Source organism: Rhinoderma darwinii, chromosome 1 (assembly GCF_050947455.1).
Source record: "Rhinoderma darwinii isolate aRhiDar2 chromosome 1, aRhiDar2.hap1, whole genome shotgun sequence".
Lineage (NCBI taxonomy): Eukaryota > Metazoa > Chordata > Amphibia > Anura > Rhinodermatidae > Rhinoderma > Rhinoderma darwinii.
Genome location: NC_134687.1, coordinates 47,852,936 through 47,925,024, shown reverse-complemented (window position 1 = coordinate 47,925,024; position 72,089 = coordinate 47,852,936). Strand labels below are relative to the sequence as shown.

At 44.7% G+C, this 72,089-nt stretch overlaps 2 protein-coding genes across 2 annotated transcripts; both read right to left on the bottom strand.

Annotated features, from left to right (window-relative positions):
• Positions 1-32,078: 32,078 nt before the first annotated feature.
• Positions 32,079-39,376, bottom strand: MED28 (mediator complex subunit 28). The gene is made up of 4 exons (XM_075849387.1): positions 39,087-39,376; positions 37,465-37,531; positions 35,786-35,898; positions 32,079-32,415 (listed from the first exon to the last, which is right to left on the bottom strand). The coding sequence occupies exons 1-4, from the start codon at positions 39,237-39,239 to the stop codon at positions 32,218-32,220; spliced, it is 531 nt and encodes a 176-aa protein (XP_075705502.1). The 5' UTR covers positions 39,240-39,376; the 3' UTR covers positions 32,079-32,217.
• Positions 39,377-42,079: 2,703 nt separating this feature from the next.
• LAP3 (leucine aminopeptidase 3) lies at positions 42,080-70,679 on the bottom strand. Its single transcript, XM_075849386.1, has 13 exons — positions 70,492-70,679; positions 66,745-66,860; positions 66,608-66,662; positions 65,450-65,555; positions 64,227-64,386; positions 57,598-57,762; positions 53,968-54,126; positions 53,330-53,454; positions 50,933-51,021; positions 50,241-50,343; positions 48,371-48,450; positions 48,144-48,256; positions 42,080-42,494 (listed from the first exon to the last, which is right to left on the bottom strand). Exons 1-13 carry the CDS (start codon positions 70,588-70,590, stop codon positions 42,299-42,301), a joined length of 1,566 nt encoding a protein of 521 aa, XP_075705501.1. The 5' UTR covers positions 70,591-70,679; the 3' UTR covers positions 42,080-42,298.
• Between the last annotated feature and the right edge of the window lie 1,410 nt (positions 70,680-72,089).

Below are 72,089 nucleotides of genomic sequence, written 5' to 3'. Positions count from 1 at the left end.
CCCATAGAGAATGCGAACGGGAGCCGGTCCATTCTCAGGAGTGTACGCCGTCTGTGTGGGAACGGCACATGCGCCGCTACCACAAAGACCAAAACGGAGCTCGTTCGTAGAGCGAAATCCGGCGCCATTTTCATGTAGACCGGAAGCCGCGGCCGGAGAGTAAGATGACGACTTCCGGCCGTGGCTTCCGGCCATATGGTCAATGAAGCGAAGGTGCAAGGAATAGGAGCGTAGACCAGCGGAGGCGTCGGCGGCAGGTAATTTATATTCGTGTATGTGATGTGTGTATTATGTTCGTGTTATACTGTCTGCTGAGCCCTGTATCTAATCCTCCTACACTGTGGAGTCGCTCAGAAAATGGCGGCACACAGTGTGGGAGGTTTGAAGACCTTCAAACCCCTCCTTCTCCTGGCACTAGCCAGAAGAAGGGAGGGGGGATTGTGTGAGGACACTAGAAGAGAGTGTGTCCACCCCAAATTTGCAGCATAAATTAATGAGGGTTCTTTATCACAGTGACCATGCTCCAATTTTGGGAACTGCTCCCTCTAGTGGCCAGCACATGGAAATGTTATAAATTAGAATCTAATTTATAAAATTTCCTGACTTGTAAAAAAATGAAAACAATGTGTAATCACTTAAATACTAATTGTTTAACTGAAAAAAAAACAAAAAACATTTCTAGCGACACATTTCCTTTAAGGGGTTAAAGACGCTGAAAAATGGCAGAGCAAGAAACTAATGTTAACAGTGTGCGTGGCATTATCTACAGGGGGCTCTATCTACAGGAGGCTCTAGGGGGTAGTATCTACAGGAGGCTCTGAGGGGCACTATCTACAGGGGGTTGCATATATATATATATATATATATATAGGCAGCTGTAATGTCGGGGTAGGGAGACAGACAGGTGAGCCCTAATCTACCCGTCACTCAGTCCCTGCCTACTTGCACGGCCTGCCCTAGGCGACGGCGGTAAACTGGGCGACGGTCCCTATGCTCAATATGTGCACGACAGACAAACAGACAAGGGTACACAGAAGCTAAGGGAAATGGGGCAGTTGCCCACGGCAACACCATGAGCAACAAGAGTAGTGAACGAGCCGAGTCAAACCAGGAGTGTACGAGGTACCAAACGCAGAGCAGGAGCGTATCGAGTAAAGCCAGGGTCAATAAGAAGCAGAGGTCAATAGTAATAGCAGGAACAGCAGAGCCAGGAAACTAGAGAATCACAGGCAAAGACAAGCAGCAAATGAAGGTATAAATAGACCGAGGGCGGGAGCTAGAACCGTCTGGCCAGGCTGTAATAGGTTCACCCACTCCTCAGCCTACCAGCCTGAGTGGTAGCAGATCGAGTCACTCTATCAGACCTAGGAGCAGATGCAGACTGGTTAACCACGGGCGTTGACACAGAAGCTGTGTCTGGCAGATCTTTATAGCAGCACTCACAAAGGCTTATAGTGAAAAAGAGGGTGCTTTATTGACCCCAAAAGTGCAACGTTTCGGCTCACACAACCTGAGCATTCTCAAGCTTTTGGGGTCAATAAAGCACCCTCTTTTTCCACTATAAGCCTTTATGAGTGCTGCCTATTTACTGCTTTTTGTCTAGAGGGACAGTGGTCAGTTCCCTAAGGCTTGCACCCCCTTTCATTTAAGCCTGTGCTGCTGGATTCTATTTGTGTGTTTATCAAGTAGAGCTTATCAAGTAGGAGGTAAGTATAATATTGATAATTACTTATAGAGGTTTTCTACCTAAATTCAGTTCAAAGACGGTTACCCTGTAAAAGAATAGAGACTGATACATTGGTAATATAGAAAACTTTCCTTTATTTGCAGCGTTGTTATTTTTTTGGAAAACCTTCTTGCTGATTTCTGGAGGTAGGAGGATTTAGCATCTTGAAGCATAAAGACACTTGTGGAATGTCCCCATCCTCGGAGGTATGTTCTGTCAATGATGATTAAATACTGGAGATGTGCACTTAGCTTGATGATCATTGTAGTACCTCTGCAGATGTCCTCTTTATTGAAAGGTTAGATGATAGATGGTGGTCCAGAATGATGAGAAGTTTTGGGAGGAGCTTTAGATGATGTGAAGATGGTCCAGCCTTACATATCGCAACCAGGGCCGGACTAGTAACCAAGTAATAAATACATAGAGGAGCAGAACAGCAGGGCTCACCTATCCTAGGGCTGATAAAATCACTACAGGTTGCAGCAAAGTTCCCTTACAACATACAGTCCCTTGTGCAAAACATCACTCCACCTCCCTTCAGCCACCTTTAACTTACAATTCCACACAAAAAAAAAACACTCATTTCCCTTCAGCCTCCACTAACATACAATCGTGAGAGTATAAGGGTTAATTTCCTTGTTATTGAACTTACTGAGACTAACTTTATGGGAGTGCACCCAAATTTGATAATGATGCTTCCTTGCTATTTTTGTTGCCATTTTGTTATAATTTTACTTTTGCTCTAGAGGGAAGCCCTTGTTGCTGATTGGCCAAGCTGAAGGACGGGTGGCTCATATTTGAATGTTGAATATAATATGATTCTGCTTATACAATAACTCTTTGTGTATAAATAAAATCTGTAGACTGGGGATTTTCAGAATCTGCATGATACATCTAGCACTGCATGTGTCGTATTATTCTCCGGCCGTTCATAATTGATCTACCTGTGAGAGCAACTCTAACAACTTGGAGGCCCCAGTGAGATGCCTCAGCCATGCCTTCATGGAGTGAACTGAGTGGGACTTTCCCTAGTATGGGATCCCTAACCCCAGGTAAGTAAGCCTGTTTTCCTTTTCTGTATGGGAAGCCCCTTCTCATTCCCGGGAGGAATCTCAAGGCAGATCTGTATACTTCTGTTTTTGAATATTGCTGTATTACTAACCCTGCTTGAAATACCAAGGCATATGACTGAGTGATTTGATTGTTTTTGCTCTCTGTGTGCAGTATGGTCATCCTTATGAAGCTGGACATCCAATAGATGAGAGATTAAAACCTCTGCGCATCTGACCAGGGGCCGTTTGAAGTGACGACTAACCACTCTAGCCAGCATCTCCGGATACCATCTCTGCAGTTCCTAGGTTGAACCCGATCCTGGCTTCTTGGGTCAGGAATCAGTGTGTTGTTTGTCCAGTACTGTACTAATGCATAAAGAATACATTGTAATAGCAATAGGGATCCTTTTAGTTTTGCTCGTATTTACCTATCTTTGTAGACTGGGGCTTTTCAGAATCTGCATTAAATACCTAACACTACGTGAGTTGTATTATTCTCCGGCCTTTCTAAAGTGATCTACCTGTGACGGCAGCTCTAACCCAATCTTAACCCTTTCAGGACGAAGCCATTTTTTTTTTTTCGTTTTTCACTCCACGCCTTCCAAGATATATTATCACTGTAAATGGCATGGCTTAACAGAAGCAGAAAGAAGTCAGACCTGGGGGCCTTCAGTAGGCCCTTGGGCTGCCATGAGAACCATTGGCACTCCTGTCACGGAGGGTCCATTGGGCTGCACCCCTCTTTCGAACGGCTTAGATGCCACGGTTATGGTCAGGTCCAGGTGTGTGAAGGGGTTATGACCAATGATCGGGCAAATGAGCACAAAATATTATCGTTGTTGGCAGCTCATCACCCTGTGTAAACAGGGAGATGTGCTGTCGACATGATGGAAATGTATGGGGACGAGTGACCATGTATCGTTGATCGGCACTAGTTTTTACGGCCCAAATTCGCCAGTGTAAAAGGACCCTTATGTGCAAAACATTACTCGCCTCCCTTTAGCCCCTTCCAACATACAAGCTTATGTGCAAAAAATCAGATCCTATAAAAAAATTAAAAAAAAGGAAACATTTTAACCCCTTCCCACTGTGGCCACTTTTGACCTTCCTGACAGAGCCTTATTTTTCAAATCTGACATGTGTCACTTTATGTAGTAATAACTTTGGGATGCTTTTACCTATCCAAGCGATTCTGAGAATGTTTTCTCGTGACATACTGGACTTTATGTAAGTGAAAAAAATGTATTCAATAAACTCAATATTTATTTGTGAGAAACACCAAAATGTAGAGAAAATTTTCAAAAATTAGCATTTTTTTAAATTTAAATGTATCTTCTTGAAAGACCGATAGTTATACCACACAAAATAGTTACTAGTTAACATTTCCCATATGTCTATTTTATGTTTGCAGCCTTTTTTGAACATCCTTTTCTTTTTCTAGTACGTTACAAGGCTTAGAACTGTAGCAGCAATTTCTCATGTTTTCAAGAAAATTTCAAAAGGCTATTTTTTTCATGGACCAGTTCAGTTCTGAGGTGGTTTTGAGGGCCCATATATTAGAAATCCCCCATAAATGACCCCATTTTAAAAACTGCACCCTCAAAGTATTCAAAACAGCATTTAGAAAGTTTCTTAACCCTTTAGGCGTTTCACAAGAATTAAAGTAAAGTAGAGGTGACATTTTAAAAGTTTTTTTTTTTTGCAGAAATTAATTTTTCATAATTTTTTTTTCTGTATCACAGAAGGTTTTACAAGAGAAACACAACTCAATATGTATTGCCCAGATTCTGCAGCTTTTAGAAATATCCCACATGTGGCCCTAGTGTGGTAATGTAATGAAGCACAGGCCTCAGAAGCAAAGGAGCACCTAGTGGATTTTGGGGCCTTCTTTTTATTAAATTATATTTTAGGCACCATGTCAGGTTTGAATAAGTCTTGTGATGCCAAAACAAAGGAAACACCCCAAAAAAGACCCCATTTTGGAAACTACATCCACAACGAATTAATCTAGGGGTGTAGTGAGCATCTTGAACCCACAGCCGTTTCATAGATTTTATTCTAATTTGGACGTGAAGATAAAAAGCTTTACATTTTTCCAATAAGATGTCGTTTCAGCTAAAAAAAAACAACAATTTCCACAAGGAATAAAAAAGAAAAAGCCCCCAAAATTTGTAAAGCAACTTCTTCAGAGTACGGAAATACCTCATATGTTGTCAAAAACTGCTGTTTGGGCATACGGCAGGGCTTAGAAGGGAAGGTGCGCTATTTGGCTTTTGGAGCGCAGATTTTGCTGGATTGGTTTGTTGGCACCATGTCGCATTTGCAAAGCCCCTGAGGTACCAGTACAGTGGAAACTACCCAAAAGTGACTCCACTTAGGAAACTACACCCCTTGAGGAATTAATCTAGGTGTGTAGTGAGCCTTTTGACCCCACAGGTGTTTCAGTTTTTATTAAAAATGGGCAGTGAAAATAAAAAAATATTTTCCAATAAAATGTAGCTTTAGCTCAACATTTTTCCTTTTCACAACAAATAAAGGAAAAAAGAACCCCAACATTTGTAAAGCAACTTCTCCAGAGTATGTAAATACCCCATATGTGGTCATAAACTGCTGATTGGGCACACGGCAGAGCTTAGAAGGGAAGGCACGCAATTTGGCTTTTGGAGCGCAGATTTTGCTGGATTGGTTTCTTGGCACCATGTCGAGTTTTCAAAGCCCCTGTGGGACCAAAACAGTGGAAACTCCCCAAAAGTGATACCATTTGGGAAACTACACACCTTTCAGGAATTTATCTAGGGGTGTAGTGAGCATTTTGACCCCACAGGTGTTTCATAGATTTTATTAGAATTGGGCAGTGAACATAAAACATTTTTTTTTCCCTAGAAGACGTAGCTTTAGCTCAAAATTTTTCATTTTCTCAACAAATAAAAGGTGAAAAAGCACCCCAACATTTGTAAAGCAATTTCTCCCATGTGCGCCAATATCCCATATTTGGTCATAAACTGCTGTTTGGGCACACAGTAGGGCTCAGAAAGGAAGGAGTGCCATTTGGCTTTTGGAGTGCAGATTTTGCTGGATTGGTTTCTGGTCGCTATGTCGCATTTGCAAAGCGGACCAAAACAGTGGAAACCCCCCCCCCCCCAGAAGTGACCCCATTTTGGAAACTACACCACTCAAGGTATTCACCTAGAGGTGTAGTGAGCATGTTAACCCCGCAGGTGTTTTCCAGCAATTAGTGTGCACTCGATGTTGCAGAGTGAAAATGGGAATTTTTCCATAGATATGCCAATATGTGGTGCCCAGCTTGTGCCACCATACCAAGACAGCTCACTAATTATTATGCTGTGTTTGCCGGTTTTAGAAACACCCTACGTGTGGCCCTAATCTTTTGCCTGGACGATCGACAGGGCTCAGGAGTGAAAGAGTACCATCCGAAATTGAGGCCTAATTTGACGATTTACATAGTATTGGTTCAAAATTGCAGAGGTTCTGATGTGAAATATTAAGAGAAACTCCCGAGAAGTGATCCCATTTTGGAAGCAGTTTCACCCCACAGGTCTTTTCCATAAATTAATGTGCTGTGGATGTTGCAAAGTAAAAATAGCAATTTTTCCCTAGATATGCCATTCCAGTGGCAAATATGTTGTGCCCAGCTTGTGCCACTGGAGTCACAAACCCCAAAAATTGTTAAAAAGTTTCTCCCAGGTATGGCAATGCGATATATGTGGAAGTAAACAGCTGTTTGGGCATGCTGTAGGGTTCAGAGGGGAGGGAGCACCATTTGGCTTTTGGAGCGTGTATATTGCTTGGTAGTAGTTTGGTCTGGAGTTTTACTGGTATTTTAGTTTATAATGTGGGGGCGTATGTGATCTGGGTGGAGTACATCAGGGGCATAGTCAGGTGGTATAATAATGGGCTAAAATAATACGCAGATGTGTGTTACGCTGTGAAACAAACCTTTCTGCTGGTGTCGCAGTGATAAATGGTGTAGTTTCTTACCCCCCCCCCCTTTAGGTCCACACTCCGCACCTTTGCAGTTTGGGGAATTTTGCTGGGAAGTGTTGTCCTGGTATAATACGGGCGCTCTCACTGCTAGCGGATATGTTTGAGTCCTCCCCTTCATGGTTCCCTAATTTTAGAGCCTTTATAAATCGCCTTGTGAAATAGAAGAAATCCCTCGGGCCTGCACAATTGCATATTTTTCTTTCCAGACTTATTGGAGCCTTAACTTATTTTATTTTTGTATAGACGTAGTGGTATGAGGGCTATTTTTTTGCGGGACGAACTGTAGTTATTATTGGAACCATTTTGGGGTACATGTGACTTTTTGATCACTTTTTGCCCTATTTTTTGGGAGGCAAGGTGACCAAAAAAACAGCAATTCTAGCATAGTTTCTTAATTTTTTGCGTCATAAATTATATGTTAAGTTTATTCAGCGGGTCAATACGATTCTGGTGATACCAAATTTATAGCGCTTTTTCATGTTTTACAACTTTTTGCACAATAAAATTACTTTTGTAATTTTTTCTGTCTCCATGTTGTGAGAACCATAACTTTTTAATTTTTTCGTCAACGGAGCTGTATGAGCTTGTTTTTTGCGAGACGAGCTATAGTTTTTATAGGCACCATTTTTGCATACATGCAACTTTTTTAACTCTATTTTAATTTTTGGAAGACAGTCACCAAAAAAACAGCAATTTTGGCAATGTTTTTTTAGGTTTTTTTTACGGTGCTCACTGCGCGGGATAAATAACATAATATTTTTATAGTTCATAGGTCGTTACGGACGCGGTGATACCAAATATGTATGGTTTATTTATTTTTTTCAATAATAAATGACTTGATAAGGGAAAAAGGGCGATTGTGTTTTATTTTATTACTTTTTATAACTTTTATTTTTTTTTATTCCCAATAGGGTACTTGAAGGTCTAACTGTTAGATTGCTGTTCTAATACATTGCACTACCGATATAGAGCAATGTATTGGTACTGTCAGTTGTTAACTGACAGCAAGCCGATCAGTATTTAATAGGAGGAATACGAAACCTATACAAAAAAAATGATCAAGAATATTGAAGGAAACACGGTCAATATGAACACTTTAGTGAGACAGAAATAACGACATTTAACACTTGCGCAACGACATAATAGAAGCCAGTATAAGACTAGCATGTTTGTCAATTAACCCCTTAATGACCGGGCATGTTTGTACCTTTCAAATCTGGTATGTCTGAAAGTTTTGAATATCCAAGTAATTCTGACATTGTTTTTTCGTCACATGTTGTACTTTATTTTAGTGGTAAAAGTAGACTTATACAATTTGCGGAAATTAATAAAAAAATAGAAAAATGGAAGAAATTTTGTAAAAATTACAATTTTTCCCTATTTTTAACTGCAATATGTCACATATGTACACACATACTGTACAATTTTTTTAATTAAATATATATTTCCATCTCTTTACTCTATTTTGGTAGCACTTTTGAAAAAATAAAATAAATTTGAAGCAATTTAGAGGACTTACAAATTGAATAATAATTTTATAAATTTTGAAGTACATTTTGTTTTCCTGCACCAAGCCAGGTTTTCAGAGGCACATAGGTCTCAGAGTGATGGAAACCCCCACAAATGACCCCATTTAGAAAACTAGACCCCTTAAGGTATTTACCTAGGGGTATAGTAAGTATTTTGACCCCACAGTTTTTTGTTAAATTTAATACATAGCAGGTGAAAAAAATAATAATTTCACTTTTTTTCATAAAAGTATCAGTTTGAAGACAAATTTCTTTGTAAAGCGACCATGAGAATGAAGAAACACACCACAAAATCTATCACCCTGTTTCTCCTGTTTTCAAAAATACCCACATTGTGGCCCTAATGCGCTGCCTGGACACACGGCAGGACCCAAAAGGAAGGGAGCACCCGGAGGCTTTCAGGACTCATATTTTGCTTGAAAATGTTTTAGGCCCCAGTGTACATTTGGAGAGGCTTTGAGCTGCCAGAACGATAGAAACTCCCCATAAACGACCCCATTTAGAAAACTAGACCCCATAAGGTATTTATTTAGGGGTATAGTAAGTATTTTGACCCCACAGTTTTTTGCTAAATTTAATGCATAACAAGTGAAAAAAAAATTATTTAACTTTTTTCATAAAAGTATCAGTTTGAAGACCAATTTCTTTGTAAAGCGAACATGAGAATGAAGAAACACACCACAAAATCTATCACCCTGTTTCTCCTGTTTTCAAAAATACCCACATTGTGGCACTAATGCGCTGCCTGGACACACGGCAGGGCCCAAAAGGAAGGGAGCACCCGGAGGCTTTCAGGACTCATATTTTGCTTGAAAATGTTTTAGGCCTCACTGTACATTTGGAGAGGCTTTGAGCTGCCAGAACGATAGAAACTCCCCATAAACGACCCCATTTAGAAAACCAGACCCCATAAGGTATTTATTTAGGGGTATAGTAAGTATTTTGACCCCACGGTTTTTTGCTAAATTTAATGCATAACAGGTGAAAAAAAAAAATGATTTCACTTTTTTCATAAAAGTATCTGTAATGACAGGGATAGGGAAACAGACAAGTGAGCCCTAATCTACCCGCCACTCAGTCCCTGCCTACTTGCAACGACCCGCCCTAAGCGACGGGGTAAAACTGGGCGACGGTCCCTACCCTCAATAAGTGCACGACAGACAACAGACAAGGAAACACAGAACAAAGGGAAACGGGGCAGTTGCCCACGGCAACACCGTGAGCAACAAGAGTAGTAAACGAGCCGAGTCAAACCAGGAGAGTACGAGGTGCCAAACGTAGAGCAGGAGAGTAGTGAACAAGCCGAGTCAAACCAGGAGTGAACGAGGTACCAAACGCAGAGCAGAAGAGTAGTTGTAGCGCCCATGGCCGCGGGCCGTCGGGTTCACTCACCTCCCGATGCCCGCAGCCGTGGATCTGTGAGCGCTGGCCTCCGTCTCCCTCCTAGGAGATGCCAGCGCTCGCTTACGCTCCGTCCGGCCGGGTCCCGTAGGGTGCGCGCGCACGCTCGCGCCCGCTCTTAGAGGGCCAGCGCGCGCACATGGAATCAATTATCATTAACCTACGTGATTCCCTGCTCTATAAGAATTCCCCAGCCCCTCTGATCCTTGCCTGAGCATTGTTAGTCTTTCCGTGTCTGTCTCGCAAATGGTCCCTTAGTGTCTCCCGTTCCTGCTGTTACCCGTGCCCTGTTACCGTTCCTGTATTCCGCATTGTTCCTGTGCCTACCCGTGTTCAAGTGTCATCTGCCACGTCAAGTGTCATCTGCCACGTCAAGTGCCATCTGCCACGTCAAGTGCCATCTGCCACGTCAAGTACCATCGGCTCATCGGATACTGCCCGCCACGTCTGGCGCCACTTTCCGCACCTGTCTCCATCCGTGCTGAGGCCACAGTCACCGCCCGGACTATTACAGGTACCTAAACATTACTGTCTGCTATCTACTTTCACATAGACTGTGACCTGGTCAGCTGCCTCCCCGCTACGGCGGAGTGGCCTAGTGGGTCCACAAACCCAGTGCCCGTGACAGTACGCTCAGGCCATGGAACCCGCTGGCCAGCCCAAGACCCCAGTACAGAAAATTCAGACGGAGATGCATGACCTACGCACTCGTCAGGATCAACTCCTTGAGGCGGTGAATTCTATTCTGGTCCGCCTGGATCTACTCGCTGTTCCACCCCCGGATCTTCCTCCAGAAGCTGTTGCCATGCCACTGCCTGTTGCTCCCCCTGTTTGTTCCGGATCCTCAGTTCCTCTGCCTCTTCCTCCTCGCTATGACGGTGATCGCAGAGCATGCCGAGGATTTCTTAATCAATGCACGGTGCATTTTAGGCTACATCTCTTCCCCTCCGAGGAGGCTAAAGTAGCGTTCATTATCTCCCTCCTCGCTGGCAAGGCCCTCGCATGTTCAAACCCAATCTTGGAGCAACAAGGTGCTGAATACGCGGACCTAGCCTTGTTCCTGCAGTCCTTTCGTGCCGTGTTCGAGGAGCCGGGTCGAACATCCTCTGCCGCAGCCACTCTGTTGACCCTCAAGCAAGAAGGCTCCACAGTAGGGGAGTATGCGATCTCCTTCCGTACCCTAGCAGCCGAGCTGGCATGGAACAATGAGGCACTGGTGGCGACCTTCTGGCAGGGACAGTCCTCTCACATCAAGGACGAACTGGCAGCCCGCGACCTTCCTTCTACCTTGGATGCCCTCATCCTGTTAGCCACCCGGGTTGATATGAGAATCCGGGAGCGCTCTCAAGAGGTTCGTCAGGAGAGCCGGGTCCACAGACCAGCACCCCCTGCCCAGAGACCACAATTGTTCACTCCTAGTGCGCTACCTGAGGAACCCATGCAGGTAGACAGAGTTCGGTTATCTGAACAGGAGAAGCAGCGCAGACGCTCCTCTGGACTTTGCATGTATTGCGGCCTCAAGGGTCATTTTGTGCGTCAATGCCCACAGAAACCGGGAAACTCCAGTACCTAGGGTTGGTTGGAGAGGCAACTCTAGGTGGAACGTCTCCAAACGTTAAAACCTCTTCCAAATTATCGATACCTGTGGCCATCGTCACCGGACAGGCATCACATCCTTCCTCCGCCTATCTTGACACTGGAGCGACTGCTAATTTTATCCACCAAGATCTAGTGGATCGGTTTCAACTACCCACAGTCCATCTGGATAGACCCCTGGCAGTTGCCTCTGTGAATGGTCTACCGCTGCCTGATCCAATCTTGCTCATCACTGAGCCGGTGACATTACGGGTCGGAGCTCTTCACTCAGAACGGATCTCCTTCCTGGTACTACCCAAGGCTATCAATCCTATCCTGCTGGGTCTGCCATGGCTCCGTCTACATGCCCCGACACTCGACTGGAGTTCTGGAGAAGTTCTTCAATGGGGTTCCAGGTGCCATAGCCATTGCCTGTCACAAATCCGTCCTGTTGTGCCTCCTCTGCCTCAGTCACTCTCCGACCTACCTTCTCAGTATGCCAGTTTTGCGGATATCTTCTGCAAACGAGAGGCTGAGACGTTGTCAGGTCCGTATTTCACACCGAATAACCACCTCTTTAAATTGAAAGCTGAAGGCATGCCTGGAGAGAAGTACACCACACAGTTGTTTGGTACAGCTCCTCTCTCAGCCAGAAGGAAGACTTAAAAAACTTTTTATTCAGAACAAAGAAACACAGAAAGAGACACATGCCCCTCCCTCGAGATGTGGGACCTGCTTAAGTCCCATTGGTTCCTCTGCTGTAAGTTTTCCTATACATTCTTCTGCACACTCCTCTTTGCATTCCAGGGGGCGGTGTCTTCCATAGGCGTGTTATGCAGGCTCTTTGTGCTCCATGAATCCAATCTCTTTGTGTAATATACTGAATATATATATATATATGTAAGGATAATATTTTTCAAACAATATACATGGTAATGATCCCTGACAGTCCCCCCTAAAAATATTATTCTATCCCTGAGTCTTGCCTAGCAACCTACCACTGACCACTCGAACCAGGCGGGTAGGGGTTTTGGATTTCTTCACCAGCTTGAGACGAGCTACTCCTGATGAGTAACCCCCCTTTGTACCTGGACTTCCAAGGTGTCGGAGTGGTCCTAACTTTCCCTATTCTCCTCTGGATACAGGATGGTTGTCTTGATATAATCTACAAACAGCTGCTGGTTGTAATATATATAATTAATCCAGTCTACATTTTATTAATGGTAACAACTGTCGCACTGTCACTTACTGTCCTAATGGGACTTTTACCCCTGCAGATATAACAGGTCATGGGCAGCACAGTGACCTTCACCTCACACCTCCACATAAAACTCCTCAGATTGTAATTTGCAGCACCGTGGCATATTTGCACACATTATAATTATAAACCTCAGACATTATAAACAATAGGGCCTCAACTAATAATCATAATGCTATCACCCGCAGGTTTCGGGTCCCATCAGTTCATTGCTAGTCCTGTACACCATCGTCCCCTTCTTCTCCTGTCTTTTGCTCTTCACTGACTGTCACCCTCAGGGTAACCCACACAATTGTGGAGTCAGACTACGTTGGTGTCCAGTGGGGGAGTTATTATTACCCCCTCCTAGTCACTTACTTATCAAAACACTTGATCCTGCTGACGGATTCACTCAGGTCTTTGGTCTTTACTTTGATCTTTGCCGATGTCATCAGGACTTGGTTTGGTCCTTCTCATCTGTCCGACACCGTCTCCTTTAGATTACGTCATCAGGCTGTACATAGCACCTCATGTTGTGAGCCTGGGGTGAGATCCCACGTAGGCGGATTAGTGGAGTTGTATTGTGACTATCAAACCCTCCGCATCTGTACTCTTCCTCTGGCAAGTTACTTGTCTGGGCGGCAGCTTAGAATTGTGACACTGCCGTCAGTTCATGATAAACGCGTTGTACTGGCTCAGGCTGTGCCTGCCGCATCTCAGTGATGGAGTTCATCGTGTTAAAAGTCTTTTAGTTCATATTTACTGGCACTTGCTGGGGACCCCCAACTCTTGTCAATTGTTAAAATAAATACTAATCTGGTGATAACATCATCCGCATACATTATAAACGTTGTTCTAAGTACATACAATAATGTCAGGCCCTTAAATGACATCAAACACCTTTATATAAGGAAAAACTTCTCTGTTACAATGGACAGGGCACCTAGAAGATGTGTGATTACTGGGTACATTTCATTTGCACTTGGTGATACCCTTTCAGCAGGATTTGTACCTTGATCTCAGCTGATCGCCTAGAACATCTCCACCTCACAGAAACATACACAGATTCCACATGTTTATCTGACAAGTGTCTCAAACCAATTTTTCTTACTCTAATCTGGTTCGTTCTACCTGGGAAGGCCTCTCAAGGTCGGTTCTCTTCGTGGGAGGCGGGTATGATAAGGTTGACACCGGTCTGCCAGGACTGTTCTGTAGGCAAATCAAACAGCTCTAACAGAATTTAGCAGCAACAGCTGTAAAACCTGGGACATACCAATTAGATCTTACCAAATCGATCCTTGCAGTCTTGGGGCATATGTGATGCCTGAGTTTGTTCAGGACTTCGCTGATGTTTTCTCTAAGGAGGCCTCCGAAGTGTTACCTCCTCATAGAGAATACTATTGCGCTATCGATTTGGTACCAGGAGCTAAGCTCCCGAAGGGTAGGATATTTAATCTCTCTTGTCCCGAACGTGAAGCCATGAGAGAGTATATCCAGGAATGCCTGGCCAAGGGTTACATTCGCCCCTCTACTTCTCCGGTAGGTGCTGACTTCTTCTTCGTAGGGAAGAAGGATGGTGGTCTTAGGCCATGCATTGACTACCGTAACTTGAATAAGGTCACTGTAAGGAACCAGTATCCCCTTCATTTGAATCCTGATCTCTTTAATCAGGTTCAGGGGGCCCAATGGTTCTCTAAGTTTGATCTACGGGGGGCGTATAACCTTATCCGCATCAAAGAGGGGGATCAGTGGAAGACTGCGTTTAACACGCCTGAAGGTCATTTTGAATTCCTCGTCATGCCCTTTGGGTTGTGTAATGCTCCCGCGGTCTTCCAGAATTTCATTAATGAGATTTTAAGAGATTACCTGGGGGTATTTCTTGTAGTGTACCTTGATGACATACTTGTGTTTTCCAAGGACTGGTCCTCCCACATTGAGCATGTCAGGAAGGTGCTCCAGGTCCTTCGGAAAAACAAACTGTTTGCGAAGACCGAAAAATGTGTGTTTGGGGTGCAGGAGATACCATTTTTGGGTCAAATCCTCACTCCTCACGAATTCCGCATGGACCCCGCCAAGGTCCAGGCTGTGGCGGAATGGGTCCAACCTGCCTCCCTGAAGGCGTTACAGTGTTTCTTGGGGTTCACTAATTATTACAGAAGATTTATTGCTAACTTCTCGGTCATCGCTAAGCATCTTACGGACCTCACTCGCAAGGGTGCTGATCTCCTCCGCTGGCCTCCTGAGGCTGTCCAGGCTTTTGAGGTCCTTAAGAAGTGCTTTATCTCGGCCCCGGTGTTGGTTCAGCCCAACCAAATGGAGCCATTTATCGTGGAGGTTCACGCGTCCGAGGTGGGAGTGGGGGCTGTCTTGTCCCAGGGTACCAGATCCCTCGCCCATCTCCGTCCCTGTGCCTACTTCTCCAGGAAGTTCTCGCCCACTGAGAGTAACTATGATATTGGCTACCCCGAACTCTTAGCCATTAAATGGGCATTTGAAGAGTGGCGCCACTTCCTGGAGGGGGCTAGGCACCAGGTAACGGTCCTTACCGACCACAAGAATCTGGTTTTCCTAGAATCGGCCCGGAGGCTAAACCCGAGACAAGCTCGATGGGCGTTATTTTTTACCAGATTCAATTTTTTGGTTACCTATAGGGCTGGGTCTAAAAATATTAAGGCTGATGCACTGTCGCGTAGCTTCATGGCCAGCCCTCCTTCGGAGGAAGATCCTGCTTGTATTTTGCCTCCAGGCATAATCATTTCCTCTATTGAGTCTGATTTAGTCTCTGAAATTGCTGCTGATCAAGGTTCAGCTCCCGGGAACCTTCCTGAGAACAAGCTGTTTGTTCCCCTGCAATTCTGGCTAAGGGTACTTAGGGAAAATCATGACTCCGCACTATCTGGTCATCCAGGCATCCTGGGTACCAAGCACCTCATTGCCAGAAACTATTGGTGGCCTGGGTTGCCTAAAGACGTTAAGGCCTACGTCGCCGCTTGTGAGGTTTGTGCTAGGTCCAAGACTCCCAGGTCCCGACCAGCGGGCTTACTACGTTCTTTGCCCATTCCCCAGAGACCTTGGACCCATATCTCCATGGATTTTATCACCGATTTGCCTCCATCTCAAGGCAAGTCGGTGGTGTGGGTTGTAGTAGACGCTTCAGTAAGATGTGCCACTTTGTGCCCCTCAAAAAACTACCCAATGCTAAGACGTTAGCTACCTTGTTTGTCAAACACATCCTGCGTCTCCATGGGCTCCCTGTCAATATTGTTTCTGACAGAGGGGTACAATTAGTTTCTTTGTTTTGGAGAGCCTTCGGTAAAAAGTTAGAGATTGATCTGTCCTTCTCATCTGCCTTCCATCCTGAAACTAATGGCCAAACCGAGAGGACTAATCAGTCTCTAGAACAATATTTAAGGTGTTTTATCTCTGACTGTCAATATGATTGGGTCTCATTCATTCCCCTCGCCGAATTTTCCCTTAATAACCGGGTCAGTAACTCTTCAGGGGTCTCCCCCGTTTTCTGTAATTTTGGGTTTAATCCACGGTTCTCCTCCGTTTCACCTGGTAGTTCCAACAATCCCGAGGTAGAGGTCGTTCATCGGGAACTGTGCACAGTCTGGGCCCAGGTTCAGAAGAACCTAAAGGCGTCCCAGAGCATACAAAAAACTCAGGCAGATAGAAGACGTTCTGCTAACCCCTTGTTTATGGTCGGGGATCTGGTGTGGCTATCGTCAAAGAATTGCGCCTTAAAGTCCCGTCCAAGAAGTTTGCTCCCCGGTTTATAGGGCCGTACAAGGTCATTGAAGTCCTCAATCCTGTCTCCTTCCGACTGGAGTTGCCCCCATTTTTTCGAGTACACGACGTGTTTCATGCCTCCCTCCTTAAACGCTGCTCCCCGTCCTTGGCTCCCTCGAGGAAACCTCCTGTCCCCGTTCTCACCCCTGTGGGGGTAGAATTCGAGGTGGCCAAGATTGTGGACAGCAAGATGGTCCAAGGCTCCCTCCAGTACCTGGTCCATTGGAGAGGATACGGGCCTAAGGAGAGGACTTGGGTACCCGCCCGGGAAGTTCACGCTGGGGTATTGGTCAGGAGGTTCCACCTTCGTTTCCCCAATAAACCAGGTCCATCTAGAAAGGGTCCGGTGGCCCCTCATAAAAGGGGGGGTACTGTTAAGGATCTGCCAGGCACAGCTTCTGTATCCACGCCCATAGGTAATCAGTCTGCACCTGCTTCTATGTCTGTGAGAGTGACTCCATCTTCCACCACTCAGGATGGCAGGCTTAGGAGTGGGAGAGCCTATCACAGCCTGGCCAGACGGAGCTAGCTCCCGCCCTCTGTCTATTTATACCTGCCTTTCCTGTTCCTCCCTGCTTGTGATTCTTCTCTGTTGGTTTCCTGACCCTGCTGCAGCTTCTGAACTATTTGACCCTGCTTCGTATTGACCCTGGCTTACTGACTACTGTCACGGGCACTGGGTTTGTGGACCCACTAGGCCGCAACGCCGTAGCGGGGAGGCAGCTGACCAGGTCACAGTCTATGTGAAAGTAGATAGCAGACAGTAATGTTTAGGTACCTGTAATAGTCCGGGCGGTGACTGTGGCCTCAGCACGGATGGAGACAGGTGCGGAAAGTGGCGCCAGACGTGGCGGGCAGTATCCGATGAGCCGATGGTACTTGACGTGGCAGATGACACTTGACGTGGCAGATGGCACTTGACGTGGCAGATGGCACTTGACGTGGCAGATGGCACTTGACGTATCAGATGGCACTTGACGTGGCAGATGAGACTTGACGTGGCATATGGCACTTTACGTGGCAGATGACACTTGACGTGGCAGATGACACTTGAACACGGGTAGGCACAGGAACAATGCGGAATACAGGAACGGTAACAGGGCACGGGTAACAGCAGGAACGGGAGACACTAAGGGACCATTTGCGAGACAGACACGGAAAGACTAACAACGCTCAGGCAAGGATCAGAGGGGCTGGAGCATTCTTATAGAGCAGGGAATCACGTGGGTTAATGATAATTGATTCCATGTGCGCGCGCTGGCCCTCTGCGAGCGGGTGGCGAGCGTGCGCGCGCACCCTACGGGACCCGGCCGGACGGAGCGGAAGCAAGCGCTCGCATCTCCTAGGAGGGAGACGGAGGTTAGCGCTCACAGATCCATGGCTGCGGGCGTCGGGATGTGAGTGAACCCGATGGCCCGCGGCCATGGGCGCTACAGTATCCCCCCTCTTACGCCGACTCTTCTTGGGGCCAGAGTGAGAGAGGAACTTTTTAATAAGAGCAGGAGCACTGAGGTTCTCTTCTGGCTCCCAGGACCTCTCCTCAGGACCAAACCCTCTCCAGTCCACCAGATAGAGAGTCCTTCCTCCTACCCTCTTGCGGTCCATGATCTCCTTTACCTCGAATACATCAGAAGGACCGCTGGAAGCAACTGTGGAACTAGAGGTCTTGCTGTAGCGGTTCAGGACCACTGGTTTCAGGAGGGACACATGGAAGGAGTTAGGGATTCTGAGGGTAGGGGGCAGCCGCAGCTTATAGGAAACAGGGTTAATTTGTTGCAGGATCTCGAAGGGACCAAGGAACCTGGGAGCAAACTTGTATGAAGGCACCCTCAAGCGAATGTTTCGAGAGGACAGCCAGACTTTAGTCCCAGGAAGATACTGGGACTTCTTTTGGTATCTGCCTTACGCTTCATGCGTTCGACCGCCTGCAAAATAGAGGACCGGGTCTGTTGCCAGATTTGCAGGAAGTCCCCATATGCAGAGTCAGCAGCGGGTACCTGAGATGAAGTCGACACTGGAAGAGGAACTCTGGGATGTTGACTGTACACGATGTGAAACGGAGTGGAGGTGGTGGACTCACTTGTGTGGTTGTTATATGAAAACTCCGCCCATGGAAGAAGCTGTACCCAGTTATCGTGCTGTGAAGAAATGAAGTGGCGGAGGTAATTTTCCATGATCTGGTTGATCCTCTGAACTTGCCCATTGGACTGGGGGTGATAGGCAGAGGAAAAGTCCAAACTCACATCCAGGAGTTTACAGAGGGCTCTCCAGAACTTGGAGGTAAACTGAACCCCCCGGTCGGACACAATGTGAAGAGGCAAGCCATGCAAGCGGAAGATGTGCTGAATGAAGAAGCTTGCTAGTCGAGGAGCAGAGGGTAGGCCGGTTAGCGGGATAAAATGTGCCATCTTAGAGAACCGGTCCACCACCACCCAGATGGTGTTGCATCCTGCTGAGAGAGGAATGTCCGTGACGAAGTCCATAGCGATGTGCTCCCAGGGGGCACTGGGTACAGGCAGGGGTTGAAGCAGGCCGGCAGGCTTGCTGTGAGCCACCATGTTAGAGGCACACACCGTGCAAGCAGAGACAAAGTCCAGAACATCTTTAGGTAGTGTGGGCCACCAGAAGTGACGAGCGACCAGGTCTTGGGTTTTACGGACACCAGCGTGCCCAGCCAGTTTAGAACTGTGTCCCCAGCGGAGAATTCTTTTTCTGTCAGCCAACCGAACAAAAGTTCTCCCTGGAGGAATATCTCTAAGCTGCAGAGGATTGGCGGTGACAACGCAGGATGGGTCTATGATCGTCTGAAGGGACTCCACCGTGTCTTCCGTTTCGAATGATCTGGACAGGGCATCGGACCTCACGTTCTTGTCCGCGGGACGGTAGTGGAGCAGAAATTGGAAACGGGTGAAGAACAGTGACCACCTGGCTTGACGAGGGTTCAGTCTTTGAGCGGACTGAAGGTAAGTGAGATTCTTGTGGTCGGTGAAGATCAGGATGGGGTGAGCAGCGCCCTCCAGAAGATGTCTCCACTCCTCCAGGGCCAATTTGATAGCCAGTAGCTCCCGATCTCCAATGGAATAATTGCGCTCAGCAGAGGAAAACAGTCTTGAGTAGTAGCCACACACTACTGCCTTTCCTTTGGAGCTCCTCTGGAACAGAAGTGCGCCTGCACCAACAGAGGAAGCGTCCACCTCCAGTGAGAACTGCCGAGATATGTCAGGGTGATGGAGGATCGAAGCTGAAGTGAAGGCTTTCTTGAGGCTAATGAATGCGGACTCTGCCTCCGGAGTCCACACCTTTGCGTTCACACCCTTCTTGGTAAGGGTAGAGATGGGGGCCGTCAGAGAAGAAAAGTTCGGAATAAACTGCCGGTAGAAATTGGTGAAACCCAGGAACCGCTGTATGGCCCTTAGGCCTTGAGGAAGTGGCCATTCCAGGACAGACTTTAGCTTCTCAGGGTCCATCTTAAGGCCTTGATCAGAGATGACATAGCCCAGGAAGGGCAGAGACCTCTTTTCAAATGTGCATACAAGTAGGGATAGGCAGAGGAAGCCGGAAGGGCGAAACCCAGGGTCAGGCGAGAGTGTTTGGCGTGCCGCCTAGAAATTTTAAAGATTTTTACTTACCTTGATGCTTTTATTTCTTGTTACTTCTGTGAGTATGGATTAAACTTGGCGTGGAGCAATCTTTTTGCAGAGGGTGTTGCACTATGTGTCTTCCTTTTTCCATCTATTAGAGACATAAGATCCTTTTCCTACCAGGAGTTCTTTGAATGTGGAGAGAGACGATAAGGAGCTTGGTGGAACTACAAGGCTAAGAATTACCATCCACACCCTCATTGGATTGCGGACTGTCCACTGCATTTTTCTGGGAGAGAGCCCATACTGAATGATATTGGACTGTTACCAGTGCCGTTTGAGCGGTAAACTTCACTGTACTTTATATATGTTATTTAGGGTATTTGTTGGATCATACCCAATTTAGTTTTGTCTGCTCCTGTCTGAGAGAGATTTTGTGGGTATTTGAGCCAAGAGAAACCACCATTATATTGGTAAAAAATAACGCCCATCGAGCTTGTCTCGGGTTTAGCCTCCGGGCCGATTCTAGGAAAACCAGATTCTTGTGGTCGGTAAGGACCGTTACCTGCTGCCTAGCCCCCTCCAGGAAGTGGCGCCACTCTTCAAATGCCCATTTAATGGCTAAGAGTTCGTGGTTGCCAATATCATAGTTACTCTCAGTGGGCGAGAACTTCCTGGAGAAGTAGGCACAGGGATGGAGATGGGTGAGGGACCTGGTACCCTGGGACAAGACAGCCCCCACTCCCACCTCGGACGCGTCAACCTCCACGATAAATGGCTCCATTTGGTTGGGCTGAACCAACACCGGGGCCGAGATAAAGCACTTCTTAAGGACCTCAAAAGCCTGGACAGCCTCAGGAGGCCAGCGGAGGAGATCAGCACCCTTGCGAGTGAGGTCCGTAAGATGCTTAGCGATTAAAGAGATTAGGATTAAAAGGAAGGGGATACTGGTTCCTTACAGTGACCTTATTCAAGTTACGGTAGTCAATGCATGGCCTAAGACCACCATCCTTCTTCCCTACGAAGAAGAAGTCAGCACCTACCGGAGAAGTAGAGGGGCGAATGTAACCCTTGGCCAGGCATTCCTGGATATACTCTCTCATGGCTTCACGTTCGGGACAAGAGAGATTAAATATCCTACCCTTCGGGAGCTTAGCTCCTGGTACCAAATCGATAGCGCAATCGTATTCTCTATGAGGAGGTAACACTTCGGAGGCCTCCTTAGAGAAAACATCAGCGAAGTCCTGAACAAACTCAGGTAGAGTGTTCACCTCCTCAGGGGGAGAAATAGAATTAACAGAAAAACATGACGTCAAGCATTCATTACCCCATTTGGTAAGATCTCCAGTATTCCAGTCAAACGTGGGATTATGCAACTGCAACCAGGGAAGGCCTAAAACCAAATCGGACGATAATCCCTGCATCAACAGTACAGAGCACTGCTCCAAATGCATGGAGCCAACAAGGAGTTCAAAAACAGGGGTATGCTGTGTAAAATAACCATTAGCAAGAGGAGTGGAGTCGATACCCACTACTGGGACAGGTTTAGGCAAATCAATCAAAGGCATAGCTAGAGACATAGCAAATTCCACAGACATGATATTAGCAGACGACCCTGAATCCACGAAGGCACTGCCGGTAGCAGACCTACCACCAAAAGAGACCTGAAAGGGAAGCAAGATTTTATTACGTTTCATATTTACGGGAAATACCTGTGCGCCCAAGTGACCTCCCCGATGATCACTTAGGCGCGGAAGTTTTCCGGTTGCTTATTCTTACGCCTAGGACAGGTGTTCACTTGATGCTTGTCATCCCCACAATAGAAGCAGAGACCATTCTTCCTGCGGAACTCTCTACGTTGTTGGGGGGACACGGAGGCCCCGAGTTGCATAGGTACCTCCGAGTCTTCCGTGGAAGAACGAAGCAACGGAACCTCGGGAGGCATCATGGGGGAGTCAGAGGAGAAAACACATAAACGTTCACGTTGTCGTTCCCTGAGACGTTGATAAAGTCGTACCGCTAAAGCCATAACCTGGTCTAGGGAGTCAGAAGAGGGATAGCTAACTAGCAGGTCTTTCAGGGCGTTCGACAGACCCAACCTAAACTGGCACCTTAAGGCAGGGTCATTCCACCGAGAAGCTACGCACCACTTCCTAAAGTCAGAGCAATACTCCTCAACAGGTCTCTTACCCTGACGTGAGGTCACCAGCTGACTCTCGGCAAAGGCAGTCCTGTCAGTCTCGTCATAAATGAGTCCGAGAGCAGAAAAGAAAAGATCAACGGATGAAAGTTCAGGGGCGTCAGGAGCCAAGGAGAAGGCCCATTCTTAGGGCCCTTCCTGGAGCCGGGACATAATTATACCCACCCGCTGGCTCTCAGAACCCGAGGAGTGGGGCTTTAAACGAAAATAGAGCCTAAAACTCTCCCGAAAGGAGAGTAAAGTCTTCCGGTCCCCTGAGAACCGGTCAGGCAACTTGAGGTGGGGTTCAAGAGGTGAGGTGAGGGGTACTACCATGGTAGCATCAGGCTGGTTGACCCTCTGAGCCAGGGCCTGGACTTGTAGGGAGAGACCCTGCATTTGCTGAACCAGGGTCTCAAGGGGGTCCATAGTGGTGTGAGGGACCAGGTTAGAGTAGGTATATGGGCTTGTGATTATGTAATGACAGGGATAGGGAAACAGACAAGTGAGCCCTAATCTACCCGCCACTCAGTCCCTGCCTACTTGCAACGACCCGCCCTAGGCGACGGGGTACAACTGGGCGACGGTCCCTACCCTCAATAAGTGCACGACAGACAACAGACAAGGAAAGACAGAAAGGGAAACGGGGCAGTTGCCCACGGCAACACCGTGAGCAACAAGAGTAGTAAACAAGCCGAGTCAAACCAGGAGATTACGAGGTGCCAAAAGTAGAGCAGGAGAGTAGTGAACAAGCCGAGTCAAACCAGGAGTGAACGAGGTACCAAACGCAGAGCAGAAGAGTAGTCAGTAAGCCAGGGTCAATACGAAGCAGGGTCAAATAGTTCAGAAGCTGCAGCAGGGCCAGGAAACCAACAGAGAAGAATCACAAGCAGGGAGGAACAGGAAAGGCAGGTATAAATAGACAGAGGGCGGGAGCTAGCTCCGTCTGGCCAGGCTGGGATAGGCTCTCCCACTCCTAAGCCTGCCATCCTGAGTGGTGGAAGATGGAGTCACTCTCACAGACATAGAAGCAGGTGCAGACTGATTACCTATGGGCGTGGATACAGAAGCTGTGCCTGGCAGATCCTTAACAGTATCAGTTTGAAGACCGAATTCTTTGTAAAGCGAACATGAGAATGAAGAACACACCACAAAATCTATCACCCTGTTTCTCCTGTTTTCAAAAATACCCACATTGTGGCCCTAATGCGCTGCCTGGACACACGGCAGGGCCCAAAAGGAAGGGAGCACCCGGAGGCTTTCAGGACTCATATTTTGCTTGAAAATGTTTTAGGCCCTACTGTACAATTTGAGAGGCTTTGAGCTGCCAGAACGATAGAAACTCCCCCATAAACGACCCCATTTAGAAAACTAGACCCCATAATGTAATTATTTAGGTGTATAATAAGTATTTTGACCCCACAGTTCTTTGCTAAATTTAATGCATATCAGGTGAAAAAAAAAAGAATTTCACTTTTTTCATAAAAGTATTAGTTTGAAGACCGATTTCTTTGTAAAGCGAACATGAGAATGAAGAAACATACCACAAAATCTATCACCCTGTTTCTCCTGTTTTCAAAAATACCCACATTGTGGCCCTAATGCGATGTTTGGACACACAGCAGGGCCCCAAAGGAAGGGAGCACCCGGAGGCTTTCAGGACTCATATTTTGCTTGAAAATGTTTTAGGCCCCACTGTACATTTGGAGAAGCTTTGAGCTGCCAGAACGATAGAAACTCCCCATAAACTACCCCATTTCGAAAACTAGACCCCTTAAGGTATTTATCTAGGGGTATAGTTAGCATTTTGACCACACAGGTTTTTCGCTAAATATATTGGAATTAGTCTGTAAAAATTAAAATGTACTTTTTTTCTGAAACACATAGAAATTTTTATTATTTACAAGGAATAACGAAGAAAATGCACCCCAACATTTGTAAAGCAATGTCTCCCGATTACGACAATACCCCATATGTGGTAATAAACTGCTGTTTGGACCCACAGCAGGGCTCAGAAGGGAAGGAGCGCCATTTGGATTTATGATTTTGCTGGAATGGTTTTCGGTGCCATGTCGCATTTGCAATGCACTGGAGGGACCAAAACAGTGGAAACCCCCCAATAGTGACCCCATTTTGGAAAAACCTTCAAGGAATTTTTCTAGGGGTATAGTGAGCATTTACACCCCACGGGTCTTTTGCAGAGTTTATTAGAATTAGGGCGCGAAAATTAATATCAAAATTTTTTCCACTAAAATTGTTGCATTTTCTCATTTTCACAAGGGATAAAGGAGGAAAAAAGCAACCATTTTTTATAAAGCAATTTCTCCCGAGTACGGAAATACCCCACATGTGGTCATACGTTTTTTCATTAGAAATGAATTAACCCTTTCAGGACTGATCCATTTTTTGCTGTCATATTTTAGATTTTCACTCCCCGCTTTCCAAGAGCCATAACTTTTTTATTTTTCATTCAATAGAGCGGTGTGAGGGCTTATTTCTTGCGGGAGGAGCTGCAGTTTTTATTGGTACCATTTTTTGGTACATAAAAAGTGATTCAAAAGTTGTATTACATTTTTTTTTTAGAGCGAAGGTGACAAAAAAAAAAAACAGCGATTTTGGCGGTTTCAATTATTACATTTTTTTAAGGTGTGCACTGTGCAAATTAAATAATGGTATATTGTAATAGTTCTGACTTTTACGGACTAAGCGATACCAATTTTGTTCATTTTTTTTACATTACTTTAGAAGAAAAATGCGAAAAGGTGTTTTTTTTTTAACTTTAAAGAAAAAAAAATCTCACTACTAATAACTATAATTCTTCTACACATTTTATTAATCAATCCCCTTAGGGGACATGATCCAGCGATCATTGGATCACTGGTACAATATACTGCAATACTAATGTATTGCAGTATAATGTTATTCTTACAGGCTTCTGTAACAGAGCGATTGCTGTACCTGTCCGTTAGTACCGAGGGGGCCTGCTGTAATACACAGCTGACACCCGCAGCGTATGGAGCGGGCTCAGCACGTGAGCCGGCTCCATACATCAACCGCCGCACCATGACGGGCAATTAAGTCATAGTGCGCAAAGGGGTTAATGCACAGCTGATGGTTCAAAGTGAATATTGCAATTTTCCACTGATATGCCATTTTAGTGTATAATATGTTGTGCCCAGTTTGTGCCACAGAAGACAAATACCTCATAAAACGTTAAGCGGGTTCTCTCGGGTATGGCGACGCCATATGTGTGGGCGCAAACTGCTGCCTGGGCACGCTGCAGGGCTCAGAAGGGAGGGACTCCATTTTGCTTTTGGAGCGCAGATTTTGCTTGGCAGTAGTTTTGTTTGGGGTTTTGCTGGTATTTCAGTTTATAATTTGGGGGTATATGTAATCTGTTCGGAGTACATCAGGGCATAATAAGAGGGTATAATAATGGGGTAAATAAATAATATTTCATAGATATGTGCCCGGTGTCGCACTCATAAATGGCGCCCGATCTTATCCACTTTTGGACACTCTGCACATTTTGCATCGTTATATTCTGAAAGCCAGAACTTTATTTTTTCACCACCGGAGCTGTGTCAGGGCTTATTTGTTGTAGGACAATCTGTCGTTTTCATTGGTACCATTTTGGGGTACGTGTGAATTTTTTTTGATCACATTTTATTCAATTTTTTTGCAATCCATAGCAAAAAACAGGAATTCTGACACCGTTTTTTAGGTTTTCTTTTTGCGGCGCTCACCGTGCGCTATAAGTGACATTTTTACTTTATTCTGCGTATTTGTACGATTACGGCGATACCATATGTATATAGGTTTGGTCCTTTTTTTTAGCGTTTGCACAATAAAATGACTTAGTTATAAAAAAAAAAAAAAATTCTGTGTCACCATATTCTGAGAGAAATCATTTTTTTATTTTTTAGTCAAAAAAGCTGTGTAAGGGCTTGTTTTTTGCGGGACGGATAGAAGTTTTTATTGGTACTATTTTTGGGTACATGCGACTTTTTGATCACTTTTTATTTTTTATTTAGGGAAAGGTGGTGACCAAAAAAGTTGTGATTCTGTCGTAGTTTTTTATAGATTTTTTGGGGGTGTTCATCGTGCGGGAAAAATAACATTACAGTTTTATAGTTGGGGTCGTTACGAACGCGGTGATACAAAATATGTGTACTTTTTTTAACGTGTTCATTTTTTTCTATAATAAAAGTCTTATTATAGGAAAAAAAAGCAGTTCATGTTTATATCACTTATAACTTTTATTTTTACACTTTTTTTAAAACATTTTTATTATCTTTTTTTTACTTTTTTACTTGTCCCACTAGGGGACACTTAGTCTTGCAGCTTTGATCGCTGCTGGAGTACATTACACTACACACGTAGTGTAATGTACTCTAACTGTCACTCTGACAGGAAGCCTCGGAGGACCGGCCGGAGGCTGCTCCTCCGAGGCTTCCGTACATGGCAACCCGGAGGTCATTACCTGACCTCCGATTGCCACGACAAGCATCGGTAGCCCCCACGATCACTTCGTGGGGGCTGTTGATGTGCTTCAAACCACTTAAATGCGGCGACGGCAATCCATCGCCGCACTTAAGGGGTTAATTACCAAAAGCAACGGCGATGGTCCGCTGTCCGGCGAGACTGATATGTCAGCTGTCTAGGACAGCTGTCAGCGCGTGCCTGTCACTCTGTGTTTACACAGAGTGACAGTTTTAAATACTGACAAAAATGACCGTCCTGGTGCGGGAACTAGCAGCCGACCATGACGTTCATGTTCGTCCTTGGTCGTGAAAGGGTTAATAGGCCTAATGATGTCATTTATTAGAACTACATGACATCACAGGAAGTTTGTACAGATGCTCCATGACTAGATTGTAGATTATGACATCACGAGAAGTTTGTTCTGATTCCATTCCAGAGTGATGGATCAACCAAATTCATAGCAGTTGTTGATACTTTCTTGTTTCCCTTCAGTACCAACACTATAAAAGAATATAATATACACACACGTAGCTGTTGAAGTTATAATATTCATTTCACTGAGCACTAAACATGTTCTACATCAGCTTTCCATAGGAACGCATTGAGTAGTTTCAAAATCTCTCCAAAACAACTGATGTGGCCAAATGTTTGCTAAAAGCCTATAGTCAAATATAAAATGCAGTACAAACAATGCTTTAGTTGTTTGTGGCATTTTTCTTTACTTTTGGTCGCTTTTTTTGGGTCAGCAGAAATTTTTACAAAACGCAGCATACTGTAGCAAAAAAAAATGGATGTTACAAATGTATGTTCACATGGTGTAATTTGTAGGCAGAAATCCACACACTGTTATAAAAGCTTATCTTGATGCATTTTTTACTGATGATTTTTATAAAATGTATGCACATTTAACACATACAAAAACGCTCAAAAGAGCTGGCAAGCAGTTTTTTTGTCAGCATTTTAAATCCTCCTAATGACTCCCAAATTAGGCTCACTTTCAGCATAGAAAACGCATCACGGATTTACATGATACTTTTTTTTTAATGTGATTCCCATTGACGTTAATTAGAAACTTTAGAGTAAGGCTGGATTCACACAAGCACATTACGTCCGTAATGGACGGAACGTATTTTGGCCGCAAGTCCCGGACCGAACACACTGCAGAGAGCCGGGCTCCTAGCATCATAGTTATGTACGATGCTAGGAGTCCCTGCCTCGCTGCGGGACAACTGTCCCGTACTGTAATCATGTTTTCAGTACGGGACAGTAGTTCCACGGAGAGGCAGGGACTCCTAGCGTCGTACATAACTATGATGCTAGGAGCCCGGCTCCCTGCAGTGTGTTCGGTCCGGGACTTGAGGCCGAAATACGTTCCGTCCATTACGGATGTAATGTGCTCGTGTGAATCCAGCCTAACTGCACTTTCATAAAACTTTTGATGTCACAAAGACATGTCCAAAGTTTTGATTGGTGGGTATCCGGGTGATGAGACCCCCACCGATCGCTAAAATGAAGGGGCAGAGGCCCTTAGGATAGCATTTACCCCTTCGACTGTGATCGGCTTTCCTCGTTAACCTAAAGACAGGATCATAGACTTTCTATGTAAGCCCATCTTCAGACTAACGAGGCGAGCAGGGCACAGCTGAAGGGGTAAAGCTCCACTGCCCCTTTATTTTAGCGATCAGAAAATCTTATGCCCATGCTGCGGATTATAATGCAGTGTAAGTGTTAATAAATTGAACTGCGGGGCAGAATTTACACCCGCAGCATGTCAATTTATGCTGCGTTTTTTGTTACATGTCTGTTGCGGGTTTTGCCTTTTGAATACAATGGGAATGCAAAACCCACAACAACACACCAAGTGTTGCGACTTTTTCAGCGGAGTTGCAGCGATTCCGCCACAAAAATCGCAACTCAGGAAAAAAAACGAAAACACATACTTATCCAGAAGTCTCTCCTTCCTGCAGTCCAGCCTCCTGGGATGACGTTGCATCCCATGTGACCGCTGCAGCCAATCACAGGCTGCAGCGTCACATTGGCTGCAACGTAATCGCAGACTGCGCTCGGAGGGGGGGGGGGGGTAAGTATAAAAGAAAGTGCCTCATGGTTCAGAAATCCTAACAATAAGGAAGAAAACATCTATGGTGTAGGGGTAACCCTCACCTGGGATGGTTGTGTGATGTCCAGGCACAACTCTGATTACTTGCAAGGAATGATGTAGTTGCAGCTACTTCCTATTCGGAGGGACTGCAAGACTCAACCGTATAGTTTTGCATCAGATGCACGAAAATTGGGTAGTCAATTAGCGCTACTCCAGCAAAAGGAAAGCGGTCATCAATCTCGTTAAAGCGTGGTTGTAGTTTTTAATAGGGTGACGCGTTTCGGCACCGTACTGGTGTCTTCATTAGACCATTTACACATATCAAGACAATGTAGTTTATAAACATAAAAAACACCAAAAAATACCTAATGACGTCATGAGTGGCAGTAAGAACAACCAATCAGACGTCTGCACTCAGAAATACAATTAAAAAATATTAAAAAAACCAAAAACTGAGTGGCACAGGCAGTGATCCCCTCCTGCTGTGCAACCCACATAGTAAACATAACATACCAGAATTAGTATAATACATATTAGAATAAACTATTATTTAAAACATTATTTAAATGTGTCAGGACAGAGGGAGAGAATTGATGCGCAAGCGCTCGCTTATTTAAAAGAGCCAGTGTCCTTGTTAGAAACAGTTAGGGAGAGACAGATATTAGGGGACCACAATAGTGGGGTGCATGCAGTCTGTAACACTGCAATTCAACCCATGAGCGGCAGGTATTGGGAGAGCAGGGACGGATATCTCCCAATGCTATTGGCCGCCGTATAGGTGCACATGACTAATCAGAGTTCAGTGTTGGGCTAGGCTTCCGTAACGTCGGGACGCTAACAACCATGATACGCCAGGAGACAGCCAATCAGGAAGTAGCCCTGTACCACACCCCCAGTCAACATGCTGACATGTGGATATGGCAGGGAATGAATAAAAGTCGGCAAGGCAAGTAACGGAATGGAGCTGCAGCGTCAATCACATACGAATAGTCATCTGCAAATCTCGAAACTTCACTCAGTAAGCTGTCCACAGGGTCATTCAGAACTTTTTCCTTTTAAAATGTTTATTAAACTGACCCCTGCGGTACCCCACTGGTAACTGCGACCCGATCTGAGGATTTACCATTCATAAACACCCCGTTTCAGGAGCCAGTTATTAACCCAATTACACATATTTTCTCACTCGCGCTTGAAGGCATGGCAGAGAACTAAATGTGAATTTAATTTTATATGAATAGCCTATCAGACTAGAGCTACACTTTGTGCCTGGCATTAGAGCAGAGTTCCATTCACTTAAATGGGACCAGAACTGCAATCCCATGCACAGCCGCTACAGAAGCGAATGGAAAACTATGAAGAGTCCATGGCCCCTTAGGTCAGCAGATCGGTGGGGGCTTCGGACCCCCAACAGTCTTATATTGATGACTTACTTATCCTTAGAAGAAGCTATCAATAGAAGAGTCCTTGAAAACCCTGATCAAGTATTAAAAAAAAAAAAAAAAAAAAAAATCATCATTGGTGGCAACCATTCTACTTATATGAACAATTCTCGGTGATTTCAGTAGAGAATGAAAAACTATAACCCACATTTACTAAGGCTGGTGGTTTTATTTTGCAGCAGTCCAAGTAAAGGAGGTAGTTGGAGGGATTTGTGCCACATTTATTAAAAAGCCTAAACTACTTAATAAGTTCTGCAATTTCAACAATCTAAGGCCTTATTCACACGAACGTGTGCGTTTTTTGCGCGTTGCAGTTGCGTGTGTCATCATTATGTGCTGCGTGATTTTCACGTATATGCCATGCTTATGACACTGTTTTTATGTTTACAAACATAAAAGCAGGAGGTGCTTTTGTTTTCTTTCATTTATTTTACAACTGTAGCGCGAATCATGCGCGACACACAGAAGTGCTTCCGTGTGCGATTTTCACGCACCTATTGACTTCAACGGGTGCGTAATGCTCGAAAAACGGTCAAGTATAGGACATGTCGTGAGTTTTACGCAGCGGACATACGCTACGTAAAAACCACAGACTGTCTGAACGGCCCCATAGACTAACATAGGTCCGTGCGACGCGTGTAATTTTCATGCGCGTATCACGGACGTAATACACGTTTGTGTGACTAAGGCCCCACAGTGAGGAAATTAAATCTATACCTGCTAAATTTTGCACCTTTTCTAGTTCATAAATCCAGCCTAAACTGCACACATTCTTTAGAGACCACGCACTGTTTCTAGTCAAACTTGGGGAGAAATGAGAAGTCAAATTTTACTGCCAACATTGCGATATCATTTGAAACATTTTATCAACAGTCTATGCCAAATTCTGGCCTAAACTGCCTAATAAATGTGGGGCATTGAGGGGGTTAGTGGTGGGTGCATACATACCAGCCACAAAACGTGACAGAACTTGGAGCATTGGGGGGAAAAAAAAAAAAAAAAAAACAACGCCGGTGCACCCTTTATTAGAACTCTACGCTGGGCTGGTCTCGTTTTTCCTCCTGGAAAGTTTTGAATAAATTGCAGGCTGGGTGTTACTTGCCAAAAGGGTGTGTCCAGGTCTCAGAAGGTCAGCACTGATTGGACCGTGTGTAGAGACTAGCCACTTATACAAGGGGAACGGCGACACCCAGTTGTCAATTTATTCATACAATTCCAGGAGGCATAACGGAGAAACAGCATAGAAAAGATGCTCCAACATGGTTTCTTCATGTATGTACAAAAACAGGAGGGCTAACCGATTCTCTTAAGGCACATTGTCCCACATTTACTAAACAGTTTATGCGAGATTTTGGCGTAAACTGTGCCGATAAAATGTCACAAGTGTTGGCGTGCGTAATTTTAATAAAATGTGACTTTTCTTGTCGCTAACCAACAATGTAAAGTAACAAGAAAAGGGAGTTCGGCCCCTGAAGCTGTAGTTTGCATCAAATTACGCAAGAGGAAATGGTGCAAATTTTGCCACAAATCTACGCCTGCTCATTTAATTTCTTTACTAATGCGGCAAATTTATTCAGAGGCGTATGTGGAGCGATTTGGCACAAAATCACTTGAACTACCTCTTCTACGTGGACTTCGTCAGTGTGGGCCATTGAGTTCTTTTGGCTCCGTACCACGCCGTATTACATCATCCAATGGAACATGACCGGTATAAAATTAACAGCAGACAGAAGGCCCAATAACTTATGACAGCTTCGTACAACCCTGATTGTACTATAGAAGTCACGGTTACACCAACTTGCAGATTGATAATTATATTGTTCTATTATGTACATTCTGTGTATACGTGTATTCCAGGGGGTACTCGCACTATCCGCATACTGAGCCGCACAAAGTATTATAGCCTTGGGGGTACTTTGATGTTATGTTTTTAAATAGGGAGTATTTGTTTTGGGAACACTGATGTAAGACACTGGTTTAGAGAAGTATTTTTAATTAAATTGTGGCATAAAAAGTAGCCAGTAATCTGCAAAGTCCAAAACAATGATTCTGCTTTACAAAAAAAAAAAAAGTATAAAACTATAAAGCCCTTGAGACAGCCTCTGTGCAGTCAGGTCACGTCTGCTTCATTGGAGCAGGGATATTGGCAGAGGCTTGCTCCAAAAATGCAAGAGGCCCTTGTGCCATCTCACTTGGCTTCTTATGCGGACCATTAATCTCTTCTAGAATCTGCTGCCAGCTCCGTAATTTTGCCAGGTGCTTCTGAATAAGCGCTTCCTTCCTCTGCAGCTCGCTCCTCAGTTCTGTCACGTCCTATCAGAAGCAAGAAATGAAAGGTGACTCTTAGGCCCCATGTACACGAAGGTAAAAATGCCCGTAATTATGGGCCCATAGACTTCTATTGGCCACGGGTACCTTCCCGTTTGCTTACGGGAAGGTACCCGGGCCATTAGAACATGTTCCATATTTTTCATTTCAGGCCGTAATTAGGGCACAGGCAGGCCCATAGAAGTTTATGGGGCTCCCGTAATCACGGGAGCGTTGCTAGGCGACGTCAGGGGATAGTCACTGTCCAAGGTGCTGAAAGAGTTAACTGATCGACAGTAACGCTTTCAGCACCCGGGACCGTGATTACCGCTGGAGTTAATAGTATTAAAAGTTAACTTACCCAGAACTCCCTGCTTCTTCCTCCAGTCTGGCCTCCCGGGATGACGTTTTATCCCATGTAACCGCTGCAGCCAATCACAGGCTGCAGCGGTCACATGGACTGCCTCCAGGGAGGTCGGACTGGATGTCAAAAGAGGGACGTGTCACCAAGACAACGGCCGGGGTACGTATGAACTTTTACTTTCAATTGCTGTGGAAACTCTGCCCGAAAGGGTGCTCCTCTCTATCCAGCACTGATAGAGAGAAGGGGCTGCCGACTAGTGCAGAGAAAACGGGTCTGTAAATACGGGTGGAATACTGGTGACAATGGACCCGTATTTACGAGGAGGAAAAAAAAATACGTTAGTGTGCATGGGGCCTTAGGTAGCAGATGAAGTCTGGAGAACTAGTACCACCCCCTTCCCAAGGGTTGGGGGGGGGGCTACATTTTTACACCTTTGGCCTCGTTCACATCAGCGTTCATGGGTTCCATTAGACCTTTCTGTTGAAGGAACCCACGCATGGAAACCATAGCTTCCGTTTGCATTCCCATTTATTTCAATGGTAATGCTTCCTTTGCAAATGTTTGAGTTTTTTCACGGAAACAATAGCGTAGTAGTATACGCTATTGTTTCCGTGAAAAAAAATAGAAACCATTTGCAACGGAAGCATTACCATTGAAATAAATGGGAATGCAAACGGAAGCTATGGTTTCCATTCGTGGGTAAGGGTATGTGCACACACACTAATTACGTCCGTAATTGACGGACGTATTTCGGCCGCAAGTACCGGATCGAACACAGTGCAGGGAGCCGGGCTCCTAGCATCATACTTATGTACGATGCTAGGAGTCCCTGCCTCGCTGCAGGACAACTGTCCCGTACTGAAAACATGATTACAGTATGGGGCAGTTGTCCTGCAGCGAGGCAGGGACTCCTAGCATCGTACATAACTATGATGTTAGGAGCCCGGCTCCCTGCACTGTGTTCGGTCCGGTACTTGCGGCCGAAATACGTCCGTCAATTACGGACGTAATTAGTGTGTGTGCACATACCCTTACTCTGACGGACAGGTCTAACGGAACCAGACGCTCATGTAAACAAGGCCTTAGAGGGTAGTTGGGCTGTATTTCCAGTCAGTGACTTAAACCTTATGTACATACATATACTGACTGGTGGTATGGACTGATGAGAGCAGGCCCAGCCGAGTCTGAATCAATACATATGCAGTAAAAGTCATTTCATCTAGAAACAATGAATCTTCTTGTCAAATTATGAAACAGTCAGAGAACCGCATGAGCTTGGGATACATTCACATTAGGCAGTAGTTGAGAAAGAGCTACATTTTTCTTACTTCACCTCTGCCTTTGGCTTAAACCGCATTAAAAATGGCACGGGTGAATCCAGTCTAAAACGCACTTGTAAGGGTGGAAGACTTTTAGTAAGAATGCCCCGCAACAAAAAAATCTTAAAGAGGCTCTGTCACCACAATATAAGTGCCCTATCTGCTACATAAGGAGATGGGCGCTATAATATAGGTGACAGTAATGTTTTTTATTTTAAAAAAACGATCTGTTTTCACCACTTTATTAGCCATTTTAGATTTATGCTAATGAGTTGCTTAATGCCCAACTGGGCGTGCTTTTATTTTAGACCAAGTGGGCGTTGTAGAGAGGAGTGTATGACGGTGACCAATCAGCATCATGCACTTCTCTCCATTAATTTCCTCAGCACATAGGGATCCTTTTTGATCACTATGTGCTGTCTTATACTAACACATTAACAATACTGAAGTGTGTAGACATTCCACGGGATGTCTATTCACAATCTCTGCACTTCGTTACTCTGTCTATGGTAGTTACAGCAGAGGACGCGTAATCTCGTTGTAACCGGTCATCTACAGCGTAATCTCGCGAGATTACGCTTGCTCTGCTGTAAGTACCACAGAAACAGTAACGAAGTGCAGAGATTGTGAATAGACATCCCGTGGAATATCTATTCACTGTCTAAACACTTCAGTATCGTTAATGTGTTAGTATAAGACAGCACATAAGGATCTAGCAGGATCCCTATGCACTGCCTAAATGAATGGAGAGGAGTGCATGAGGCTGATTGGTCACCGTCATACACTCCTCTGTACAACGCCCACTTGGTCTAAAGTAAAAACACGCCCACTTGGGCATTAAACAACTCATTAGCATAAAGCTAAAATCGCTAATAAAGTGGTGAAAACAGATCGTGTTTCTAAATAAAAAGCACTGCTGTCACCTACATTATAGCGCCGATCTCCTTATGTAGGAGATAGGACACTTATAATGTGGTGACAGAGCCTCTTTAAGCTCTGTTCACATCTGTATCGTGGCCACAACACAGTGCCATAGTTATCTTAGAACGGAAACCCGACGAACACCCTCTGACTTACAAGGGGGTCTGTCGGGGTGATGTCTCTTTCACTCTGAATAGAGAGCACTGCAGGCAAAACGGACACTGGGGCAGATTTAAAACTGTGCCAGCATCTAAAATGTGCTGAAAAATGCAACATGTTTTGATGCACTTGTGAATGTCATTTTTAGACAGATTTTTGCTCCTCAGACACATTTAAAAAGTAAAAATCACCATGAGAAAACTAAGATCACCTAGAATTGTTATAAGGAATAGAAGAAAAAAACTAAAACTAAAAATCTAGCATGTCCAGCAAGATGCAATAAATGGATCATACAGCGCGCACCACTGTGATATATATGGCGCATCTTCTGCCCGTCTGGTTTAAGCTTATGCTGTCTGAAGACTATACAAATCTATTATATCTGTCCACTGTGTTGTGCCTTTCATAGGGCTTGGTGGGGCCTTACATGACTTCTCTATTCGGTGTCCTATTCCTGCAAGCAGCGGAGCTCCCCTTTATTGCTTACCTAGGTACAGCCCAGTATATGCAAGTGTGACTGACTGGTACTGCACCTCACTTGAATGGTGCAGGTGAAACACCAGGCGCAGCCGCCGCCACGGTCGAGCCGTTGTACCACTAAAGTCATATTTACCTCTTTAATGACCTGCTCCGGCTTTTGGACAGAGAGCTGTAATCTTTTCTGTAGGAAGAAACATTCGGTCTGTCTGGCCACGTCCAGGAACTTCTGAATGCATTGTTCTACACCTGAGGAGGAGCAGACAGGGAACAGATTCAATTCCTGCACCAGTTTATTTCTAAACATACAGTCATCTAACCAGGTATACAAAACCCAATACCAAGATAAAGGAGAACACTAGCGGAATGCCAATGTGGCTACTACCCAACATCAGAGCTCATCTAAGGCTCTGTTTACACTGGTGTCAAGCTTCCTTTATTAAAACGTATCCAATTTTTTTTTTTATATTTTACTCATTTTATTAGTTCCCCTAGGGGACTTGAACCAGCGATCTCTGGTACAATACATGGAAGAGTTACGGAAACAGCGCAACTCGCTGAGCTACGCTGTTTCCGTAACTCCCATAGTAGTGAATGGAGGTTACAGAAGCAGCGTAGCATGCTACGTCATGTCCGTAACTACTATTCAGTTCTATGGGAGTTCCAGAAACAGCGTAGCTCAGCGAGTTACAGTTTCCGTAACTCAACCACGTTCGCTGTTTTCGTAGCTACCAAGTTCCGGACACAGCGTAGCTAGCGGCGCTACGCTGTTTCCGTAACTCCCATTCACTTCTATGGGAATTACAGAAACAGCGTAGCTCAGCGAGTACTCGGCTGTTTTCGTAACTCCCGACCACCTAACCAGGAAGTGGCTGGGAGATAGCGGAGCCGGGTAAGACAGAACGGGGTTTCGGGGGCCCTGTTCTAGAGATAGTTGCAGGTCCCAGAGGCGGGACCCGCATCTATCTGACATTTATGACGTATCCTGTGGCTATGTCAGATGTCCTTCATGGGAAGACCCCTATAAATGATGCGGTTGCCATTGACCACGGCATTTAACTAGATAAACAGCCAGGAACAGCGCCATCGCTATTCATGGCCGTTAAAGCAGAGTGTCAGCTGTAAAACACAGCTGACACCTGCAGTGTATGGAGCGGGCTCAGCGCGTGAGCCCGCTCCGCACATCCCTTCCCCATGATGTGCCAGCACATCATGGGTCGGTGAGGGCTTAAGTAAGAAGCGGTCAGGGGGCCCGGCGCTGCCGGATCCCTTGACTGACGACTATAAAAGACGCAGGGACTTTTTAGCAAGATTTATTCTTGCTAAAAACTGCATCTTATAGTCCAAAAAACACAGTATATGAAGTAAAACAACGGCCGGGGCTGCATACAGACTTCTGCAGCAAGACAGATGCAAGCTTTTTCTTATCGACATATTTGACCATCAACGTCCACATAACACAATGTATTCCTACACTATTCCTACTGTTGTGCAATTCAGTTTGTTAAAAAGGCACGGCATAAAATATATACGGGGTTTTACCACAAAAGACGTGATCACTGCCGGATTATTGGGGGCCCCGCCATTCACTAGAACAGGAGTCCCAAATCCTGAATTTCTCCTCATCCACTCTGCTCACCCCCTCATCATTCCCATAGTTGGATTGGCTGCCCACCACTCCATTCAAACTCTTCCTTACCATGGTCGTGCCAGGGAGGAAGAACAGGGGACTTGGCTTCTAGAGGTGGGGCCCGCAAATATGAGAAATTAATAACCTACCCCGTGTATAGATAATGAATGTATAGTATAGATTACCAGTACGGATCTCCTCCTGGTCTGTACCGTTCACATAGTCCTGGCTCACAAGAGAAGCAAAGCAAGCCTGGAATAGAAAAGAAGACTATTCACATCTACAATAAGTCATCAGGAATCACAGGGGATGCCCCAACTGGAGAACCAAGTAAACCACGACAAACACAGCCTTACCCTCCTAGTAGCAGCTGGCGTCCGAAAGAGGCAGGCATAGCTAAAGGCACGAGTTACCGGCATGATGATATCATGTTATAGCCGGTGGCTGTGAGGGCATGCTGGAAGTTGTAGTGTCCCAGAAGTTGGAGGGTTGAAGGTCACTTACGTATATATTATGAACTTCTGGCACATTAATGCCCAGGGAAATTGGATTTGATTATAGAAAATCCTACAACTCTAATAAAAGGGATCCAACACGAATATACAACCCATCCTAAATCTGCTTCCCTGGCTGTCGGGGTGGTGTAGAAGCGCACGTGCCGATTGTCTCACCCTTTCTCCTAATCTTTAGGCCTAGTTCACACCAAGTTTTTTTGCAGTCAGAAAAACCTGCCTCAAAATTCCTTCACTCTTTTTAGCAGCATTTTTCAGCCACAGCCATTGAGCGCCGCAGGCAAAAAAAACGTAGTGAAAACCGCTTTCTCTGCCTCTCATTTATTTCAAGACATATCAATGATGGAAACGGGTCAGAGACGGAAACACCTGAAAAAAAGAGCATGTCGCTTTTTTTCCCCCGCGAGCGGTTTTTTCCACTCACGAGAAAAAACGCCTCCCATTGAAATCAATGGGAGGCGTGTTTGGCACGGTTTCCGCGCTAAAATACTCCGTATGAACTAGGCCTTAAAGTGTAACTAAACGGCCTTAAAAAAAATAAAATAGTGACATGTCAGAAGTTTTGACCAGTGTGGGTTCAAGCACGGAGACCCCCACCGATCGCTAAAACGAAGCGGCAGAAGCGCTTGGATGAGCGATGTGCCGCTTTGTTTCTGATTGGCTGTACTCGAAGCCGAATACAAGCTCATTAGAAAGTCTATACACCGCGCGCTCCGCACTTCAAGGAAAGCCAATCAGAAACTAAGTGGCACACCTAGACGCTTCTGCAGCTTTGTTTTAGCGATCGGTGCGGTCTCAGATCCCCACAGACAAAAGTTTTTTTAAAAGCTTAGTTACCATTTAAACGATTTAGTACCATTTTTATCATTGACAACATTGTCTGCAGAATTCTTATCAAAGACACCAGAGCCTTACAATAAGTCAATGGGATCCATTCAAAAACGGGTCCGTCATAGCGGTCACAGGTCCGTCATAGCGGTCACAGGTCCGTCACGAATGGACGACGTGATGTGAACAAAGCCTTAAACTGATCAGGTCCATCAGATCTTTATGAGGTGATTCAGCAGCGGTGTGATGGGACCTCATCACACAGACACTTTATTCAGGAGGTCTATGGTAACAGATTACTTGTAGAACGAAAAATCCAGGGACTTTCTAATGTTCTAAAACTACAACCCCCAAACCAAGTCGGTCATGGCACGCTGGGGGTAGTAGTTTGACAGGAGCTGTAGTCCACTGCAGTGCAGCCTATTCCTCTGATGGGAGTACTGGCACAACAACCTGGCATACAATACCTCAAACGAGGACTCCAGCTCGTCCACCAGGGTGCCGTTGGGATTCTTCGCCCCGGGAGGAGTAGACATGAGCCCGGCGCCTGCTCCAGGCTGAATAGGTGGCGGTGGACCGGGCGGCTGACCAGAGAACATCCCGCTAAGAGAAGAGGCCATGACACAGTATATATACAGCAAACTACGTCACTGTATCCACCGGAAGTGTTCCTTCATATTGACTACTGGCATACGTCCGTCCGTCGCCATATTTGATTTGGTACAAGGGATTTCTTTAGGGATAGTGAAGAGAGTTATCACTGAGTATGTTATACGTGGCGTGTGGCGCTACAAGTCCCAGCAGCTGGCAGAGCATGATGACATAATGATAAGGCGTGGTATAACATTGTTTCAGGCAGGTTGTTTATCTTTTTTTTTTTTTACTATTATTTTTGGCCACCAGATGGCGCCATACTTCAGGCGATAGATAGATAGATAGATAGATAGATAGATAGATAGATAGATAGATGAGATAGATAGATCAACCGATCTTAATTTCAATTAGGTTTTCTGATCTAGGATATTAGTTCTCATTCTGTCTGTCTTTAGTCAATCAACTAATTATATCAGTTTTATCACATTTGACGACAACGACAAGCATATCACCACGGCAGAACCCGGACACCATTGTTATCTTTTGTACGATGGATTTGGCAGAGTGTCATGTCTTCCGTTACAGACGAAAGCCACGATGCAGATGTAAACAGCTTTAGGGCCTATTCACGTGTTGAATTTGATGTGGTTTCTGGGTGAAAAAAAAATTGGGTACAGCACAGCAATTATTTCCGCAGAATCGGCACGACATCTGCTCCAAACACTGCATAACATCCGTCAGCCGAAACAGCTAATCCGACGATCATATACTGATGACCTATTCTGTGCATAGCTCATCAGTTGTCCATGCCCAGACAACCCCTTTAACAATGTGCGCCAGCCTCAGATGCCCCCGGAGTACAAGCCACAGATGCCACCATTGCAGTCCCACGTCCCCCAAAATCCTCCCCACTGAGATTCTCTCTGCCTCTGACAAGAAGGAATATGGCGCATTACAGACTAACACCAGGTTTATCTTTACATAAGTAGTGGAATAAGTTGGTAAATCTGTTACAGAGTGACCGTGGCCGACAGATTTATCATTTGCGTTACGAATAGTGGCGGGGCTTCATAACGATGGCATTTGTAGCAACCACCATTATTTTTTTTGACATGCCATATATCATAAAAACTGCACTGATCAATCTCCTTCATTGAGTCAAACACAAGAGATATACAGAGCCAAGTGTAAAAGCGGAGGCGCCGTCACACGTGGCGTAGTTGCCTTGTATTTCCGCAGCGTAAAAATACACAGCAGAAAATCTTACTATGTAAGCCTATGGGAAAAAATATGTAGCAACAAAGAGATATCGGAGTTGCGGAATATTTTTACAATTGGGAAAGTGCAATTTTCCACAAAGTAAATAAGTCACGTGTGGCTGCACCCGAACACTGAGCGGTCTGCTGGGAAGTGCGTGCAGCTTATACAGTATAACGCACGGCTGTAGGGAGTGAACGAGCTTGTAATGCCTCACGCACACGACATTGTGTCGGCCGAGTACCGTCAGCGATCCGTGGAAAGATAGAACAGGTCCTATTCACCCGCTAAAGCAAATGGGTCTGTGAAAACTATCGGGCGCCACTCAGATGCCGTCTCCAGAAATCCATCACTAATTTTGAGTCATGAGAGTTATTAGCTTCGTCCTTTACATGCAATCTAATAGACTATGGGAAGCTGATTTAAGGTTGGCAGTACCCCCCCCCCCCCCATCTATGGGGCCCGTATGCAGTGGCACTAGTTGCTGAAATGGTATGTCTGTCCCTGGAGGGAAATCTAGAGCTGAGGAGGGATGCAGGACATTACTCTTTAGGACCTCCAACACTAATTAGGTCCTTAGAGACATCACTTCTATAGTCTACTTATCTCTAAAGTGCACCTGTTTCGGTATTCCGCCACGGGTCACGTGACTGTTCATGGCACAAACTATGTCCTCTCTGGTGGGACGTGCTGTATACCAATCTTGTGGTGAAAGTCTCCGCAGAATATACGACATGTCAGCAGTGATGGCCACATCTTGCAGGTTGCGCTATGGAAATCAGTTTTTTTTTTTCATATTTTAGTAAAACCCTTTAAGTATGTTGCAGAGTATTTTATGTTAATCCAGGGCTCTCAAACTCGGTCGGGTAAGTGGGCCACATATAGAAAAAAAAAACAAAACGCTGCTGCTGCAATTAGCAGTATTTGGCAGACCCGCGGATGCTGCCACAGGGCCCTCTGCGGATGCTGCCACACACACCATAAGTAGATTGCCCCATTGGGGCTCCCTCTAGGAGTGGAATCCGCTTTGGATGGGGATTCCTCTACTGTTGGAGCCCCTGACGTCACTGTCCATACACAGTGACGTCAGGGAATCCTCCTGGACCGGAATGTGATAGGGGCAACCCCAGAGCTGGAGTCCCGGGCAGAGCGCTAGTAGGCTCTTCCTGGGACTCCTGCTCTGCTCCTGACATCACTGGGACTCCTGCTCTGGGGAAGCCCGACATCACTGTCGATGTATGGACAGCGATGTCAGAGGCTTCCCCAGAGCAGAGACTATACTAGAGCTCTGCCCAGGACTCCAGCTCTGAGGAAGCCCCAGACATCGGGTGCAAACATGGACAGCGATGTCAGGGAATTCCACAGAGTCCCAGAGCAGAGCCTATACTAGCGCTCTGCCCGGGACTCCGGCTCTGGGGAAAACCCTGACATCGCTGTTCATATGTGGCCAACCATGTCAGGGAATTCCAGAGTCCCGGAGCAGAGTCTGTTCTAGCGGCTCTGTGTCCCACGGGCCGCAGATGACAGCCCCAGGGGCTGCGTGCTTGAGACCCCTGTGTTAATCTATAAAATTCTATAATGTATTGAACAGACTCGATACTACGATAAGTAAGACTTTCCTTGATTCGTTCTTTATTTTATAATGACAGCTCTCCATTCTGCAGTAGACGTATTAAAAGGCAGAAGAATAGGAAGAGGACGACGTCACACTCAGGATTTGCTCTGGTTGTGTTAGTAAAAATATAAGTGCATAAAAAAGGGCATTTATTCATTTTTAGTTCATTATGTCCACGAAGATCAAAGCAGATCCTGAAAGTCGATGTCCGAGTTATGTGGGTTTCTTGTCCTTACTCAGGCGATCAGCAAGTTCTACCAAAGTCCTTGTGGGGCGGCCGGACATGCCCTTGCGCAGGTAAGGCACCTCATCCTTGTTGGACATGACTCCAGCTATATCTAGATGAGCCCAGTGCGGCATTGTAACAAACTCCTTCAAGAAGGCAGCAGCTGTGCAGGCACCGCCAGATCTGTAAAAGGCGAGAAAGAAACGTTATTTCTGCGCTACTAGAGTCACAAGAGGAGAATCTAAGGCTGTAAAGGTAGATTTGTCATTTGAGGCGACCCTCCAGTCAAATAAAAAAAAAGAAAAAAGAAAATGATAAAATTGACCATACTTTCGAATTAACCTGCTGCTCCACTCCTGAATAATCCAGCCTGTATTCCTGCATACCGGTCCTCAGTTTTCTGCTCTCCAAGATGGCCGTCACAGTCTCAGGCTTTGCTATGGAGAGATTCTTTGCAAGTCTGAGACACCCCCCCATCCCCTCCTCTGTCCTCTTAGGGACCAGCGCTGATGACGTTGGCACTGTGTCCGGCAGTGCTGGTCCCTCGGATAAAAGTGGAGGGGGTGGGGACATGTCTCAGACTTCGAAAGAAGATGTTTACAGCGAAGTCTGAGACTGCGGCAGCCATCTTGGAGAGCAAAACAGACGCCGAATTATTCAGGAGCAGGTACATTACCATTGTATAGTAAATATACATTTTTTTTGACTAGTGGGTCGCTTTAAAGAAACAGATTACCAGTGATATACCAACATACAGCTCATCTCTGCCAGCTGTACCAATCTATGAGCTTGAATGCTAACAAGCCTCTGCGATAAGTGTGTGGTTTAAATGTCAAATATCTCGGATCAACCACACTTCAGAGATAAATGGTGATCTCCTTCCCAGGGGGTCAAAATAGTTTTTTCATCGGTCACCATTATTCTATCATCATCACTAAAAGTTATATTTTAACACGAAGGCCGGATTCACACAAGCGTGTGAGTTTTGCGCACGCAAAAAACGCTGCGTTTTGCGCACGCAAAAAACGCTGCGTTTTGCATGCGCAAAAGGCACTTAACAGCTCCGTGTGTCAGCCCCGTATGATTCGCGGCTGCGTGATTTTCACGCAGCCGCCATCTTTATGACACTCCGTTTGGATGTTTGTAAACATTCATAGTTTGACAGCTGTTGCGCGAATCACGTTTGTCCCACGGAAGTGTTTGTGTGGTGCGCGTGATTTTCACGCACCCATTGACTTCAATGGGTGCGTGATGCGCGAAATACACACAAGGAACGGACATGTCATGAGTTTTTCGCAGCGGACACACGCTGCGTAAAAATCATGCAACTGTCTGCACGGCCCCATAGACTAATATAGGTTTGTGCGACGCTCATGAAAATCACGCTCGTTACACGGACGTATATCCCGTTCGTCTGAATAAGCCCTAAGTCACATGCTTTTCTCCATCTTTTTCCTTACTCCCGAATGAATATACTTGCTGTGCCAGTCTCAGTTTACAGCGTTGGCTGTGAGGTGTAATCCATCGCGCCCCCCCTCCTTGTATATAGTGCCACACGCCCCCCCTCCTCGTATATAGTGCCACACGCCCCCCCTCCTCATATAGTGCCACACGCCCCCCCTCCTTGTATATAGTGCCACACGCCCCCCTCCTTGTATATAGTGCCACACAGCCCCCCCCCCTTGTAGTACAAGGCAACGGCACATCCGAGAAAGTTGTATCAGCCGGAGGGATGTCAATCAAACATGGAAGGTGGGTTTGGAGGCAGGACTACGTGACTCTTTAGTAAAGCAGCACTGCCCCGTGACCCTTTAATGAATAATTAGCATATAGTGTGCGCTGTTTGAAAAGTTGATTTTATAGAGTTTGCTGCATCTGAAAAAAAAACCCATACATTTGGAAATATTTTCAGGTCATGTATTACCACATATGGCGGTTCAAGGGGTTAAAACTACCGTCAGGTTCCCTTTAAATATACAATGAATAGAAAACAATTCCAGCTGCCCTGTAATTTTGTTATTATAAATATATCCTATATAATTACAGTACCACAACCAAGCTCAGTACATAAATACAGCACTAGAACCAAGTTCTGACGTGTGTATATACGGCATGAGAGCCAAGCTCAATACATATATACAGCACCAGAACCAACCTCAGTACATAAATACAGCCAAAGAACTAAGCTCAGTACATATATACAGCCCCAGAACCAAGCTCATACAGCACAATTTAGTGCAACCCCTGCCATATAGGTTTGTACGGCGTAAAACTATAGCTCCCAGCATGGCCCAAACAACGGTAAGGATATGCTGGGAGATACAGTTTCACAAAAAAAATAAAAATCATACCACCCATCATGTCATTGCAGATCATACAGTGACTACATTATTGATTAGAGGCAGAATAAACATTTATATTAAGTGACTCAGCGGTGACATCTCAGATTCTAGTTCTTTTTCTCCTTTCTCCCTCCAGCCCAGAACTCTATGATGGATTTCTCCCAGCCACAGCCCATTTCTGCAGTTTTCCGCTCAGTAGTCTTCAGCTTCTCACTTTTAAAACATTTCTGCACCTATAAAACGAAGATAAAATTCTCAACACCTCTAAATATAATAGCGCCATACACTGTGTCCCTAATTATAATGGCACCATACACGGTGACACACACACACACACTCTGCCCTCCTGTAGATAGTGACCCCCATAGATCCTCTGTAGATAGTGCCCTACATAGAAGCCCCTGTAGATAGTCCACACATAAGAACTCCAAAACTGCAACGCAATAGTGCTAACCACTGAGCCACCGTGCTGCCCTACCTATAGCTTCCTCTATAGATAGTGCTCTACATATAGCCCACCCCTGTAGACAGTGCCCTACATATAGCCCCCTGTATATACTGATCCACATATATACCCCCCTGTAGATAGAGCCCCCACTGTAGATAATTGCACTCCGTTTTAGTAGGAAAAAAAACCCCCAAAACTTTACATACTCACCCTGATCCCGTTCCCGCCGCTTCCAGTGGCAATGCAGATCTGCTCTCCTGTGCAGTTCTGCTGGAGCTGAACGACGCAAGCGGCACATCGTTGTAAGGCATTGATTGGCAGGGTAGAATGACTTGCCCCGTCAATCAGCGCCTTTCAACGATGGAAGCGGCGCAATGACGTCATTGCGTCGCTAGCGACGTTGAAAGGCGCTGATTGGCGGGGCAAGTCATTTTGCCCCACCAATCAGCGTCATTGTAAGGCGCTGAATGGTCGGCCATTCAGCGATAATGCATGGATTTGTGCCTGCGTGCTATCCGGGTATGAGAAGGCTGTGCCGCCAGGCCCGTAAATGTTAGAGGATTGGCGGCTCGGGCCCCGGTCTCTACCGCTGTAGCATCGATGACAGCTGCTAGCGGCGCCACCGGGTATACGGGGGGGGGGCGTGTCGACGGGCAGCACGGGCCCCCTCATGCCGAAGGCCCTGTAGCAGCCGCTACAGTCGTAGTTACGCCACTGATCACAACATCCTGTGGCAGAAAGTTGCATAGTCTCACTGCTCTCACAGTAAAAAAAAGTCTGTGATAAAAGTTTATCACAGGTTACAGGCTACAGGCTACAGGCTACAGGTTACTAGGTTACAGGCCTAGATGTGAAAATATCATTAGAAAGATTTCTGTACTGTTCAATGATATATTTATTCAATGATAGCCTTAGTACTGCAATCCGCCAATTCCCTTAATTACCTTGGTCGTCCTTCTTTGCACCTATTCTAGTTCGGCCATGTCCTGCTTATACATGGGTTCTCAAAATTATACACAATATTCCATATGTGGTCTGACTAGCGATAGTTTTTGGATGAATCCCATGATTTTATTTGCCTTGGCAGCAGCTGCCTGGCACTGGTTGCTAAAGGTAAATGTACTGTCCACCAATATCCTCAAATCTTATTCAGTGGTAGTTTTACCCAGTGTTTTCCCATTTAACGCATAATTGTAAAATTTGTTTCCTCAGCCCAAGTGCATAACCTTACATTTAGGGGGGGGGGATTAACACGAGCGTGTGCATTTTGCGCACGCAAAAAATGCGGCGTTTTTCAAAAGGCACTTAACAGCTCCGTGCGTCATCACATAGGATGTGCGGCTGCATAATTTTCGCGCAGCCGCCATCATTATGACACTCTGCTTTTCTGTTTCCAAACATACTTTTGACTGCTGTTGCGCGAACAACGCGAGTCCCATGGAAGTGCTTCCGTGTGCTGCGCGTGATTTTCACGCACCCATTGACTTCAATGGGTGCGTGATGCGCGAAAAACGCAGAAATATAGGACACGTTGTGCGTTTCACGCAGCGGACTCACGCTGCGCAAAAATCACTGACAGTCTGCACTGCCCCATAGACTAATATAGGTCCGTGCGAGGCGCGTGAAAATCACGAGCGTTGCACGGACGTATTACACGTTGGTGTAAATCCGCCCTTATCCACATTAAACTTAATTTGCCATTTCTCTGCCCAAACCTCCAGCTTCCCCAAATCCCTCTGTATTCTTACACCTAAAATTGATCACAATCTTATCAGCAGTAAGAATTCTCATGAAGTATTCAGAGCAGATAATTCATGTGTTAAGGGTCGTCTCCATTCCAGAAATTGAAGTACAGAAATCATACATATCGGGTTTGAAGGTACACTGGATAACATAATTATCTGCAATTTATTCATGTATTTTTTCATAATCATAAAACACTATGGCCTGTTGACTGGTTGCCGTGAATCCGCATCAATGCCCTAATGCAGGGTCAGAACCTACGGCACTCCAGATGTTGTTAAACTTTTATTCACCGCATGCCCAAAGCAAGTTTGATTGGAATAATAAAGCCTTTGGCTGTCAGGGCATGATGGGAGTTGTAGTTTCTCAACAACTGGAGTGCCGAAGTTTGTGGACCCCTGCAAATGTATTATCTAGGTTATCAGGGAAAAAAAAATAAAAAAGGTTCACTTTTGAGAGGTACACTGGTTCAGACAACCCTTGCCCTATTATGATATTTGAATTGATCATGATCCCCTCTATCAGCCAGAGCAGGAAGCTGCTGAACCAAGCAGCTCTTGTTTTGGAGGACCAAGTATCGCCATTCAAATAATAGATCACCCATTGATCTCAATGGGATGTGTTGGGTTCCGCTGAACATGTGGTCCCACAACAGCAGAACCCTGGATGTCTCTTGATCCTCATGGAACCTATTGGAAGAAAAGTTTAAGTGTATGTTCACACAGAGTGTGAAAGAATTTTGAGCCAGATTTTGACCTGCCTGCACTTTCTTTGCTGCATTTTTCGGCTGTGGCCATAGAGTGCCGCGTGCAAAAAAACGATGCGAAAACAGCTTCCTCTGGCTTCCATTGATGTCTATGTGAGGTCAGAGACGGAAACGTGGAAAGAAAGAGCATGTCGCTTTGTTTTCCCCACGAGCGTTCGATGGAAAAAAAAACAACTTCTCCGCTTCACATTAAAATCAATTTCGGACGTTTTTTGACACGGTTTCCGCGTCACAAACAGCGGTAAAAAAAACAAGAACTGTGTGAACTAGGACTAAAGGTCCGAGTAATTCAACCCCTTTAAGATGAGACTATCTGGTTAGGGGGGGGAGGAAGCCCGCTAGAGGTTGGATTATAGACTGCAGACGCTGATGGTTGGTGAAACAGCAATTTGCCCCCCCCCCCTTTTTCAAACACGTCACGTTATAGTTCAAGCAAGTTTATGCGATCTATAATTCAACTTTGTGGGTACAATTTTTAGAGTTAACTCCCTAAGAAAGTGACTGACTAGGCTGAAAACTGCTGCACTGCTTACCTGCTATACTTCCCGACATTATTAAGGTCTGCCAGAGCCGACTCCGTCACTTGTTTAGTGTAGTGCTCAAAGAGAGGCATTCTCCATACACGATCCCCAGTCACAATGCTGGCCTGGAGGGAGCATTAAATACCATCACACAGGTTTACAGACTGGTCTAGAATGCACATTTAATAGAGAAACGCTAGATTAATAAAATCCAAAAATATGAAGCAAATGTATTTTACCTCCTGAAGATGATTCCAAAGCCAAGAAGAATTGGTGAACACTCCAGTGGCTGCAGATCCCAGGGCCACATCCACTGCACCTGAACGACAATTCTCAGTTAGTAAAGCTCCTCACCAGAATATACCTAAATTGGGTGACACAGACTTAGTAGGCCCCTTTGCGGGGGAACTCAATGCAGCAGTAATATGGCAGAAAACATCACTCTGTGCTCCCATATAGAAGTTAGGCCCCCAGTTTGTACCCTCATAAATTTAGTGCCCTCTGTAGATAGTGCCACACAGCTCCCACTCCCATGTAGCGCCACACAGCCCTCCTCTCCCAGGTTTCGCCATGCAGCCCCCCCACCTCCCAGGACGCCAGGCAGCGCCTTTGGGGTTCCCTCTAGGAGTGGAATCCCCAGCCAGAGCATTGCCAATGCACTGGCTGGGGATTCAGCTTCAGGAGACACCCCTGATGTCACGGTCCATATATGGACAGTGTTGTCAGGGGCAACCCCAGAGAGGAAGTCCCGGGCAGAGCGCAACTAGCACTCTGCCTGGAACACTGCTCTGCTCCTGGAAACACTGTCCATATATGGACTGTGATGTCAGGGGCTTCCCCAGAGACAGTGTCCCAGAGCAGAACCGCTTGCGCTCTGCCTGGGACTGCTTCTCTCCCTCCGACATCACTGTCCATAAATGTACATTCTGTCTCTGGGGCAGCCCCTGACATCAGTCACGAAGCAGAGCCGCTAGCACTCTGCCTGGGACTCCTTCTCTCCTCCCGACATCAATGTCCATTTATGGACACGGATGCCGTGACGATGGCAGCGACAGCACTGGCAGTTTGCCGGGTGCGGACGCCGGTCCTGCATAAATCTATATACTGTTCAGTGTTATTCTGTTGAGAATTTCTACATAGAGTAACTATTATTAATAAAACCCTAATTCCATCTCCACCCATACTTCATCTCTTCCTGGAGACTGCATGAGGCGGTTTTCACACAGTGCTTACTTTGGTGTTTTTTTTTTCTGTGTTCTTTATTTGTGGGTGGGGGGGGGGGTGGTTAAAGAAAAAAAAACAAAAAAAAAAACCCGTGGCCAGTTTAGTTTGAAGTCTGTCATAAAATATACGAGACTGCCGACATACACAGCATTTTTTTGGGGCGTCATTGAGGTATTTATCAAACGGCTGCGTGCACTTGGTATGGTGTTTCATTAGCATTTCTCTGGGGGAAAAAATGCTTGTAAAAAAAAAAAAAAGCCACCAAAACATTTTTTTAATGCTGTTTAAAACTCCAGACAAAAAGCCTCTGTGAAATATACCTTTTTTTAACCATTAATTCCCATTCATTGCAGCTGCCAGAAAGCGCACACACACTGCTGCACCGTCCATACAGACAATTTAGGTGGGTGCCGCCAATATAGCCGCCCCCCAGGGAAGTTTTATAAATAAAAGTTTTGACATTTTCAGGTGCAGATTTTGGTGCATGTGGTCACATTTTAAACCCCGCTCCTTTTCCCAAACCACACCCCTTTTGATAAAGCAATGCCCCATTGCCCAGAATGCCGGGAAAAAAAAAAAGTCTAGTTGTGGCACATCTTGCCAATGCTTCTCTTCTACATACACTTAATTGATCAAACTAACAATAGAGAAGACCGTTACGGTGACAGACTCTAAACTATGAAATGTAAACCAGCAAGTGCAGGGTGCCCACCCCAATCTCAGCTACAGGGGTCTGTCAATGTAAGTTTCAACATATGTTGGACCCCACAAATTTGATTAAATCACATACAATTGGCTAAAGAGAGAGGGGAGAGGGAGAAGAGATAGGAAAGAGAAGAAACCCTGTATAGACTTGGTTCTTTCACGTGTATTCAGCTCACATGCCTGTTAATGTTGCTGCATTTACTACAGCTCTTGCGTTGAAGTTGTGCGCATAACAAAGTGCATCAGCCAACAGCAGTCGTCCTTCAGCATCCGTGTTATCTACCTGTATGGAGACATCAGCTTTACTATTTTTTTTAGACTACATATAAAATAGACTAAGCTGCAGTTAGGAGTTCAAATAAGGTAATGCAACGAGGAGAACGTTTCCTGAATGATGGCAAGACTGAATGTGCATCCTTCACCACTGCTTTATCTGCGGGAAGTACGTAATACATACGCCAAAGAGCACTACATAGCAAAAATAATAATAAAAAAATTACTAAAGTTTGGCCTTCCTGATGCTGGTTTCCTATTCTATTTTTTATTCTAGGAGAGAAGGACAATGCGGCCCTTAGACTGGTTCTCCTCCCTTGTGTTGGTATGTTGAGGTGCCGGTGGAGGAGAAGGTAAATCCTATCCAGATCCACACTGCCCATGGATCATTCTTTTCATAGTCCCTATGACATGATGCCCTGAGTGACAGTGAAATAAGAATATAAGTGTAGGGACCGTTCCTCTATTGATACTATGTTTAGTAGAGACTAAAAAATCAGCATAAGCAAAGGCGATTTGTAGTTATAAAAACAGCAACTACAGACCCACAGGATAATGACGGACTACTGCCAGCAATGGAAGAAGAATAACAGGATTACCTGGATGGTCTTCCCGTTCTTGGCCTTCACAACATCCCCGGGTTTATTAGCTTTGCCATTGGGCATATTTTCACACAGTGGAGCCAAACCTTACAAAAATAGAATAACCATATCATTAGCTTTACGGGAAAGAATAAAAGTGTCAGAGCCCATTGATCACCTCGGTCTAGTTATAGCCTTCTAAAGCAGGCCAAACCCGCCAATTTCGGCAGGACCAACAGACCACCTGATGTGTATGGCGGTTTGCCGCCCGATCTTTTTCTTAGTTTGGAGATTAGGCAATGCCAGAGGAATCTGGAAGCGGCTTTCTCCCTTCTCTCTATTGAAAAGAAATACATTTTGGCAGGGCGTGAATGTACACAGTAGAGTCACATTATTATGACCACCATCTAATATCCAGAGTAACCGCCTTTGCAGCACGGACAGCAGCTAGGCGGGCTTGGAGTGACTCAATAAGGTGCTGGTAGGTTGTCTCCGATATCTGGAGCCATGCTGACTGCAGTGTATCCCATATTTGCTGGATTGTGCGTGGGAGAGGATCCATAGAGCGAAGAAGAAGATCGAGGTGTTCCCACAGATGCTGAATTGGGTTCAAGACTGGCGAATTAGCGGGCCAATGAAGAACTTGGAAGTCCTGGTCGTGCTCTTACAACCACTGTCGGACATTTCTAGCTGTGTGACATGTCGCATTGTCTTGCTGGAAGATTCCATCTGCCCCGAGGAAGACAAACAGCATGTATGAGTGGATGTGATCTGCAACGATGGATTCATACCCAAATCGGTTCAGAGCCTTCCACATGGATCAGTGGGCCCAGAGAATGTCATGAAAATATTCCCCAGGCCATAACGCTTCAGCCACCAGCTTCGGTTCTTCCAGCAATGGTTGCAGGGTGTTTGTTCTCGGAGGTATCTCGCAGAAAACAGGATTTATCGGAGAAGTCAACCCTTTACCAATCATCGGTGGTCCAATTCCGATACTGCCGTGCAAATTGAAGCCTTTTTTTCTGATGCACCTTTGTTAGCATAGGAGCAGTGACCATCTGTTTGTTCAGAGCCCCATATGCAGTGGGGTTCACTGAACTATTGTTTTAGACACACGTCTGGTAGCCTCCTTGGTTGATTTTCATGGTGAGCTGCTTGTCGTTCGGCCCTCGCACACCTTTGTAGCCCGCATTCACCTCTCGCATCAATGGCACGTGGTGCTCCGCGGTTTCCACGTCTGTTATTCCCAACGGTGCCATTTGTCCACTCACCACAGCAGCCCGCGAACAGTTCACAAGCTGCCCTGTTTGAGAAATACTGCCGCCCTTGGCCCGAAAGACAATAATCAGCCCTTTTTGCAACTCTGATAAACCCCTTTTACCCATGGCAACAATGAGTGATATGTGTTCAGACAGCCTATCACACACATTATATACCCACCAAGCCTGCCGTCCTTCATGGGCTACAAGCTGTAGACATCGAAAGTAGGAGGTGGTCATAATAACGTCACTCGACTGTGTATATGGAGGAGTCATTAGCAATAGCTGTCGGTGGAACGAGCATTAGAGCGACAGCTTTCTAAAGTACATGGCCAGCCTAAGAGATTGATTATAACCGTCATTTGCTTAGTAGATAATTGAGAATATAACAGGATGAAAATCTAGGCCAACTCCCCACTTTTCAAATAGAAAGCAGTTACCAGATCTAGTCGGCAGGGATTGCTTTAATGGCTATAGACACCTTTGAGGGCATTTTTTTTTTTTTTTAAATAAAACCTGACGGGTTCGGTGTCGGCGGGTCCTGCGTGTCCCTGACATGCAGGATCGAACTGCTATCAATCACATCTATGTTTAGAACTTAGATGGGATCGATTACAGGTGTATCCTGCATGTCAGAGACACGCAGGACCCGCCCACGCTGAACACGGCACGTCCGCGGGACTAACGGATTCAGTGTAAAGCGAATGTACACTAATCACACGGACTAATCTATTAAAAAAGAAAAAGCCCTCAAAAGGTGCTCAGCCTTTCTGTAAATCACTGCAGGTTAATCAGAAATATAAGAATCCTAAAAAAAAAAAAAAAAAATCTTGTTTACATAATGCGTCGAAAGTAAGAACATTTCAGAGAAAGTTCAGGCAGAATTGTGTAGTTGTAAGGGTTTTTGGACCCCTCTTCAAGTTTTTGCTAGCTTTTGCTTAAAAGGGGTGTGCATTTTGGCAACCAGTTTTTTTTATTACGCCAATGCATTAAAAATGAAGCCACTTTGCAAATAGTCTTAATTAAAAATAGCCCACCGTTGTGTATACAGCTCTTATGCAGACCTATGCATCACTATCGGTGACAGACAAAACCGGAAAATAATTAAAAATGGAGCAAGGAAAAAAATAAATATGTACAAATCACATTTACTTACCAATGAGGTTAATGGGCAACTTGAGAGTTGCAGCAGTCAAGATGGCAGAACAGACCGTGGCTGCTCCACCCATATCTGCTCTCATTGCATCCATTCCAGACGATGGCTTCAAGGAAATCCCGCCACTACAAGAGAAACAGCATTCACAGGGTTAAGAAAATAAATCAGTATATGTTTCCAAACAAGCAGATGTCTATTAAACACTTGTCTGTTCAATTGAAGTAACCTGAATTATACATAGTAACCACCGGAGGCTCAGACTGCTGTTCTGTCTCCCCATGCTTTACACTGCAGTTTTGCTTGTTCAGATTGGCTTCTATGTAGAGGCACAAGTTCACCAGAAAATCAGAGTATAGAGAGCCCATTTCTCTTACATGTGTTAAATACTACACATACAGAGAAAAATGAGCCTCTGCTAAAGTATGCTAATAATATCCTCAATTTTATAATAAAGATTGGGAAAATTAAAACGTCCAAATAATTTTGTTTTTAAAGTTTTATGATAAATTCTGAAATTTAGATTTTAGGACCACACGCAGAAATAAGGATTACACGTCAGTGGGAATGCAAATACAGGTCATGTGAAATATTATTTTGTAAAGGCTGAAAATTGCATCCTCATCTATGCAGATTCTGACCTGTCAAAAGTGACTCCTTTCCCCACAAACACAAGAGGGGAGTCTTTAGGGTCATGGCTGCCAGTATAGTGGATTTCCAGGAAAACTGGAGGTTCATCAGATCCTTTGGCCACACTTAAAAATGCTCCCATTTGTTGCTCTTCTATCCAGGACTTAGATCTAGAAAATGAAAGATAAAATATATTACCGTCATGTCTGTGAACAGTTACAACCTTCTCCAACAAGTTTATTTATTCACCATCAATAGCCAGGGTCTGTTAGATTGGGCTAAAGAAGGTTCACATCATGCAGTTCCGGTCTTGGAAATGTATACTTTTTGGATGCACTCATGGTTTCAGAGATTATATATATATATATGTACACACTACCGTTCAAAAGTTCAGGGTCACCCAATTCGCACTTATATTTATCAAATGAGTTGCAAAATGACTAGAAAATATAGTCAAGACATTGACAAGGTTAGAAATAATGATTATTTGAAATAATAATTTTCTCCTTCAAACTTTGCTTTCGTCAAAGAATGCTCCATTTGCAGCAATTACAGCATTGCAGACCTTTGGCATTCTAGCTGTTAATTTGCTGAGGTAATCTGGAGAAATTTCACCCCATGCTTCCAGAAGGCCCTCCCACAAGTTGGATTGGCTTGATGGGCACTTCTTGCGTACCATACGGTCAAGCTGCTCCCACAACAGCTCTATGGGGTTGAGATCTGGTGACTGCGCTGGCCACTCCATTACAGATAGAATACCAGCTGCCTGCTTCTTCCCTAAATAGTTCTTGCATAATTTGGAGGTGTGCTTTGGGTCATTGTCCTGTTGTAGGATGAAATTGGCTCCAATCAAGCGCTGTCCACAGGGTATGGCATGGCAAAATGGAGCGATAGCCTTCCTTATTCAAAATCCCTTTTACCTTGTACAAATCTCCCACTTTACCAGCACCAAAGCAACCCCAGACCATCACATTACCTCCACCATGCTTGACAGATGGCGTCAGGCACTCTTCCAGCATCTTTTCAGTTGTTCTGCGTCTCCCAAATGTTCTTCTGTGTGATCCAAACACCTCAAACTTCGATTCGTCTGTCCATAACACTTTTTTCCAATCTTCCTCTGTCCAATGTCTGTGTGCTTTTGCCCATATTAATCTTTTCCTTTTATTAGCCAGTCTCAGATATGGCTTTTTCTTTGCCACTCTGCCCTGAAGGACAGCATCCCGGAGTCGCCTCTTCACTGTAGACGTTGACACTGGCGTTTTGCGGGTACTATTTTATGTAGCTGCCAGTTGAGGACCTGTGAGGCGTCTATTTCTCAAACTAGAGACTCTAATGTACTTGTCTTGTTGCTCAGTTGTGCAGCGGGGCCTCCCACTTCTCTTTCTACTTTGGTTAGAGCTTGTGTGTGCTGTCCTCTGAAGGGAGTAGTACACACCATTGTAGGAAATCTTCAGTTTCTTGGCAATTTCTCGCATGGAATAGCCTTCATTTCTAAGAACAAGAATAGACTGTCGAGTTTCACATGAAAGCTCTCTTTTTCTAGCCATTTTGAGAGTTTAATCGAACCCACAAATGTAATGCTCCAGATTCTCTACTAGCTCAAAAGGAAGGTCAGTTTTATAGCTCCTCTAAACAGCAAAACGGTTTACAGCGGTGCTAACATAATTGCCCCAGGGTTTTCAAATCATCCATTAGCCTTCTAACACAGTTAGCAAACACAATGTACCATTAGAACACTGGAGTGATGGTTGCTGGAAATGGGCCTCTATACACCTATGTAGATATTGCATTAAAAACCAGACGTTTGCAGCTAGAATAGTCATTTAGCACATTAACAATGTATAGAGTGTATTTCTGATTAATTTAATGTTATCTTCATTGAAAAAAACGGTGCTTTTCTTGCAAAAATAAGGAAATTTCTAAGTGACCCTAAACTTTTGAACGGTAGTGTGTGTGTGTGTGTGTGTGTGTGTGTATATATATATATATATATATATATAAAAACACGTGCAAAAACTGTACTATGTGAACAAGGTCTACTTCTGAACTCGGACCCTGATAGATCTTAGAACCCCATGATTGGCAGCTGCTGTCCAGAGTCATATGTATTCTAATTGGAGTAGTTTTTACATAAACTTCCACTTTAAACTGGACAACACTTTTTCGGATTTGTCACTCTTTAGCAACACACTAGTTAGAAGCCTTTATAGAGAGGAGTATAAAGGAAAGCGAAAAACAAACACACGCAAAGTGAACCCATTATGTACAGCATAATAACGTTTAGCCATGTAAGACTACCACTTCAAATCACAAACAGAATTAAATTTCGGTTCATTGCTTAGTAAAAATATAGATAAGAGCAGCACAAAACACCCAAAATTCTATTAAAAGAGGTGAACATAAGAGCGGTCGCTGCAGGAAAAATTTTGTATTATATTTTGCCCCTTCAAATGAATGGCCAACCAAGTAATACGCGCAGAGCAGGGTCCACCATAGAGGGCTGCTATGGCTTATAGAGGGGGGGGGGGGGGTCCAGAGCAAGAGACCAACCCTCTAGGATATCCATATGGACAGGTGTTATCTACATGATCACTTTCGTATATGCACACAGCATAAACAGATTTAATTTCCAATGCAGTAGAACGGGTCAGCAACCTGTGACACCAGTGCCATAGCTGGCACATGAGGCATGGTTTGCTGGCACACTTCCCTCTCTCAGAGCCAGCGCCGTTGTGTGCTTGGTGACGCTGAACACATGGAGAAAGAGCGGCGCTTCATTAGGATCTTGGCCGTACTGATCACCAGGTGAGAGAGAGAGCAGTGCTTCATTTTGTTTGTTGCTGCTGAACACTTGGCAAGCACACAATGCAGGACCGCTCTCTCCTGGTGATCAGCGCCGCAAAGCGCATAATGAAGCGTCGCTCTCTCTCCCCGTGATCAGCGCCGCAAGAAGGGAGTTACGTAACCGCTCTGTAAAAGAAAGTTAGTAAAAGTTGGCAGCTCTCTCTCCTTTGTGCACTCTCCAAATCGGATGTTCAGTAGCCGCGCTCTCTCCTGTGTGCAGCCCCCGCAAGATGATATTCAGTCACCTCGTATGCACCACAGATGGATCATCTTTGCAAAGACAGTGACAAGGGTCACACCGAAATTATAGCTTAATTAACTGATTAATTGGTTTATGTCACATACGTGGTCTTCATGTTTGCATGGCACACGGAGCACTTCATCATTGTTTTTGTTTTTTTTAATCGTCACGCCATGCAAAAAAGGTGCCTACCATTGCAGTATAACAAACTAATTTTTAGGTCACCAGACTACGATGTTAATGGGTTCAACTTTTTTTGTTGCAGCGTCAAATGTTTTTTTAAATTCTGATGTGTTATATTATGCACCCGATGTCAACGAGAAACTCACAATTGTGCCCAGCCATAGGCAGAAAAGAAGACATAAAGAACAAGCATTGAGATCACACGTATAGAAATGCGGTGTGCCTCTTTACATGGTTTCCTCAATAACTATATTCACTGACTTCCTATTGCTTATATAGCGCCAACATATCCTGCAGCGCGGTACACCAGTCTGGTACCATGTCGCATCTCATTATGTATGTAGTGTTACAGCAGAGAGGTCAGCAGTCTTACCTCGTGAACACCTTCACACCGCCTCCCAACGCTTCCACCTTCTGTTGAAATATCTCAGCAAACCTTGAAGGAGTTATATAGTTTGCCGGAGATTCCATCAAGTAACGAGCCAAGTTCTGTCCCTCTGCATAGGAAACGCCTTTATGCCAGGCATCAATGTCGTGACTAAACAGAACAAATAATTTACGATGAATACGCTTTATCATAGACACAGACTGTATAATGAGCTGCCATTTTTCAATACATGGGAACGGTTAAGGGCCTGTTCACATCAAGGTTGGCTTTCCGTTCCGGGGTTCCGTCTGAGGTTTCCGTCGGGTGAACCTTGCAACGGAAAGTCAAACAAACAACAGCTTCCGTTCCCGTCACCATTGATATCCATGGTGACGGAAACATTGTTAATGGTTTCCGTTCGTCACCATTCCGGCAGGTTTCCATTTTAATGACGGAATTAATAGCGCAGTCGACTGCGTTATGGATTCCGTCGGAAAAACGAACAAGCCCTTGAAGGGTTATTCCTATCTCAGACATTTACGTCACATCTGCAGGATATAAAATGTCTGATAGATGAAAGTCCCAGCTCTGAGGCCCGCACCTATATCGAAAAAGGGGGGCAGCCAAATACGTCCTGCCTGGAATTACAGCTGGGGACTATATGAAGAGGTGGCCATGCACGCGAGCCGCTCTCTCCATGATGGAGTTACGGAAACACACGAGCCACTTTAAGCGGAGCTGTCAGTCCAGTTTTTACTGACAGATTCGGTTTACAGCGACGTTATGTAGCTTTTATATGCAGTGGATACAAACAAACCGCAGCGCAAAAATAATAACAGGATGCCCCCCAGAAAAAAAAAAAAAAACAACGTCAAAGCTTATGACCCTTTAGCCTACATTCACACGACAGTGAAAAAGAAAATGGCCAACGGTCGGTTTTTCATGGCCATATTGCATCAGTTTGTCTAAATTTTCATCCATTTCCAGTTCATCCGTCCATTTTTAATGGCCGTTAAACATCAGTTTTGCATCCGTTTCTCACGCCCATTAAAAAAAAACAAAAACTAATGAATTTCATTTGTGGGACTTTTTTTGTCCCAACACCCTGAAAACACCCAAAGGAAGGTCACATGTTCACCTAGACACGATTTACAGCCTCACTGTAGAAGATGCCACACGGCCCCTGTAGATGATGCCACGCAGCCTCACTGTAGATGATGCCACACAGTCCGACATTTATTGATGCCCTACACACTAAACAATGCAGCACAGTCTTCTTCAGGTGTGGTCTCTCGTCTTCACGGGATCTGCAAAGGAAGAGCAATGACGTCATTGCGTCGTCTTCGTGAAGACTAGACCACACTTTAAGACGGCGCTGCATCTGTGAGCGTGTAGGGCAGTCAGCGTCACCGCGCCGCCGATAGCCTCTTGAATCCCCATGTCACAGATCTGTTTTTAACGGTTGTTACATGTATTGACGGCCATTAAAAATTGATCCATTGACTTCCACGGAGGCCGTCTGGCCGTAAAAATTGCCAAAAATAGGACAAGTCCTATTTTTTGATGACCAACGTGCACGGGCCGTTAAAAAACCGGCCGTGTGAATACACCCATAGAGCGTCATTGTTCTGAAAACGGCAGTGTGATGGCCATTCAAAAACGTCCGTCAGATGGCCTTTTCTAACGGTCGTGTGAATGTAGCCTTAAAGATACAGCCTGTTTTCGCCTAATCGACCAGGTCATTTCTTCAAATCTAACAGGTGTCAATTTATGTGGAAATAGCTTTGGAATGCTTTTATTTTGTTCAAGCGATCCTGAGATTGTTTTCTCGTGGCACATTGTATCAACCAAATTTTACCACTAACTTAAAGTACATTCAGTGTTTATTTGTGGAAAAACACCGAAATTTTTACAAGGCTTAGAACTTTAGCAGCCATTTCTCACATTTCCAAAAAAGCCTTTTTTTTTTTATGGACCAGTTCAGTTCTGAAGTGGCTTTCAGGGTCCTATATATTAGAAACCCCCATAAATCATCCTATTTTAGAAACTGCACCTCTCAAAGTATTCAAAACAGCATTTAGAAAGTTACTCAACCCTTTAGTGGTTTCACAGGAATTAAAAGCAAAGTGGAGGTGACATTTCCATTTTATTTTTATTTTTTTGCAGAAAACCTGTTTTAATCCATTTTTTTCTGTAAGGGTATGTTCACACGTCTAGACAAATTAGGTCTGAAATTACGGAGCCGTTTTCAGGCAAAAACAGCTCCTGAATTTCAGACGTTTTTGCATGTACTCACATTTTTCGTGCCGTCCGTTACGGATGTAATTGGAGCTTTTTTTCAATGGAGGCAATGAAAAACGGCTCCAAAAACGTCCAAAGAAGTGACATGCAGTTCTTTGACGCGGGCGTCTATTTACGCACCGTCTTTTGACAGCGACGCGTAAAAATACACCTCGTCTGAACAGAACATCGTAAAACCCATTGCAAGCAATGGGCAGATGTTTGCAGGCGTAATGGAGCCGTCTTTTCAGGCGTAATTCGAGGCGTAAAACGCCCGAATTACGTCTGAAAATAGGCCGTGTTAACATACCCTGACACAGACGGTCTTACCAGAGAAACCTAACTATTTAATTGCCCAGATTCTGCAGTTTTTGGAAATATCCCACAAGTGGCCCTAGTATGGTAATGGACTGAAACCCAGGCCTCAAAAGCAAAAAGGAGCACCTAGAGAATTTTGGGGCCTCCTTTTTATTAGGATATATACACAATGTCAGGTGTGAAGAGGTCTTGTGATGCCAAAACAAAGGAAACAACACAAAAAACACCCAATTTTGGAAACTACACCCCACAAGGAATTTATCAAGGGGCATAGTTAGCATTTTAACCCCACAGGGTTTTTGCTGAATTTAGTGGGATTAGGCCGTAAAAATAAAAATTTAATTTTTCCAATAAAACGTAGAAATCTTCAATTTTTACAAGGTATAAAAAAGGAGAAAAAGCACCCCAATATTTGAAAATAAATTTCTCCTGTTTACAGCAATACCCCATATTTGGTAATAAACTGCTGTTTGGACACACGGAAGGGCTCTGCATTGAAGGAGCGCCATTTGGAGCTCAAGTTTTGCTGTGATGGTTTATGGGGCCATGTCAAATTCGCGAAACCCCTGCAGGACCAAATCAGAGGAAACCCCCAAAAGTGACCCCATTTTGGAAACTACACCCCACAAAGAATTCATCGAAGGGTATAGTGAGCATTATGACCCCACAGGGTTTTTGCTGAATTTAGTGGAATTGTGTCGTAAAATGATTTTTTTTCTGATAAAATGTGGAAATTTTGCAAGGAATAAAAGGCGAAAAAGAACATTTTTAAAGCAATTTCTCCCGGTTACGGCAATACCCCAAACAGCAGGGCTTTGAAAAGCAGGAGCGCTATTTGGCATGCAGATTTTGCGGATTTGTTTTTTGTGCACCTGGTCGCCTTTGCAGAGTCCCTGAGGTACCAGAGTACATTGGAAGCCCCGAGAAGTGACCCCATTTTAAAAACTACACCCCTCAAGGCATCTATCATTTGCCTGGACATAGGTCAGGGCTCAGAAGTGAAGAGCACCATGCGCATTTGTGGTCTACGATGGTGATTTTTACCGCATTGGCCAAAAATTGCAGGGCCCTGAGGTCAAATAGTAAAACAAACCCCCAGGTAGTGACTCAGATTTTGCCTTAGGGCATTTTAAAGAGGCTCTGTCACCACATTATAAGTGCCCTGTCTCCTATATAAGGAGATCGGCGCTGTAATGTAGGTGACAGTAATGCTTTTTATTTAAAAAAACGATCTTTTTTCACAAAGTTAGGAGCGATTTAAGTTTATGCTAATGAGCTTTCTTAATGCCCAAGTGGGCGTACTTTTACTTTCGACCAAGTGGGCGTTGTACAGAGGAGTGCATGACGCTGACCAATCGGCATCATGCACTCCTCTCCATTCATTTACACTGCACTAGCGATATAGTTAGATCACTATGTGCAGCCACATACACAAACACTAACATTACTACAGTGTCCTGATAATGAATACACATGAAATCCAGCCTGGACGTCATGTGTACTCAGAATGCTGACACTTCTGACTCTTTTTTGTGAGATTCCGGCAAGTGAAACCAAATCTCGTTTACCTCCGTGATCTCGCAAGATTTCGTATCCGTTGCTGGAATCTCACAAAAAAAGTGTCAGAAGTGTCAGGATTCTGAGTACACATGACGTCCAGGCTGGATGGTCATGTGTATTCATTATCAGGACACTGTAGTAATGTTAGGGTTTGTGTATGAGGCTGCACATAGTGATATATCTATATCGCTAGTGCAGTGTAAATGAATGGAGAGAAGTGCATGATGCTGATTGGTCAGCGTCATGCACTTCTCTGTACAACGCCCACTTGGTCGAAAGTAAAAGTACGCCCACTTGGGCATTAAGAAAGCTCATTAGCATAAACTTAAATCGCTCCTAACGTTGTGAAAAAAGATCGTTTTTTTTAAATAAAAAGCATTACTGTCACCTACATTACAGCGCCCATCTTCTTATGTAGGAGATATGGCACTTATAATGTGGTGACAGAGTCTCTTTAAGGGGTGTAGTAGGCATTTTGACCCCACAGGTGTTTTTTCATTAGAAATTAATGCGCAGCGGATGGTGCAAAGTGAAAATTTTAATTTTCCACTAATGTGCCATGTTAGTGCACAATATCTTATGCCCAGCTTGTGCCACTGAGGACAAACATCTCAAACTGTTAAGCAGATTCTCCCAGGTATGGCAATACGCTGTTTGGACACACTGTAGGGTTCAGAAGGGAGGGAGCGCCATTTGGCGTGCAGATTTTGTTTGGTAGTAGTTCTGTTTGGGGTTTTACTGGTATTTCAGTTTCTAATGTGGGGGCATATGTAAACTATGCAGAGAACATCAGGGCATAATAATGCGGTAAATAAATAATAATTCATAGATGTCTTGTGTCGCCATATTTTGAGCCAGAACTTTATTTTTTCTCCACCGGAGTTGTGTGAGGGCTTATTATTCCATTTTTTGGCAAACAAGGTGACCAAAAACCAGCAATTCTGACAATGTAAAAAAAACTGTGTTCACCGTGTGCTATAAATTAAATTTTTCTTTATTCTGCTGGTTGATACGATTACGGTGATACCATACGTAGTTTTTTTATTTTTTGCAACGTTTGCACAATAAAATCACTTTTTAAAAAAAAAGTTTGGTGTATTCATGTAGAGGAAGGTTACACAGGTGCAATATACTGATGAACAGACACTCTCACACCTCATTCATCAGGGGGTGGCTGCTTAGCATTAAAATTGCACACAGATATAGCTTTTAAAAGTGGGTCAGTCACATGGTTTCATGTAGTGCAGAGTATTCTGAGAGCCATAACTTATTTTTCAGTCAAAAAAGCTGCATAAGAGCGTGTGGTTTTTATTGGTACTACTTTGGCATTCATGTGACTTTTTGATCACTTTTTATTCTATGTTTTGGGAGGGGTGGTGACCCAAAAAAAAAAAAAAAAAAAAAAAAAGGATTCAGGCATGGTTTTTTTATTTGCGGCGTTCACCGTTCAGGAAAAATAAAATGATAGCTTTATAGTTTGGGTCGTTACAGACGCGGTGATAAAAATAAAAATATTTCGTAACGTTTTCATTTTTTCCCTAAAATAGAAGACTTATTATAGAAAAAAAAAAAAAGGCAGTTTTTTTTTTTTAACTTAACTTGAAGGCGTGCACCTCTGATCTTTACCATAATATATTGCACTACTCACGTAGTGCAATGCATTAGATCTGTCAATTATTCACTGACAGCAAGCCTCGCCTCCAGGTGGGGCTTAATGGGCTTTCATACGTGGCAGACCAGGAGGCAATTTTTAGGCATCTGGCTGCCATAGCAACGATAGGCACCCCCGCAATCACTGTGTCGATGCAGATCGGCTTCAAACCACTAAGATGCCGCAATAGCTTTTGATCGCGACATCTAAGGGGTTAATGGCGGGGATCAGAGCTAGCTCTGTTACAGCAGGGTGACATACAGCTGACACCTGTGGTTGATCTCACAGGCTCACTTGAATAGGAGCAGAGTTGCAGTACTGCAGCACGGCCGCTATACTGTGACCAGAGCCTTCAGCTTCCAGAGCCTTCAGCTTCCAGAGCCTTCAGCTTCCAGAGCCTTCAGCTTCCAGAGCCTTCAGCTTCCAGAGCCTTCAGCTTCCAGAGCCTTCAGCTTCCAGAGCCTTCAGCTTCCAGAGCCTTCAGCTTCCAGCACAAACATCCAGTGCCCGGAGGCAGCCGATCGGTGCGGGGTTCGGGTGTCGGACCAAGACGATCATATACTAATAACCTATCCCGTGGATAGGTCATCAGTATGAAAAGCCGGTCCATGCCCGGACAACCCCTTTAAGCGAACTACAACTTCTGTAATATTTCTGACTCGTTCAGAATTTTTTGTCGATAGTCACCTAGTAGTTAATTATTTTCTTATATGTAACAATTCTGATTATACTGCGATTCATTCGCAATTTCCTGTCACTGTGTAGCCCGAGCCTGAAGAACATACATAGGACTTTCATGAAGAGTATATGGCAGGAATGTTTCTACCTTCCGTATAGTTGTGTTGAGACTTTTTTCTTCTTTTTTGACTTAAGCTCATCATATTCAAATAATCCCAGCACCGCACCTTCTGCCGCTGCCTGAGCATCTCCACAAGGATCCACTTCAAGGTGTTCAACCTCCAAATCCTGCATCTGCCTACAGCCCACTGGATAGCACAGCAACAGACAAACATTTAGAATTTAAGATAGGTAAAGGGTTAATATTAACACAATATTATACTTAAGAGCGAACATAATTCCCTGTTTGCAAACACTAACCAACCGTAAGTATAGTGCATATTATCCTAGTGAAACAGGTGTGCATACACGTTTACACTACTATTAATTCATTTTAATGGGCCTGATCTGCAATACCAGACAATGCCACACACATGGAGGGCGCTGTGTTAGGTTCTGCCCCTTTAGGGTATGTTCACACGCAAACTCAAAAACGTCTGAAAATACAGAACTGTTTTCAAGGGAAAACAGGTCCTGATTTTCAGATGTTTTTTGAGCAATTCGCGTTTTTCATGTCCGTTTTTGGAGCGGTTTTTCAATAGAGTCAATGAAAAACGGCTCCAAAAACGGCCCAAGAAGTGACATGCACTTATTTTTCGTGGGCGTCTTTTTACGCCCCGTTGGAACAGAATGCCGTATTTCCCATTGAAATCAATGGGCAGATGTTTGTAGGCATCTGCTTTCAATTTTTCAGCCGTTTTTCGGGTTGTTTACAGCCCAAAAAACGGCTCAAAAGTCTACGTGTGAACATACCCTTACACTAATCTGATGTGTTTCTACAATCCACTTTTCCTCCTCGTCTGACTTCGGACTTGGAAAGATGCATGGAGCACACTTAGTAGTACATTTTGCCGGGGCAACCGCACGACGCCCAGAGAATCTCGTGCACGGATCTGATTAAAATAGTACACGTGCACGAGATTCCACAATTATCGTACCACTGCCTTGGCAACTGTACCGCCCAGTGTGCAACCTGCATCTCTCCAAGCTTAATGTCACATTAGGTGGGACACTAAGAGATGGATGCCACCAATCATACTTAGAGGACGTATCCCAGGGACCATCAACAGAAAACCCCTTTAAGTTTTACTTGAATTTCTCTCCTATTTTCCACCGGTTTACATATTGAAGTGTAAAGAGAGACCCGGCCAGCTTTGAAAAATACAAAAGGTCAAATTATCACATGAGCCGTCACAACAAGTCACATATTACCTGATACGGCGGTCCTAATATTCTCCTTGCTTTCATTCCAGATCTCCTGCTGATTGACGCCAGCTGACCGTTTACCTAAGCCGACCACTACCACACTGGGGAATTCCTGCCAATGAAACAAACATATTGCAAGGTTATGTTCACACTTTACTGGCAGAACCACATGCATAAATGTACCAGATGCTCCCCATTACATCACCCGCAGGCCAAATGTGGTGTGAATGGAGTGGTAACCTGCCCGTCTTTTAGCTAACCACCTACAGACAATAGAAAGGGGCAGTAACACACAACTGCCGCAAGTCTGTAACCATGGAGACACATATGTCTGCATAGCAGCTGCATACACAACACTTTCAGTTGCAATGGGGCGATAAAAAAAAAAATGAAATAACGAATGAATGCAAAAGAGCACATCGCCTTTAAAGTGTAACTAAACGTTCGACAAACGTCTGACGTGTCATAGCGACATGTCAGAAGTTTTGATTGGTGGGGGTCCGAGCACAGCGACCCCTACCAAATGCTAAAACGAAGCACTTGTGTGAGCGCTGAGCCGCTTCGTTTCTGTTCGGCTTTTTTTTTCTAGAAATCAATGTAGCGGTGTACGGGCTCAATAGAAAGCCTATACGGGCCGTACACCGCTACATTGATTTTTGTAAAAAGCCGAACAGAAACGATGCAGCTCAGCGCTCACACAAGTGCTTCCGCCGCTTCGTTTTAGCGATTGGTAGGGGTCTCAGTGCTCAGACCCCCACCAATCCAAACTTCTTATACGTCACTATGACAACATGTCAGAAGTTTGTCGGAACGTTTAGTTACCCTTTAACTATATAGTGGACATAGAGCGGGTTTTAAGAAAAACTAAGCTTTAGCCACTAGAAAAAGATATATTAATAAATGAATTGGAGTTTTAAAAAAAAAGCACAAAATCTAAAGTAGAAAACTTATTTCTCTCTCTGCCTCCCTTTGGTTTTATTATGATGGACTCCTACAATGCTGGATCATTCAGTAACGTTCTAGAATACTGGAATTCCTGCACTGGAACAGCAGAAAAATCCCCAAAAATAAATGTTACCAAACGTATCTGCTCATAACAGAGAATTCACACATATTCAGCACTATGTAGTAGTAATATAAATAATAGTGATGATAATAAAATACCTTATTCAAACCATAAAATATTCGTGTTTTGCCTTTCTTCGGTGCAGGTCCAGACCTGTAAAGTAAGACAAGATTACTATGGAGGTGACGGCGTAGCTGTAAATCCCACCTATACGTGAATGATATAGACGTTTCACCTGGTCAGCTGATCTCTCAGTTTTCCTGAAACAACATTGTCAAACGTGACTCCTGCGTGGGTAAGAACCACATTTTCATCCTCCTTATTCTTTTCATACACACCCAGGACAAGCCCCTATAATAGAAATACATCAAATAGCTCAGGACGTATTCTTAGGCCTCATACACAATGTGTTATACAAATCCATAACATGGCACTGGGCCCAAACTGTAACTTAATATGCCGCAGATTTTATACATAGGCACATATGAGATCCATAAGAGAAATGCTCCAAAGCACGTCATACTATGGAGATATCCTCCACTTGAAGCATTGCTTTTGGGGGAGATACGCTGCCTCGCGATGAAGGCAACATATGGCGGATTGCTTAAGGGTCCTTTTTACATACAGGGTCTGTGCACACAGCCTACATCTACATGGGGAAGCCAGTTTTTTTTTTTCCCCACGAGCCGAAAAAAAACGCTCATGGGAAAGAAAAGCAACATGCCCTTTCTTCGGGCGTTTCCGGCTCTGACCTCCTATTGACATCAATGAGAGGCAGAAAAAGCGCTTTTTGCAGCGTTTTTTTGTCCGCGACGCTCAATGGCTGCGGCTGAAAAACACTGTGAAAAAAACAGCAAACGGCGTGCAGGAATGTAAAAATCTGCCTCAAAATAGATTTTTTTTTGCCTGCAAAAAACTGTGTGAACAAGGCCTAAGACCTTATTCACACGACAGGGTTTCTCGGCCGTGTGACGGCCATTTAAAAAACGGCCGTCACACGGCTGCTGTAGGAACGATAGTCCCCTAATGGGGCTATTCACACGAGCGATTTTTTGACGGCCCGGGTAACCCGGCCGTCAAAAAAAATGGGACATGCCCTATTTTCGGCCGTTTCCAATGGGAGACGGGCGGCCGGGAGGTCTATGGGGCCAGGTAATACACGGCCATAACTTGAATGTGCTCCAAGTAATGGCCGTCGCTCGCTTTCTCCTTCTCCTCCTCACAGTGCGAAGTGCATGTGAGGAGGAGGGTATGTCTTTTGCTCCCTGTTGGAGCTTCGGCAACACTGTGGCCGGGGATTGGGGATTCCGCTCCAGCAGAAGTCCCCGACTTCACTATGTCCATATATGGACACAGTGAAGTCAGGGACTTCTGAAGCGGAATCCCTGGCGATGTGGCCAGGGATTCCGCACCAGGAGAAGTCCCTGGCTTCACTGTCCATATATGGACATTGAAGTCAGGGCTTCTCCTGCAATGGTGGCGCTATCTACAGACAGGTAGTGGTGGGGGGGGGGGGGGGTGCCATCTATGGTGGGGCTGCAGTGTGCCACTACCGACGGTGGGGCTGCAGTGTGCCACTACCGACGGTGGGGCTGCAGTGTGTGGCTTTCTCTACAGAGGGAAGTGTGTGGCTTTCTCTACAGAGGGAAGTGTGTGGCTTTCTCTACAGAGGGAAGTGTGTGGCTTTCTCTACAGAGGGAAGTGTGTGGCTTTCTCTACAGAGGGAAGTGTGTGGCTTTCTCTACAGAGGGAAGTGTGTGGCTTTCTCTACAGAGGGAAGTGTGTGGCAAAAATTTACAAATGAAATTCATCCGATTTTAAAACGGACAGTGAAAAAACACGGATGCAAAATGGGTCAAAATCGGCAACACGGCCCGGAACGGATGTAAACCGGCCGGAAAAAATGGCAGATTTTAAGCGTCCGACACTCGGACCCTGTTGTGTGAATAAGGCCTAAGGCCCCAAAAACTGAGCCATTCACTTTCATTGAACACTGACACCTTTCCGTAGCACTACGGAAGGGTGTCAGTGCCGTGGAAATGTTCCGGGAATTATGGAACATGTCCGTTCTTTCGCATTTTGCGGGCCGTGCTCCCATACTTTGTATGGGAGCACGGCCCGAAAATGCGGCTGTCAGTCAGCGGCCGGCCGTGCCCGCAATCGCAGGCCGTGATTGCGGGCACGGTCGTGTGCATGGGGCCTGAGGGTAAAGCTAAGGCTGGGGCTACATAGTCAATTTTTGTAGCGCAACTTTCCAAGTTCACAGGAGTGCAAAGTACTCATCTGGACTGAAGATGTAGCTCGAAAGATCGGGCTATAAAAATTCTCCATGTAGCTTCAACCTAAAGGTCAGTTCACACGGCGCCTTTCTGGCGCTGATTTTGATGCGAAAACCGCATCAGAATCAGTGCTGAGAAGCACCCTTGTCAGCAGAAGATAGGATGGGGGGGGGGGGGGGGTCATGGGCCCCGTTCTAGAGATAGGTGGGACCCGCATCTATCGGATATATGCCATAAATTTCCAAGATGGGAATACTCATATAACCCATTCACGACATTTGACATATCCATACGCCAAAGTCGGGTAGGGGGGGGGAGAAATATGGAACGGGCTCACGTAGTGAACCTGCTCCATACGATGCTAGTGTATGTTACAGCCGACACGTCAGAGTAATGAGCGGGATCGTGCTCGAGCACAATACCGCTCGGTTAACTCGTTAAATTCCGTGGTCAATAGCGACCACAGCATTTAAATAGTTAGAAAGAGGGGGCGACCCCCTCTAACAGCTCATCGCTCCCCCCGCAATGCAATCACGGGGTGGCGATGGTTGCCTGGCGGCCTAATGAAGGCCCCCAGGTCCGCCATCTTTGTGGTCCTATTAAGCCCTTCCTCCGGCAGGGCTTAATAGAAGCCTGTCAGAATCATGATATACTGCAATACATTAGTATTGCAGTATATCGTGCAAGCGAACTAACGATTGCTGGTTGAAGTCACCTAGGGGGACTAACAACAAAAAGCAAAATAAGTGTTTTTTTTAATGTAAATAAATTAAAAGTTCCCCCCAGAGCATAGTAAAAAAAGAAATAAACATAATTGGTATCGTCGCATCCGTAAAAGTCTAAATTATTACAATATATCATTATTTAACCCGCACGGTGAACGCCGTAAAAAATAAATAAATTGTAAAACACCAGAATCTCTATTTTTTGGTCACCTCATCTCCCACAAAAAAATGTAATAAAAAGTGATCAAAACGTTGCATGTACACCAAAATGGTATTCTTAAAAACTAAAGTTTATCCCGCAAAAAATAAGCCCTCATACCACTTAATCGACGGAAAAATAAAAAAAAAAGTTATGGCTCTCAGAATTTGGCGACACAAAATAAATTGTATTTTTTTACACTTAGGTTTTTACTTGTAAAATATAGATAAAAACTATATATTTGGTATCGCCGTAATCGTATTGACCTACAGAATAGAGTGAACATGTGGTTTTAATTGCACAGGGAATTCCCTAAAAACGAAGCGCAAAAAACAATGGAGGAATCGCTGTTTTTTTCATTTTCTACCCCACAAATAATTTTTTTCCCGTTTTCTATTACATTATATGGCAAAATAAATGGTGCTACAAAAAACTACAACTCGTCCCGCAAAAATCAAGCCCTCATAGGACTAGATCGACGGAAAAATAAAGACGTTATGACTTTTGGAAGGTGGGGAGGAAAAAACGAAAATTAAAATCTGAAAAATGGCTGCGGCGGGAATGGGTTAAACTAAAGTGCCACATATTATTCTTCGGCATCTAATATTTCATCACTGAAAGGGCGAAGATCTTACCCATGTACAGCACCAACATCTTCATACTTTATCGTCATATATTGCGGTCATACATTACGGGTTTCTACACTTGACACAAGAGCCATGACAAGATTGCGGTCATGAACAGGTTAACAGAAACAGCTGCAGTCAAGAAGGCTTTACCTTTCGGCCGGAGTCGTAGGACTGTGCTGACAGGGAAAGGGTCCTGCAGCAGGTCCTGTGTACACTCCTGTGGAGCACAGCTCTGAGTGGCTGCAGCATGATCTCTGCTCTTCGCTGTCAGGAGCTGTCACTTATGTTCAGCCTGTGTCCTCTAACATGTGCGTAGAGGCACCGGATAATGACATCATCACACAGAGACCCATAAAGCCCTCCCTCAAGAGCACAGATCTGTAACTCATGGTGATCAGCTTCAGCCAGCACAAACATGTTGCAACTCGTGGGCCATCTAGTGGCAAGACATCATACTGCAGGACCCTAAGATCTACAAACTACATGAGTTCCAAAGCTGTGTTAGGCCCCATTCACATCGCGTTTGTGCTATCCATCGGGTAAATAGACTATAATGGGTCAAAGGTAGACCAAAATAGCATCCGTCATTACCGAGTCCTTTTGAATGCATGAAAATGCACAGTGGTCATAGTGATATCAATATAACTCGCTTCCATCCACGCATGAATCTCTCTGGTTGTCTTGTTGTTTTTCTTCATGTTGGTTATCATCTTATTTAACCCCTTAAGTACACGGCCAATTTTGGCCTTGAGGACAGAGCAATTTTTTTTACATTTCCCTCTTTGCATCCCGATGCTCATAACTCTTTTATGTTTTCTACGACGTAGTTGTATGAGACTTTGTTTTTTGCGGGACGAGTTGTACTTTATGTAGGTACCATTTTTTGGTACAAATACATTATCGTTTAATTTCTATAAATTTTTATTTTGGCGAAAATGCCGAAAAAAAGCAGTTGCGCAGCATTTTTTATATATTTTTTTTTACACCATACACCGATCATCATAAATAATGTCATACATTTGTTGTACAGGTTGTTAGGGTCGTGGAGATAGCAAATATGTCTGTATTATTTCATGTTTTGGGACTTATATTTTAAAAAGTTTATTTATTATAAAAAATGTGTGTTTCGGTGTATTTTTTTTACTTTTTATTTATTTATCATAAAAAATGTTTACATTCATTTAACTTTTTTTTTTAATCCCATAAAGGGATTTATCATTTTTATTTTTATTTTGTAACTGTAATGTACTGGCATAGATCTATATGCCAGTACATTAGCCTGTTACTGATCGTACACAGGCAGTTGTTAGGGCATACCTCAGTATGCCCTAACAACAGGAAATATGTTCAGACAGCCCTGGGGTCCTTCAATGGACCCTGGGCTGTCTGGCCATATGAGTTATGGGCTTTGATCGCGTCACAGTTATATTCTGTGACGCGATCAATGTGCAGTCCCCTCTCCTTGAACGCCGCGATCAGCTTTCATCGCGGCGTTCAAAGGGTTAACGGCGGAGAGAAGATGTTTCTCTCCTCTGCGCTGTCAGAGCGCGAAGTACTCGCCGATCAGGACGAGCATTCTCGTCCTGTGTCGGCAACCAGTTAAGCCACGCCCCTAACCACGCCCAATGTCCGGCATAAACACATCAAATCGCGGCCAGATCCTTCTGCAAATAACACGCGCATATTCTCACTGCGGATCTCTAGACTGTCTGGATATCACAGACATTATGGATCCGGTTATGTCGTCT

Bases quoted from the DNA above. Each gene is read 5' to 3' on its own strand.
- LAP3 (XM_075849386.1), bottom strand. From the start codon at position 70,590: ATGCTGCAGCCACTCAGAGCTGTGCTCCACAGGAGTGTACACAGGACC. The intron at 54,127-57,597 runs GTAAGACTGCTG...TTCATTTTCTAG, and splicing joins GGTGTGAAGGTGTTCACGAG to ATCTAAGTCCTGGATAGAAG. The intron at 53,455-53,967 runs GTCAGAATCTGC...TTTCTCTTGTAG, and splicing joins AAAGGAGTCACTTTTGACAG to TGGCGGGATTTCCTTGAAGC.
- MED28 (XM_075849387.1), bottom strand. From the start codon at position 39,239: ATGGCCTCTTCTCTTAGCGGGATGTTCTCTGGTCAGCCGCCCGGTCCA. The intron at 37,532-39,086 runs GTATTGTATGCC...TTTCTATTCCAG, and splicing joins AGCTGGAGTCCTCGTTTGAG to GCTTGCTTTGCTTCTCTTGT. The intron at 35,899-37,464 runs GTAATCTATACT...GCTCCTCCTCAG, and splicing joins CCAGGAGGAGATCCGTACTG to GTGTAGAACAATGCATTCAG.